Source organism: Triticum urartu, chromosome 7 (genome assembly GCF_003073215.2).
Source record: "Triticum urartu cultivar G1812 chromosome 7, Tu2.1, whole genome shotgun sequence".
In the NCBI taxonomy this organism is placed as follows: Eukaryota; Viridiplantae; Streptophyta; class Magnoliopsida; order Poales; family Poaceae; genus Triticum; species Triticum urartu.
Window position 1 is genome coordinate 9,098,429 of NC_053028.1, and position 72,089 is coordinate 9,170,517.

Below are 72,089 nucleotides of genomic sequence, written 5' to 3' on the forward strand. Positions count from 1 at the left end.
CACTAGAGAATGTACAGAGCCTTAGCAAGCTGAACAATCTCCAAGACCTTCATCTCACCTGGTCCAACACAGAGCCTGACAATCTGAAGACCAATATGCAATGCCTGGGCTCAATTCTCTGCGAACTCAGCAACCTCAAGTCTCTAACTCTAGTACCTGCAGCCGCCACTCATGCAGATGTTATGGGTGACGCTGGTGGTGCAAGCGTGGGTATTTCTGGCGATGTCTTGAGCAGCGTTTCCTCTCCCCCGGCCCTTCTTCAGAGGCTTGAGCTGTCAGGGCGCTGTTGCATCTTTTCCAGCCTACCCAAGTGGACCAAAGAACTTGGCAATCTCTGCATTTTGAAGATTGCAGTTAAGAAGCTGTTGAGGGAAGATATTGATGTCCTCAAAGGATTGCCAGCCCTCATGGCTCTCTCGCTGTACGTCTGGACTGCCCCTGTAGGAAAGGTCGTATTTGATAGTGAGGGGTTCTCAATTCTCAAATACCTCAAGTTTACATGTGCTGCCCCGTGCCTGGCATTTCTGATAAGATCAATGCCTAGCGTCCGGGAGCTTAAGCTAGCATTCAATGCTAATAGAATGGAGCAATACAGCCAGATAGTTGCTGGCTTAGAGTACTTGATAGAACTTAAAGAGATAACTGCAAAAGTTGGGGGCACTGGTGCGGATGAATCTGATAAAAGGTACGCGGAATCGGCATTGAGTGGCGCCATTGTCAATCATCCATGCACTCCTAGAATCACAGTACAATGTGTAGATTGGATTTTGTATGGTGAGGAGGATACCAGTGCCGTCACACAAGAGCAAGATCACTGGACTCTTGAAGAGCAACATGAGATACAAGAGGAATCGCTTGATCCTCTTCCTGAACTTATTTCCATTCCAAGCACACAAACACAAACGGGAGATGGAGGGCAGAAAGAAGGAACAGATAGATCAGTTGAGGTCTTGACACGAGAACAAGAACACTGGACTCTGGTGAAACAACACAAGATTCAAGAGGAATTACATCTTTGCACCCCAAGCACACATACACAAACAAGAGATGGAGTTCAGGATGAACTAATAGAAGGACCGATGGAGGTCCTAACACATGAACAGGAACACTTAACTATGGAAAAACAACACGAGATTCATGAAGAATTGCTTGATCCTCTTCCTGAAGGTCTTTCCACTCCAAGCACACAGACACAAGTGAGAGTTGAAGTGCAGGATGGAGAAATAGAGGGATCCATGAGGCGTGGTGGGCCGGGCGCGCCCGCCGTCCTTGGCTCGGTGCTTGGCCACCCCACACCCAACCTCCGCGATCTCTACATGCTTGGCGGGAAGCTCGGCCAGGGCCAGTTCAGCACCACCTACCTCTGCACCGAGCTCGCCACGGGGGTCGAGTACGCCTGCAAGTCCATCTCCAAGCGCAAGCTCATCACCAAGGAGGACGTCGACGACTTGCGCCGTGAGATCCAGATCATGCACCACCTCTCCGGCCAAAAGAACGTCGTCGCCATCAAGGGCGTCTACGAGGACCAGCTCTACGTGCACATCGTCATGGAGCTCTGCACCGGCGGTGAGCTCTTCGAGCGCATCATACAGCGCGGCCACTACAGCGAGCTCAAGTCCGCTGAGCTCACCAGGATCATCATCGGGGTTGTTGAAGCCTGCCACTCACTCGGGGTCATGCACCGGGACCTCAAGCCAGAAAACTTCCTGCTCGCCAACAAGGACGATGACCTCTCACTTAAGGCCATCAATTTTGGACTCTCCGTCTTCTACAAGCCTGGTGAGCTGCTGCTGCACCTTATATTAATCGTGCTCTAGTCAATGATTGATATGTGTTTAATTAATTTGGCACCGGAGGAACGAAACTAGTGCTGGCATAACTGTGGTTTTGCTTGCGATTTGATAGTTCTCCTAGAAGCTTATAGTTTTTTTTTCGAGAAGGAGGCTGAAACCCCCGGCCTTTGCATAAAAAATGATGCACACAGCCATCTAGATGCTTACAGTTACAGGGCAGAACCTTTTCTGGAATCATGTCGCTAAAATATGAAAGGATTAATGGTAAGAAGTCATGAGCAACTTGTACGAGATGACACTAAGAACATTCCCTTAATGCAATTGAGCAGTTTCACATTAGACTTGACATATATAACTGCTTGCTCTCAGTTTTTGAATAGTTTAGCTGGCAAGTAGTGAAACACGTCTTCCAACTGCCCATTCAAAGAGGGCAGCGGCAACATTGTTTCGAAAGTTTACTGCCTAAATTCTACTAACCTGCTAGGTCTAAAATACAATTTCACTGGGAAAAGTTATCTTAGTTGAATGGCAGTGGGAAGTCCGAAACTGATTGAAGGCTGATTCGCATTTAATAATCATCTGGTAATGGTATATTTGGGGGAAGAATATTCTATAGCAGTCTATTCTACAGTCTACATGGAGCCTTTCTGCTTATATGGTTACTGTAAACTTGTGATGCTCTACACTCATGCCTCCCTTTCCCATTCTTGTTCTTTTTTTCCAGGACAAATTTTCACCGACGTTGTTGGAAGTCCATATTATGTAGCCCCAGAAGTGCTGTGCAAAAAATATGGACCAGAAGCTGATGTATGGACCGCTGGTGTAATTCTCTACATTCTGCTAAGTGGTGTACCCCCATTTTGGGCAGGTGTGATATTTTTAACCCTTAACTTGGGAGCTTCTCTTCTGACGATTGTAGGCTTAATTTTTTATGAATGTTTGTAATGCAGAGACACAGCAAGGAATATTTAAAGCTGTATTGAATGGTGTCATTGATTTTGATTCTGAACCCTGGCCTGTGATATCTGACAGTGCAAAAGATCTGATAAGAAGAATGCTCAATCCTCGCCCAGCTGAACGTTTGACAGCACACGAAGTTCTATGTTAGTTTCTTTCACTGCTTTATACTCCTGGTTTCTCCTTTTCTCTAATTCCTTAATGCATTCATTCACTTGACATACTTGCAACCGTTGGGTAAGTAATAACACTTGATCTTACATACAGGCCATCCATGGGTTCGTGATCATGGAGTTGCTCCTGATCATCCTCTTGACAGTGCTGTCTTATCTCGCATCAAGCAATTCTCTGCGATGAATAAGTCGAAGAAAATGGCTTTGCGGGTGAGTTCAATTCTTTATAAGCTCAAGTTGTTAATTGCCTGCTTTGGATCCATGAGCTTACAAGGGGGCTATTTTTGGTGTTTGGCTCTTCAAGAGACTCTTGTCCTCTCTGCCGTAACTTCTTTGCACACACATTCTTTGCAAATCGTTGATTTTCTGAATGATCTCTATTCATTCTATGTGAAATAGTACTTTGGCTATCCTATGATTTTTTGAGCTGTCAGCCTGGCACCCATTGATCAAAGTGCTTACCTGACTGGATTCATATTGTCTAGCAGTAATAGGAGTGATATACCTGATGATATGTTTTTCATTCTTCCCTCGTATTGAGTTCTGAAATATGTCTCCATGTGATGAAGCATACTTACTGAATTTTGCATTAACCAACTTTTGGTGGTTATTCTATCAGGTAATAGCTGAGAGCCTCCCAGAGGAGGAAGTTGCAGGGTTGAAGGAAATGTTCCAGACTATGGACACCGATAACAGTGGTGCAATCACATATGATGAGCTCAAAGAAGGCTTGAGAAGATATGGCTCCACATTAAAGGATACTGAGATTCGTGATCTTATGGAAGCAGTGAGTTATCCAAAACCTAATGCTAGCTTGGATTTCTTAATCTTAAATGACCTTGTGCCTTAAGTCGCCCTGAGCTTAAATCCCTGTGAAGTACTCCCTCCTTTCTGGTTTATAGGGCTTATCTCAAAATCTTAGTTTTTCCATTTTATAAGGCTCAATTTGGTTGTTCCCCATCACAATTTTATATTCCAAGGTGCATTAAATAATTGCATGCAAGTATTAAGAGAAAATTGACCAATGCATGTACTTTATGCATGCATGTATTGCAATTAATACATTGGTAAACATAAATTTTTGAGGAAACAAGAGCATTAATTGGTTGCTTTTGCAAATTACAAAAAAGTATTCCACCACTCACCATCTACCTTGGTTGGTGAGATTTTTGAATTGAGCCCTATAAACCGGAAAGGAGGGAGTAGAAGCTTTTAAAGCCTTTTAGGAAACTAGGCCAGCTCATATATTACATGATTATGAGGAAAGTTGGGAACTAGGCTGCTTAATATGCGAGCTGTTCTTCTTACAGTTGCATCTTTTTGTTGGTGGTTATCTTTAGGCCATATATAATTAGGAAGCATGGAGTAGACGTCATTTTACCTTACATCATTCCTTCTGCCTATTATGTTGCAAATAGGGGTACAGAAGTGTACTTCTGATATGCAAAAGTTTATTTCTGAGAGCAAATGGTATCATCAAATATTGATTCTTTTTTAAAGCACCGTGCATCTGATGTCTCATGAGAATTTGTTCTCATGCACCAGCAGATGCGTATATGTGGAAGTTATTTCTTAATTGTGACTAGTGTAGCAAGTCTACAGAAATTTACTCTGCTGGCTGATAAGTTCAGCTTGGGCTTGCCGCAGGCTTTGAAAACATTTTGGTTACATGGTAAACGAAGAAACTGACATGTCCCTTTTGTACCGTTTGATTCATTAGGCGGATGTGAACAACAGTGGGACCATTGGCTCTATGGAGTTCATCGCTGCAACATTGCATCTGAATAAACTGCAGCGTGAGGAACATCTAGTGGCAGCCTTTTCATATTTTGACAAAGATGGAAGTGGTTACATCACAGTGGATGAACTGCAGCAAGCTTGCCAAGAGCATAACATGCCAGATGCTTTTCTTGATGATGCCATTAAAGAAGCTGACCAGGACAACGTAAGTGTGGTGTTAATTCTACATATTTATATTTATATAGATATGGTACATGTCTTGGTTACCTATTAGTCTATTACTCACTCTGTAAAGAAATATAAGAGCGTTTTTAATCACTAAAACGCTCTTATATTTCTTTGCGGAGGGAGTTCTCTTTTCCTAGCTGGTATATGTACAATCAGTATTCAGTGCGATGCAATAGAGCTTGTTCAGTAGTTTAGTCTCAACAACAAATAACTTATACTGAGGTTTCAGTCTTTGGAAGAGGAATATAGTCCCTCAAACCACCTAGGTTTTAACACCAGATACTTGCAATTATGATCATATACTTTCTGGGTTTGGAAACATATTATGTTATCCTTGAAGCTATGCACTCTATTTAAGTAAGCAAGGTTTATGGATTTATTTTTGGAAGTTGGATGGTGCTGCTCCAAACAATAGTTTGGCCCCGAGAGGCTGTCTTTATCAACTAACAGACCTCATTTGTTGCTTCATCAATGAATGCTTATGGTCCTGTTAGTAACAAAAATAAGTTAGTTGCATGACTTTCTTGTCCTAATTTTGCTTTCTATTGTCAGGATGGCCGCATTGACTATGGAGAATTTGTTGCCATGATGACCAAGGGCAATGTGGGAGTCGGGCGAAGAACACTGAGAAACAGCTCGAATATCAGCATGAGGGACACACCTCGTGCTAGGCTTGGGCGTTCGGTTATCAAAGATACCGAACCGTACCGAACCAAACCGACAAAGTCGGTTATTCCGGCATTTGGTGATTGGGAAGATACCGAACCGTACCGAACCAAACCGACAAAGTCGGTTATTCCGGCATTTGGTGATTGGTTAGATTAGGGAAATCGCTAACGCCTTTGGTTACATCAGTTAGTAACCGAGATTGGTCGGTTGTACCGAAGTAACCAGACAGCAGCCTACTTGAGGCTTCACGCTTGCATTGGGCTTCGTTCCTCCTCTAAACATGCCTCCATACGCCAGCACTAGGACCTATCTAGCAATACGTCTCCATACACCTCCGATCCTGGGGTGCGGTCGGATGCTTCTCCATGGCAGCCGCTATTTAGTGCCAGGAGAGTTGGGCCCTGTCAGGGCTCTAGTTGTAATCTGGGCGGCCTTCGCCGCTTTGTAAATCCTCTTTCCCTATCTTAATAAAGATCGGCTTTGGCCTTTCGAGATATAAGAGCGCTGATGAACTGCATGCACCACTGAATGCATGAAGACTTCTGGGTTGGTGGCTTGATGTTGCATGGTGTGCTCCTGCTATGTGACGTGTTAGTATGAATATCTCAATGGCCCAAATTGTCATGTGTTTTTCTTCTTTTTGAAAATGGACCCACGTTCACAATATATGTAGGTGATACAGAACAAGAAAGGTTGAATTTTGTAAGATGCCACTCTAAAACCCATGACAACTTTGGTTAATATGACATTTACCGAAATAGTATGCTACTTACAAAAACCAAACCGTATTCTGAATTTCATAACGTATTTACAAGAGGCGAAGCTCGGCGGCCTCAATTTGTACTACAGATATTTAGTTGGAATTTATCCACAGCGAATAGAAACCAAAATGGAGACCAACATGCATGCGACCAAAATAATGAGGAAAAATCTAGATGCATATCAATATAGGGTTGCTGCAGGTATAGAAATTAGCCATATATTTCAAGCATGTTTAATCAACTGCATTATTATTCAATTATCTTCACGTGAAGAGGATGACCACAGCCTACCAGGATACAACTAGGATGAATCACCATCTAGAATCTTTTGCCACCGTAATAGAAATCAGAATGTCTGCATACTGAAGAAAAAACGAGCCTCTTCTCAAGATAAACACAACAGGAGGAACTCAGTTACATCCCCCAACAAGATTGCTCCATAATGGACAGCTGGTCATCGACTCTAGCTAGAAAAGATCGGATCACAAAACGATAGAAGTTTCTGTCTCATTTCGTCTTTAGCCGCGACGCTCGTGATCTCACTCAAGCATCGGACTTAGCTGATCTCACCTTCATCCTTGAGCAAGAAGCCGCTCCACAGCAGCGAGGTCTCCTCTTTCGAGCAGGCAGTGGTGACAATGGTCACGTTGAACCCTCCGATGGTCTCAAAGATCTCAAAGTGGTCCTCTATCTCTGGGGAGAACTCACAGAACTCCGTCGCCATGAAGAACTTGACGCAGTTCCCCTGCTCGATCGCCACCTTGGAATCCAGCATGGACATCACCGTCATGACCCTTACCAGGAAGTTGTACATCCCGTGACCGCGGATGATGCTCTGCCTTAGGGACACGGCGTCTTTCTGGGATCCCAGGTATGCATTGGTCGCCTTCCCTTTCAGATGGGCGGGTAGCTCCGCCTGTATGCATCTCTGGCCGCACAGAATCTCCATGGCCAGTTTCCCAAACTGGATTTTGGCACCGGTGGTAGACTTGGGCACCAGTCGGATCTCAAACAACCCAGGGACCTCCATGGTGTTGGTGTGGTTCAGTTTGAGCAACAGATCCTCACGCAACACATCTTCGTAGTGGAAATGGAGTGGGAACATCATGGCTTTTCCGCTTTTCGCGCCCTTGGCCTTTTTGCCCACCCGCCGTTTCTGTACAAACAGATTGTTTATTAGCAATTTTTACCAGAAGCATCACTACTAATCCACTACCAATTGAAGGTGTCATCATCAAATCACAACATTAGATCAATTGAACATCGCATGATTAACTGCACTTCATCACTGAATAACCCTCTTACATTCTTTTTTCTAATGCTTCCCCATTTAAATACATATATACAAAAAGCTAAGTTGAATCTGCATGCAGGTTACAGAGGAAGAATATATGTTGATATACCTGTGGCTTATCATGACAAGTGTAACCACATATTATTTTTTCTAATCTCTTTTCAATTCTTCAGGCATCCTCATCTGTACATGACATTCTACAGAATATCTGCTGTTTCCTAAACTAGCAGACCTTCCATATGAGATTCAATGGATACAATATGGACAACCAGTAGAAGTATGTTTCTATAAAGTAGCATTTAGTTATTTCAGTTTTCTTAGTTATTTTCTATTTACAATGTTTCAAAAAAATTGGCGAAGAAAATATTAAAAACCCCGCTGTTAACCTATATAGCACATGCGGTTTTAATTATGCTTGACCTGAATTAGTTCAGTACTTAGATGTTAGTTTCGTTCTCTATTAACTTATTGGAAAAGTTAGCTCTGATTGCTAAACATACAGAACCCAACTCAACGATTGTGATCACTGAATCAACTGAACTATTTCTACACTCTTTTCTGTACAATCACTTTTAAACTCTTCTTTTATCCAGGCCAGCCATCTGACACTTATGTAAGATTTCAGAGTTTCAGTTAACACGGCATAGCAGGTTATTCTCTTTTGACACTATTTTGTAAACAAGATCTATCAGATGCAGGATGCCCTGAAATGAACGTTGCATGTTGGTCCAGCAACAATGAATACCTACAAAATTTATCTGGTGTAAGGCATATGCTAATCCAGTTGTTCTGGTGGTACACTGTCTCGAAAGACGGTCCTCTACACACATGAATACCCAGTACTTGTTTCTTGTGCTCTGTTTTTGGTGAAGTACAAGGCAGATAATGTCTTACCAAAATCAGAATGCATGTATTCATGGATTGTACATTATATATACACAGAAAGTAGAGCAGCGCTGTTAACCTATAAAGCTCATATGACGTCCAAAAAGTACACAATTTAACACATTATGGTGTGCGGTTCAATTTAACAAATGCAATGTATTGCCAGGATAGAATGGACCCACTGTCTCCCCGTGGTAATAGCATTCCGGTTTTCTGTGCTATACCAATACATCGGCTTTGATTATCTAATGTACTTGCATTTATCCGGACCAAGAAAAGGAGGTGTTATTTTTTCTCTCTGCTAAACTATCTCCATATGAATATCAGCTAATTATACACAACATTTTGAAGTGGTTCTAAACAAACATCAATCAGGGCCTCACTCGCCGATGCGGCAAAGTGTGCATAGCTGCTACTCATACACAAATGGATCCTACACTCGCACACAATTAGCAGAACAAGATAGATTTAGGGAGGGGGTGTAACACACCTGCACTTCCATGACAGGGACACCTGAATCGACATCGGCTGCTGCAGGGCTTGAGCTGCACACATATAGCACGAAAAGAAAATTCTTTCAGCTCTTTCCACAAGCAAGAGGCAGGCTGGCATGAGAGACTTGAGATAGCAGCAGGAGATGTACCTGAAGGCGCGGGCGAGTGGTGCAAGCCGCGAGAGCAGAGGAGGCACTCCGGCGTGCTGGCGCGCCCTGTAAGCCGCCTGACCAACGAATCAAGGCCACATCCACGCGCGGTGAGACCGCGAAACGCAGGCGCAGATACATCAGATCAGTTCAGAGATGGATGCTGTAGAGCCCCTGTGGAGAAATTGCCCCGAGAGGAACGCGCGGGCGGGAAGGAAGCTGACCTGGGAGATGGCGGCGGAGGCGAGGGCGTGGCGGCTGGACCTGGACGCGGCTGCGATGAGAGACCCGATGGCCATGGCTGCTGCCGCTCTCCCCAGCGAGCCCGCGAGGCGGACGGAAGAACGCGTCTGCGAAGCGAACGAGCGGCGAATGGAGGCGGACCGCCGCCGGATACGAGAGACCGGGTGACGGCGGGGCGGGGTGGGCGGGGGGATGGGGGGGGCGGCGTGGGGGGGGGGGGGGGGGGGAGACGGCGGCGGCGGCGGCGGGTGCTGGAGACGGCAAGTGAAGAAGAGAGATTTAGGTGGGCTGGGCTTTTTCTTTATTTTTATTTTCTACCGTGCGACTGCAACAGGCCCAGAAATAGCCCGGGCTCTCTTTGAGCCCAAGCTAGCGATATGTTATTATCTCAAAAAAAAATATTCCAGTTCTCAAAGAAAAACCTAAAACAAATCTCAAAAAATATATAGTGATGTTGCGTGATCTATGAGCTCGGCTTTATGAAGCCCATTTTATCCAGAGAGTGACGTCAACTACTCCTATATGATATTAGCTATTACTCCCTCCACTCCTAAATATAAGTTTTCTAGAGATTTTAATATAGACTACATACTGAGCAAAATAAATGAACCTACATTTTAAAATACGTCTACATACATCCGTATCTTCACTACTATTAAACAATCAAATAAGAGCTTTCATACGTGCACCTCGCAATTAGCGCCACAACATCGCATGACCCAATCAGCACCACATGATTAGTCCCATATAAACTTGATCTAAGAGCTAGCCTTAATTTGGTCCGTTTTCTGTGTGCACTTAATAATTTAAATTGACTGACCATACTTGACCGCAAAGGAAAATATGGAATTCCACGACCGGCAGCACCTAATCACGCGACACGAAAACAGGAAACTAATCGCCCGAGCATAGATGCACCCCGCTGCCTCTTGACGAATCACGGATGCGAGCGTCCGCCGCACGGGCCGTCGATCCGCCTACTCCTCACCCACCCTAATTCTTCCCCGCGCAGACACCACTCTAATCCACATCAACCTCCCGCGGGAGGCTGTTGTCCTTAGCCATGGGTCGAGCACCCTGTCTCTCGCCGTCGCTAGGAGGGGTCGACTACGACTCCCTGTTGAAGGACGCGAGCGCGGGTCGCCGCCGCCGCATGTTAGACAATATTATGTAGCTTCTGTATATAGTATGTAATCTTGTATTCTACGCTTGACGTACGTCTATATATATGAGATAACCACACCCGTATTGAGTGTCGAGCAGTTTCCCACAAACATAACGTTTTACATGGTATTAGCTTAGGGTTACGATCCTTTCCTTCCGCACCTCTGTTCCGATCTCATCGATGGGTTCGGTCATAACCGTCGCAACCTCGATCTCCGTTGCTCCAGCCGCTAGCCCAACTGCGCGCCGCCGCTCAGACTGCCCCCGACCAGTCTGTTTTTGGCCTCTCGGCCGCTCGTCTCCCTGGCCGGAGCCTCCATGGCTATGGCTCCCGCTGCCCAGCTGTCGGTGGGCTGCTACTTCGCCGCCCCGCATGCGGCGCATGGAATCAATGATGTGAGCGCTCCCTGGTGGGGATCCTAGTGTCGGTGTCAAAACCGGCGGATCTCGGGTAGGGGGTCCCGAACTGTGCATCTAAGGATGATGGTAACAGGAGACGGGGGACACAATGTTTACCCAGGTTCGGGCCCTCTCTATGGAGGCAATACCCTACCTCCTGCTTGATTGATCTTGATGAATATGAGTATTACAAGAGTTGGTCTACCACGAGATCGTAATGGCTAAACCCTAGAAGTCTAGCATGTATGACTATATCTCTTTCCGAACTAAACCCTCCGGTTTATATAGACACCGGAGGGGACTAGGGTTACACAAAGTCGGTTACAGAGAAAAGAATCTTCATATTTGGTCGCCAAGCTTGCCTTCCACGCAAAGGAGAGTCCCATCCGGACACGGGTAGAGTCTTCGATCTTTGTATCTTCATAGCCCATTAGTCCGGCCCATGTCCAACAGGCCGGACGCCCGAGGACCCCTTAGTCCAGGACTCCCTCAGTAGTCCCTGAACCAGGCTTCAATGGCGAGGTGTCCGGCGCGCTGATTGTCTTCGGCATTGCAAGACGGGTTCTCCTTTCCGAATACTCCAAAATAGTCTTCGGACGAACGTGTCCGGATCTGCAGCACAAGCACCACAAGAAGATATAATATTTACGAGTCCAAACCGTCGTGACATCACACTCGCCCGGTCATTATTTTGAACCGTTTCCCGTCCCGCCGTTCCACGTTTCGTGGCGGGGTTTTTATTGGCACGTCTTGTCGAGGCAGAGATCGTGTCCCCTTATCACGAGATTCTTATTAATACGAGTGTGGGTAACCCAATCGTTCCATTGGAAAGATTCCTTAGGAATAGGCGGGTTTCTAGGCTTAGGACGAGGCGTTCGATACCCGTCGCCTTTATAAAGGAGCCAAGGGCCGTCTTTATTTACGCCCAGCCTCTCCTCAGCCTCCGCAACCTCGAGTTCTAACACCCAAGGCTCGATTTCATTGCTTCAAGCTTCCTCGTCATGTCCGGACCCAACTTGCAAGGCCGATGGGTGGCTTCCTCTGTCACAGAGGAGGATATTGTGAAGCTTCGGGCGGCCAGATATCTGACCGCGGAGATCCCCCACAGTCTTCCTGCTCAAGGACAGGTTGTTCCTGTTGGGGAACGTAGCAGAAATTCAAAATTTTCTTACATGTCACCAAGATCTATCTATGGAGAAACTAGCAACGAGGGGAAGGAGAGTGCATCTACATACCCTTGTAGATCGCTATGCGGAAGCGTCCAAGAGAACGGGGTTGATGGAGTCGTACTCGTCATGATCCAAATCACCGATGATCCTAGTGCCCAACGGACGGCACCTCCGTGTTCAACAAACGTACAGCCCAGTGACGTCTCCCATGCCTTGATCCAGCAAGGAGAGAGGGAGAGATTGAGGAAGACTCCATCCAGCAGCAACGCAATGGCGTGGTGGTGGTGGAGGAGCATGGTACTCCAGCAAGGCTTCGCCAAGCACCGCAAGAGACGAGGAGGAGAGAGGTAGGGCTGCGGAAGAAGGAGAGAAACTCTTGTGTTTGGGCAGCCCAAAACCCCCACTATTTATAGGAGGAGGGGAGGAGGGTGCACCCCCTCTAGGGTTCCCACCCCTAGGGGGGCGGCAGCCCTAGATGGGTTTGAGGGGGGCGGCCAAGAGGGGGAGAGGGGGGCACGCCCTAGGGTGGGCCTTAGGCCCATCTGCGCCTAGGGTTTCCCCTTTCTCCTCCTAGCTGTGCCTTGGGCCTTGTGGGAGGCGCACCAGCCCACTCAGGGGCTGGTCCCTTCCACTCTTGGCCCATGCAAGCCTCCGGGGCTGGTGGCCCCACTTGGTGGACCCCCGGGACCACCGTTACCGATAAAACCCGAAACTTTTTCGGTGACCAAAACAGGACTTCCCATATATAAATTTTTACCTCCGGACCATTCCGGAACTCCTCGTGACGTCCGGGATCTCATCCGGGACTCCGAACAACATTCGGTAACCACGTATATCTATTCCTTATAACCCTAGCGTCATCGAACCTTAAGTGTGTAGACCCTACGGGTTCGGGAACCATGCAGACATGACCGAGACGTTCTCCGGTCAATAACCAACAGCGGGATCTGGATACCCATGTTGGTACCCACATGTTCCACGATGATCTCATCGGATGAACCACGATGTCGAGGATTCGATCAATCCCGTATACAATTCCCTTTGTCTATCGGTACGATACTTGCCTGAGATTCGATCGTCGGTATCCCGATACCTTGTTCAATCTCGTTACCGGCAAGTCTCTTTACTCGTTCCGTAACACATCATCACATGATCAACTCCTTGATCACATTGTGCACATTATGATGATGTCCTACCGAGTGGGCCCAGAGATACCTCTCCGTCACACGGAGTGACAAATCCCAGTCTCGATTCGTGCCAACCCAACAGACACTTTCGGAGATACCTGTAGTGTACCTTTATAGCCACCCAGTTACGTTGTGACGTTTGGCACACCCAAAGTATTCCTACGGTATCCGGGAGTTGCACAATCTCATGGTCTAAGGAAATGATACTTGACATTAGAAAAGCTTTAGCATGCGAACTACACGATCTATGTGCTAGGCTTAGGATTGGGTCTTGTCCATCACATCATTCTCCCAATCATGTGATCCCGTTATCAACGACATCCAATGTCCATGGTCAGGAAACCGTAACCATCTATTGATCAACGAGCTAGTCAACTAGAGGCTTACTAGGGACATGGTGTTATCTATGTATCCACACATGTATCTGAGTTTCCTATCAATACAATTCTAGCATGGATAATAAACGATTATCATGAACAAGGAAATATAATAATAATCAATTTATTATTGCCTCTAGGGCATATTTCCAACAGTTTGACTCCCAGATCTAGCGAGAGGGTCGTATTCATCTCTCACTCCCTCCGGGGGCTAGGGTTTGCTCTTCACCCCTTCGTCCAGGGGCTCATGTTTTATTATGGATTAGATTTCCATGATCTAGCCCCAGATTCTTTCCTTCACGTGTTGGCATTTATCATTAGGTGTGAGGCCTTTCTCCGAATTCCCCCACACTTCGGCTTATGGCTCAAGACCTTTAGTGTGAGGCCGAAGGTGGTCGACGGGAAACAGGCGGAGTGTGGCGGCGCTATAGTGAGCAAGCTTACCAATGCTCTTTGGCCAAAAGGTTTTTTCACCGAAATTTCCAACCAATGGCAGCGGGAGTGGTTTTACATCACAGAACCCCGCGGCACCAAGTGGGAAGCTATTCCCGCGTTCCGCTCTGGCCCTCCGTTGCAGCTGGCATCATGGAGTAATAAGGGGCTGGACTGGGGATAAGTTGATGAAGTGCAGACTTTACAGAGCCGCATCTGAACCCTCCTTGAGAAGGACATCGATCTTGCCAACGTGATTCAGGTAATGCTAGTCCGTCGAATCCTACCCTGCCAGCGTAGGCCTCTCCGCATGTGGGAGTTGAATCCGGAAGGACCTCGAACCCTCCAACACTTCTTCGGCGCCACGCACAAAGGGATGTGGAAGCTATTTTTCGGGAAACGAAAACAGTGGTCGGACACCACCGAGGACATCGGCCTCAACTACAACCATCCAGATACCTCGGTAAGCGCTCAGCTCCCTAACACTTTGTAGTTATGTATGCCGTAATGCAATACTGAGTAAAACTTATCACTTTCCAGGGCTGGATAAAGAAAGCGAAGCGAATCAGGTGTTCGCCCCCCCTCCTCGAAGACTCGGCGGATCCCATATTAATAAGGATGATGGCCCCGACACCATATCAGACGCCTATGAAGGAGGACAAGGCAGAGAGGGGGAGGGCCAGAGGTGGCCTCCATTCCGAAGGTATATCAGACATTGCGTCCGGGGGAATCAAAGTTCCATCGTCCGAGGACAAAAGTGAAGGAGAAGTCAGAGCCTCTCCCCCCCAGGGTAAGAAAAGGGTTGCCTCCGAAGATTGGGAGGAAAGGGCCTCCAAGCGAGGCAAGGTGCCTCAGTCGGGCAGCTCGGGCTCAGAGGTGGCGTACTCGCACCGTCCCAGGATGAGAAGAAGCCTCTAGCCAAATTGTAAGTGAAAAAGGATGTTTGTAAACATATCCCGTTCCTTTCCTGTACCAAGTTAACATCTAGAATATATGTTATTGCAGTTTGGCAAACACTCTTCTTCGCCAATCCTCTTCCTCGGGAGACCTTCTTCCGGAGATGATGAAAAGCGAGACACCTCCACCGGTCTCCTCGCCCAATAGGGTGGACGACTTTGAGTTGTCGTCCCAGAGGGTCTCTCCTGATCAACAAGTGGTGCGAGGGGTGAAGAAGACACAACCCGAAGGTGATTCTTCGGTAGCCCAGGGTCCGGGGCCAGCAATAAAGGCCCTGGACTGTCCGGTCTATGGCCGGAGACGACCCTGGGGATAGATAAACAGGTCCCTTCGAAGGGAGGCCGTGCTCCAACAGCACCTTCTGGAGGTCCAGAAGCGCCAAATATATTGACGAACATGCTGCGACAGGTGTTTGTCTCGGAGGAACATCGTGCCTTGATGGGCACAGTGGTTGGAAAGGTTCTGTCCGTGAAAAGCGGTTTGAAAGCCTGCGCTAGCCTGCTAAGAGGCTTCGAGGTTTGTACTGTAGAATTTTTTATTGTGTTTTATTCACAAACTATACCTGTGTATAGGTAGTAGCCCCTGAGACCCGGATTGGCTTTTCTGGGGGAGGCGATCAGAGGATCAAAAAAGATATGTGCAGGAACTAATATGACGAATTTAAACGCAGTCTATCACCGCTCGGGCATCCGCCCGGACTACAGAAGTTGCCGATCTGGAGCGGAAGCTTGATGTGGCGGAAGATGACCTTACGCTTATCAACAGGCGGCTTGACGAGGTGCAAGGTATGTCTTCGAGGGTTGTCATTACATGCATGTGCCTGTACTGGATCATGACGCTAAGAATTGTGATATGTATAACTGCAGATGGTGCTGCCGTGGTCGAGGTCCTCCGGGCTGAGCTGGCCCGGGGCAAGGAGCAAGCTCGGATTAATAATGCGGCTGCCGAGAAGGCATCTGCTGAGCTAAAGGCCGAACAGGCTGCTCGATGCCAATGCGAGGAGAGAATATCCACGATGGCGCGTGAGATAAAGGATGTCGCTAGCCGCTGTGAAATCCTTGAGAAGGATAATAAAGCAAAAACGGCTGATCTTGACAAGGCCTTGTGAGAGGTGAAAGAAGCGTGGTCCGAATCTAGAGCAGCTCGGGAGGAGATCCGACAAGCTGGGGAGATCGCGGCTGGTAAGCCCTTTTTATTGCAAACTAAGTTCGGCGATCCGAATTATGCTCCACTTAATAAAGTGTGGAGTTCTCCAAACGCGTTGTTGGACTTGTCGAAGAGTGCTTCCAATGCGGCGCAGTTTTACCAAGCGCAAGAAGGGTATGCAACGGAGAAGCTTTTCTGGTCGCAGTTCGGTGCGTCAAAACGCCCATAGTTGCTGAACGAACAGATGACCCAATGGGCTGAGCTCCATAGACTATCCGATTCTGCCATGAAGGACGCCGTGGCCAGGCTGTGGCCGAACGAGCCAATTTTGGATAGTTATTTTGGTTTGGTGCGGCGACTTGCTGATGCGGTGCCGCGTATCAACATCGTTAAGTGGTCGTCGTGCATTGAAGGTGCACGTATGGTGTTGAGGATATAACCACTAAGGGTAAACCGCCCAGGAGGGGCCGGTTCACCTTTACCTATACTGAAGCCCAAGGAAGCCGGTTCACCTTTACCTATACTGAAGCCCAAGGAAACCCAGAAGATGGCGCTTTACGGATAAGGCTTAAAGGCCCAGAGCCCGCAGGCGATTTAGGGCCCATGGTAGTAAACCGCCATGATTGTATAAACTTGCATTGTAAGATAGGAAAGAGGATACCGAGGCGGACACTTGTATGAGCCAGCCTCGGGACTCTATAGATCGGCCGGGGTCCTCCTGAGTATATAAAGGGGTTACCCGGCGGCGGTTCAGGGAGAGAGAACAACAACTCGAGAGCCAGACAAAGCGGATTCGCTCCCTGGCCTTCGAACCCCTAGCAATACCAATCACAACTAGACGTAGGCTTTTACCTTCATCGAAGGGGCCGAACTAGTATAAACTCCCGTGTCCCTTTGTCCGGTTTAACCCCTTTAAGCTAACCCGTAGCGATGGCTCCACGACTAAGTCCTTTCACGAGGACATCTGCCATGACAAACCCATGACAGATGGCCTTTGCCCGTGTCAAGACATACTGGGCGAAGATGAAGTCCACCGATGTCGCAGTGAAGGGTCCACCCAAGGGCAAGGACCACCACGCACTGGAGCATTATTTCGAGGACGTCCTGGAGGGTGCCCTCTTGATAGAGGGTCAATGCTCGAAAAACATGATATACGAGTAAAATGTATGGGAATTTGTAAAAGGCAATATTATGATAAGGCTATATATGTTAGTTTCGCCTGAAACTTTTGTTCCTCCTATGCGGCCGTTTTTGTATTAATCTGAAAATTTTCCAGTCGTCGGCTTCAGCCCCCTCGCATAAAGTGCGGGGGTGTTCGGAAAAGCATTTGATCACTCTTTACCCAACGTCTTGGTCCTTTTAACGAGGTGTCAATGCGGTGAACTAGGCAATCGGACTATAGGGCGTTAACACTTTCACTTAGCCATAGGAGTTTTATGGGGGGACTATGATATAGCCCCTGGTATGTATACAGCTTATTCCAATATGGTGCGTTACATGTATGACCTAAAGAAAAAGGTCCTTCGTATAATACGGAGGGAATCGCGAAAAATTTCGGTAAGTCATCGAGTGGTTGACCAGCTCTCGCCGCATCATGACAGTCAATTTTCGGCTTTCTCTAATGAGGTGCTTGACCAGATGAACCGGAAGCACAATCGCAGTAGTTCTCCCTTTACTACCCTAGCCGATAGAGCGGAATGTAGGGTAGCAAGCACAGGAGCCGGGCAACCCAACTATTGACCCAAGACATGATTCGGAGCTGATGCATATAAGGCCAAACTCGCGACGCTGAAGTACGCTATAAAGCTGTTTGGACTTGTCGGCAACTCATTTGTTCCCATACCGAGCCCCTGGCAAGTTATGCCGAGGTATATGTGTGAAACGACCACAAGAGCCGAATGCCGTTTTTTGTGGAAAAAAAGCAAATGCTGGAAGCGCATTGTGTTTACTAGGACCTGAGTGATATGCCAATATTTATATTATAGATAACAAAGCCGCAACCCCAGCTATTTAACATGCCCGGGGTCGAAGGCGGAGGAAAAAGGCACATTACAGGCTCGAAATAAAGAGTGCGGTTTACAAAAAGTTATTTTGGACCTCCTGTCGCACGTCTGCGCCGCCTGTCCTCGGTGAGGGGGTTCCTTGACGGGAATAGCCCTTAGGTGAGTGTATAAATCCGAACTCCTATGGAGTCCATTGAGATGATTAGCCTTTGCGTCACCTATGGTAAAGGATAATGAAGAATAAAGGGTAGAGAGAAAAAAAGGAAAAAAGCTTATGGGAGTGCTTGCAGGCTCGTCCGTATTGTGCTTCCGCCGATGCCCAGGGTATCTTAAGTGCATAGTTATGTATGCACGATACAGGTTTCGCAGGTATATGAGGTGGGCGGCGGAAGCCGAACTGCTACGTCCGCTCCGGAATTGGTCGGTCCCGTTGAATGGAGACCGGTGGCTTAATGGCCAGCAAGGTGTGCGGTTTAATAAGACCGCGTTCTACTTAGGCTGAGGTCGCTGTAGTATGATCTTTAGTCCGGGGGGAGTGCTTCCCCTGCTCTCTTGTAGTGTTGGGTGTCACGTATACCATGTTCACTGGTTTTACTTCGGGGGGAAATTGCTTCTGACCCCCGTCATTTGTTTGGCGAGTCTCTTCCTCGTCGCTATCACCGGGCGGCCTCCTCCCCTTGTGTTCGGCGTTGAGCTTGCCGGCCTGCTTGAAGACCCAACAGCTTCTGTTGGTATCATTAGCTGGCTTATCGGGGTGGCCATGAATCTGGCAGGGCCGGTCCAATATCTTGTCTAAATTGGATGGTCTGTCTCTGTTTGCCTTGAATGGCTTTTTCCGTTGACCCGTTTGGGACCGCTGAATCCGGCGTTGACCGATGTGTCGCGCGTTCTGTTGTTATCATTTCGACGTTCGTGCTTACTGCGCCGTGGCTTGCCGTTGCCATCCCGGACTTCGGAAGTGCCCGGATCGCTGGCGCTTTTGCTTCTATGAGCGAGCCAGCTGTCTTCTCCTGCGCAAAAGCGGGTCATCAGAGCGATAAGGGCTAACATGAATTTTGGTTTTTCTTGACCGAGGTGGCGGGCAAGCCACTCGTCTCGGACGCTGTGTTTGAAAGCCGCTAGGGCTTCCGCGTCCGGACAGTCGACGATTTGGTTCTTTTTAACTAAGAACCTAGTCCAGAGCCTCCTGGCTGACTCTCCGGGCTGCTGGACAATGTGACTTAAGTCGTCCGCATCTGGTGGCCGGACATACGTACCTTGGAAGTTATCGCGGATGGCATCTTCCAAGTCCTCCAGCTGCCAATAGAGTTTTACAGCAGACTATTTAACCAATACCGAGCTGGTCCTTTGAGTTTTAATGGCAGGTATTTGATGGCATGAAGGTCATCTCCGCGTGCCATGTGGATATGGAGGAGGAAATCTTCTATCCATACCACGGGATCAGTTGTTCCGTCATATGATTCAATATTCATGGGTTTAAACCCATTTGAGAATTCGTGCTCCATCACTTCATTTGTGAAGCAAAGAGGATGTGCGGTGCCTCTATATTGGGCCACACTGCGACGTAGCTCCAATGGAGTCTGTCTGCGGTTTTCGGCCCGGGCGTGACTAGGCTTGTTGCGTCCGAGTAGATAGTTGTCGCCGCATGTCGGGACATGTCCTCGTGATCCGTAGATCAATCTAGTATGTTTTGGTCTGCTGTCCAGGCCCTACCGGAGGCCACGTGTTTAACCCTGAGCTATTTTATCTCTACCTTTACGGTGAGGTGGGGCAGGCTGATGTTCGGCTTGAGTTGCCGCTCTGTCGTGGCCGCGTTGTGGTCGATTAGCCGCATTGTGTGATGACGGTATGGGTACCGGCACCTTATCACCGAATTGAGGTAGCAATTTGCGCTTCGGATAATCCTTAACTGGGCCACTAAGGCCGTATTCCTCGGTGGCTAGGACTTCGCTCCATCTATCGTTGAGCAGATCTTGGTCAGCTTGAAGCTGTTGCTGCTACTTTTTCAGGCTCCATGCAGTGGCTATTAGCCGGCATTTAAAGCACTCCTGTTCGAGGGGTTCCTCAGGCACGATGAATTCCTCATTGCCGAGACTCTCCTCATCCTTGGAGAGCGGAAGATAGTTACTGTTCTCCGAATCGTCGTATTATTCCTGTTCGTCAGGGCTAACTTGCCCATTGATACGTCTCCGTCTTATCTATAATTTTTTATTGTTCCATGCAAATATTATACAACTTTCATATACTTTTGGCAACTTTTTATACTATTTTTGGGACTAACATATTGATCAAGTGCCCAGTGCCACTTGCTGTTTGTTGCATATTTTCGTTTCGCAGAAACCCCATATCAAACGGAGTCCAAACGGGATAAAAACGGACAGAGAATATTTTTGGAATATTTGTGAAATATGGGAAGAAGAATCAACGCGAGAAGGTGCCCGAGGGGGCCACAAGGCAGGGGGCGCGCCCCTGACCCTCATGGGCCCCCCGTAAGGCAGTTGTTGCTCTTCTTTGGCCGCAAGAAAGCTAATGTTCGGAGAAAAATCTGGGCGATGGTTTCAATTCAATCGGAGTTACGAATCTCCGGATATATAAGAAACGGTGAAAGGGCAGAATCGCAGAACGCAGAAACAGAGAGAGACAGAGAGACAGATCCAATCTCGGAGGGGCTCTCGCCCCTCCCATGCCATGGAGACCAAGGACCAGAGGGGAAACCCTTCTCCCCTCTAGGGAGAAGGTCAAGGAAGAAGAAGAAGAAGGGGGGGGGGGTTTCTCCCCCTCTCTCTAGTGGCGCCGGAACACCGCTGGGGCCATCATCATCATTGCAATCTACACCAACACCTCCGCCATCTTCACCAACATCTCCATCACCTTCCCCCCTCTATCTACAGCGGTCCACTCTCCCGCAACCCACTGTACCCTCTACTTGAACATGGTGCTTTGTGCTTCATATTATTATCCAATGATGTGTTGCCATCCTATGATGTCTGAGTAGATTTTCGTTGTCCTATTGGTGATTGGTGAATTACTATGATTGATTTAATTTTCTTGTGGTTATATTGCTGTCCTTTGGTGCCCATCATATGAGCGCACGCGTGGATCACACCATAGGGTTAGTTGTATGCTGATAGGACTATGTATTGGAGGGCAAGAGTGACAGAAGATTCAACCTAGTATAGAAATTGATGCATACGGGATTGAAGGGGGACCAATATATCTTAATGCTTTGGTTGGGTTTTACCTTAATGAACGTTAGTAGTTGCGGACGCTTGCTAATAGTTCCAATCATAAGTGCATAGAATTCCAAGTCAGGGATGACATGCTAGCAGTGGCCTCTCCCACATAAAACTTGCTATCGGTCTAGTAAAGTAGTCAATTGCTTATGGACAATTTCGCAACTCCTACCACCACTTTTTCACACTCGCTATACTAACTTTATTGCTTCTTTACCTAAAACATCCCCTAATTTTTATTTATGTGCTCTTTATTATCTTGCAAACCTATCCAACAACACCTACAAAGTACTTCTAGTTTCATACTTGTTCTAGGTAAAGCGAACGTTAAGCGTGCGTAGAGTTGTATCGGTGGTCGATAGAACTTGAGGGAATATTTGATCTACCTTTAGCTCCTCGTTGGGTTCGACACTCTTACTTATCGAAAGAGGCTACAATTGATCCTCTATACTTGTGGGTTATCAAGACCTTTTTCTAGCGCCATTGCTGGGGAGTCATAGCGTGGGGTGAATATTCTCGTGTGTGCTTGTTTGCTTTATCACTAAGTAGTTTTTATTTTGTGCCCTTGTTTTCTATCTTTAGTTATGGGTAGGAAACGCAAAATACCAAAAAACTTAGTTGTACCTACTACCCCAATGGTTGAAGAACCACTCAAAATCTATCACACTCCTGAAGCTTTTTACTTGGATCATCTTCGATCCCTATGTGCTCGTGCTGAAACCCCAACTAGCTTAGTTGAGGGCAAATCTTTAGATGAGCATGCTTGCTATGTGCGACACCACATTTATGAAAAAGGGAAACTTTTACTGGATCAAATACATCGTTTGCAGTGCTATGTTTGGAATTTATGTGAAATATATGATTGTACTTGTTGTTCTAAAAACCCCAAGAAACACCTTCCTTACCAATGTAAGTTTAGTGATAATGGATCGTATCTTCATATACTAAGGGTGTTTATAATTACTATGATGTTCAACAAATTGAAGAATTTGTTGCTTTTAGGGGTACTTGTGAAATTGCTTCTTTTATTGAAGAGTGTGATGCTACTCTTTACAAATCTGAAAATTTGGCCATACTTAAATATTGCTATGATAATTATGCTTCTAATACTTATATTAAACCATATATTGAGGGCTCCTTCGCTGTCTAAGAAGAGACTAATATTTTGCAGGAGTCTATGGAAGAAGGAATTGATGAAACTGTGAGCTCATTGGATGAAAAAGATGATGAGGATAGCGAAGAACAAAAGGAGGAAGAGCGGATTAGCTACCCGTTCCCACCTTCTAATGAGAGTAACTCTTCAACTCATACATTGTTTAATTTCCCTTCGTCCTTACCGAAGGATGAATGCTATGATGATTGTTATGATCCCGTTGATTCTTTTGAAATATCCCTTTTTGATGATGCTTGCTATGCTTGTGGCCAAGATGCCAATATGAATTATGCTTATGGAGATGAACTTGCTATAGTTCCTTATGTTAAACATGAAATTGTTGCTATTGCACCCACACATGATAGTCCTATTATCTTTTTAAATTCTCCAAACTACACTATATCGGAGAAGTTTGCACTTATTAAGGATTATATTGATGGGTTGCCTTTTACCGTTGCACATGATGATTTTGATGAATATAATATGCATGTGCTTGCTGCTCCTACTTGTAATTATTATGAGAGAGGAACTACATCTCCACCTCTCTATGTTTCCAACATGATAAAATTGCAAGAAACTGTTTATATTATGCACTGGCCTTTACTTTGTGTGCATGAATTGTTCTTGTATGACATGCTGATGCATAGAAAGAGAGTTAGACTTCGTCATTACATGATATATGTTACTTTGTGCTCACTACTAAATCACAAATCATTGTTAATTAAAATTGGCTTTGATATATTTTGGGATCCGGTGGATCCATTACTTGAACACTATATGCCTAGTTTAATGGCTTTAAAGAAAGCGCTGCCAGGGAGACAACCCAGAAATTTTAGAGAGTAATTTATTTCTGTTGAGTGCTTTTATAAAGTTTAAAAAAATAAAAAATAAAAAGGGAAACCTAAAACTTTTTCAAAAAGGAAAGTGAAAGTGAGAGAGACAAGCATTCACTACTAGGAAAATGGTTATACGTAGAACTTTACCAGTAGCATGTGTTTAGGACCCCACGCTACTAGTACATACCAGTAGCGCTTGGTAGAAAACGTGCTGCTGGTATAAGTTAGCAGCAGCGTGTATTTTTCTGGGACGCGCTACTGGTAAGTGTGTCACACCACACCCCCAGGACAGACCATAGTAGTAGCGTGGGGTATAAAAACCACGCTACTACTATATTGATAGATAGGATTAAATAGTTTGCTCGCTTAGTAGTAGCGTGTGTTCCCAAAGCCGCGCTACCACTACGAACTTAGTGATAGTGCGGCTCACGGGCATTCGCTACAACTAAGCGCACACCTCCCTCTCTGCCTTATCCCCCCTCTCTATCTCTCGTCATGTTCTCTCTTTCTCCCCTTCCTCGCTCGACTCCGATCCAGATCCAGGGCCCCGGCAGAGGGCTTCCCACTCCGACCTCGGTGCGCCCTCTTCCCCATCGCCGCCGGCCACGATCCCCTCACTTGGCCCGTGGATCCATCTCTTGCATGGCCGCCTCCCACACCGTCTCCTCCTTCCCCCATCTCATCACTAGGGAAGACAAGGCAAGCGGGAGGGAGATCGACCGTGTAGGTCAGATCCATCCACCACGACCTGGACGGAGATGGCCCAGTGGATGGAGCGGACTTGCAAATCATCAAGCCAAGGTAGCCTTCCTTGATTTCCTTGACCATCTTGGATTACCTTCCCTGATTTCCTTGATTCCTCACGCACAGGGCAGCAGGGCTCCATCCTTGTTCTCTTCTCCACAGGGGTCACGCACAGGGCACCACCTACAAGTGAAGAGAAGACCACCGCTCCTCCGGGTCTGCTTCTTCCTACTCTTCAAGGTCCCTCTATCCCTCTCATGCCATGCCTGAATTAATTACGTTAGGTGTCACAACCAAACTGGAACTTTTTTATCTTCAGAGAGGAGAAAACTGAATCTTTAATTAGGTTAGCTTGCACCTGCTGCTGCTATTTTATTTCTCTTGTTGTGTGTGACAAGATCACTCTAGTAAGTATGAGTTCCTGCACATTCTGATTGTTCATCCTTCTCATGTAGGAGTAATAGGTTAACCGAACTGGAGAGTAATGAGGCCGTGAAGCTGTGAAAAAAATGCTCGGTCCTTGTTGGCCAAAACATGCTCTAGAATTGGGGAGTGATGACCAGCCACACGAGGTACATATGAGTGAAACTGCCTTGTTGCCCAGCCCTTGTTTCTCTTGTTACTATTTGTATGTATGCTTATATACGTCCATTTGCTGTGCCGGCTAAGCCGAAGGTGGGTAGGAAAGGGTTTGCGGAGAGGGCGGGGTTGACCAAGAACCGCATGGGGAAAAAGTTGTTCGTGGTGATGGAGGCCAAGCGGAGCAACCTGTGTGCCTCCGCAGATGTTGGGACAGCCAAGGAGCTCCTTCAGCTTGCCGACAAGGTACAATTTGCTGTGTACAAAATTGTTCTAATATTTCAGCTTGTCCGTCTCATAACCATATTACATAGGCGATGTCTTATTTATAGAAATCACTCACTTTTTCGGTTTCGTATATTTATTTTCGTAGCTACTGTACTACACAACATACAAGGAAATATACGTCTGCTGAAAATTAATTTTATTTGTTCTTTGCTTTGTACAGAAATCTGTTGGATGAAGTGGCACTAAACTATGTTGTTTCACTGAAATACCACTCAAACTTTGTTCTGTCATTTTCATCCACTTGAGGCCAATTTCTCTTTTCCGTGCTATTACTCCTTTTTTAAACAAACATTCATTCAACTCCCTCTCCTCCCCGCCACCAAGCATGGAGAGCATGTCCAATGCCCCCAAATACGCTGCAATGGCAAGGTTCCTACTAGTTTAAGAAGAATGGCTTTGTAACTGCCGCCAACTCTTCTAGTATAAGATTTGATGTTTACGTATTCTGACTAGTCAATTACTATATGTGTGGATAGTTTCTTAGATGGAAACCTTGCACTTGAATTTAAGCTAGTAGATACTGAGCTCTGTGATTGAAGTGTCTCTGTTGAATACTTCTAAACTGAACAATTTCCTTCAGAATTATGACACTTCTTGGTGTAGCATTGTAGCTTAGGTCCCTTCTACTACTACTCCACTTAGTAATGTGTCCGTATTCTACTAGTACATACTTTTTAGCTGTGTGTGTTCGTTGTATTATGTTCATCTTCCTCAACTATTACAACACTAGTGGCTGTCTTACTGCCAGCGATAGTCTATCAACATTATTAACCCCAAATGAAGCGAGCATAATTCCCTAGCCGCGGTACAGAGCACTACTACTTGTCTTGTTGTCTCACCAATACAATATTTACTAATTGTAATTAGTACCTGTGTACTGGTACTCTATTATATTCTTCCACCTCAAGTACAAGACCAGTACTAGTAAGCTATCTTACTGCCCCTCTCACAGATTCTCGCTTAGAGATACCAAGCTTGTTCTCCGGGAGTTCGAGAAATGTGGCGTTATATTGGGACATAACTCTGGCCCAAGAGAGGGTAATTGGATAATTAGTAATTGTGAACATCTTTGTAGCTTGCAAAAACCAGATTGCAAGTAATTCTGAACATCTTTGTAGCTTGCAAGAACATATCCAATTTGATTGATTGTAGGCCCGTATCCAGTTTGATTCATTCACAGTTTCTTTGCCTTGAGTTTCAATCAATTGTACTGGTGTAGGTAGTATGTTCATATCATACATTTGCAATGGATCCAAAATAATCTAAAGGTGAAGCTATAGTAGTTTGGTCTTGCTTTCTTTTGTTTACATTGGCTAACTTGATATTGTAACAAACAATAGCAGAAGACACTGATTAATGCTAATGATTTAGTAACTACCAAATTTATGTGTTTTTCTTTGCCTTGTCCCGCTCAGTAATGTATTATATTTGCCTGCGAAGACTGAACTTGGTGCCAAACATTGCGGCGCCAACTTATGGCAATGCCAGTGATGATGTTTTGAGAATTTATTGACTTGTGATTTACAGAAAAAAAATATAAAAAATAGTCATTTTCATATGCAAAGTAATTTAGTTCACATATGCATTTCTGTGTTTCTTTTGGACTTTCTGTTTTTCTATGCACTTGTAAAATCTATATGTGTTCGTATATAACTATTTTCTGTACTTTTCGTAGCTACCGAAACGCCATAACTGCTCTCTTTGATGGCATTAAAGAAGGTGCAATATGAGCACTGGCTTATTCTTCACATGAGAATGAGTGAGCTATGGATGGATTCCAAGATCGGGTCAGCATTCTCAAGAGGGTGAGTGCCACATAATGATTGAATATCCGAATTCTTCATCTTCGCTTTATGTAAAAAGTTGGTGTTTTCACATATTTATTATGCGTGTTTATATTCTCAAAAAAAGATGGTGTGTGTTTATCTTTTAACTGTATCGCTTAGCTAAGATCGTAAGAAGATATTTGTAGTTGTATGCTTTCTAAAAAGGAATATATTTTCCTCACAAAACTAAGAGATGATCAACTTTAGGAATTGCAACTTTATAGATAGTACTAATCTAGACTGGTGTCCATGGTAACCATGTGCATTCCTGGACCATTTAGTTTGAATAGCCAGTGAGGAATTAAGCATATATTTTCGGCATGGGAACCTTAACTTGATGGGTCTTGTGAATTGTAATATACGATATGGTTGAACTAATGATATTTGCATACTAACAAGTTTTCACTTTCCCGATGTGGACGCAGGGGTGATCGACGCTAACTAGCGCGGCCCGGTGGGCGCTATGCTCTTCAACCCGGTGAAGCCCGGCGGCCACGTCACACAGATGATCGTCCAGGTGATCGTGACACCGAAGGTCGCCGAGGTGGAGGACCTCGATGCCACCGTCCGGGGGGAGGGAGGATTCGGGTCCACTGGCGTCTGAACTCCGAGCCTTGGTAGATACATGTAGAGAAGTGGTTTGTTTAGCTTGGTGGTGAACACTAGGGAAGGTACCCACGTTTCGATGATGGTTGTGTGCGTCCGATGTTAAATGGATTCTTGTGATCTCTTCCAGTTGAGATGGTTGTGTGACCTTAGTTTATCTTGCACTGGATGTGTCTCTGATTTCCATCCATGAATACTTCATCTATTTTTTTTAAATTCCTAATTAGCTAGTAGTAGCGTGGGGGAAAAGGTGCACGCTACTAGTCCTAATTAACTAGTAGTAGCGTGGGGGAAAAGTGCACGCTACTAGTACTTAGGATAGTAGTAGTGTGGGTTACAAAAAAGCGCTACTGCTATCTTTAGTTACAGTAGCGCTGGGACAAACAAGCTCTACTGCTAAAAAATAGCTGTAGCACCGTAGCAGTAGCGCGTCTGCCAGCGCTACTGGCAAGCATTTTCCTAGTAGTGATTGTTGAAGTGGGGGAGCTCCTTGAACTTTCTTCATGCTCACAGAAACTTTGTGAATCTTGATTACAGAAACTTTTCAACAAAAATAATTATCCCCTTGTACAATTCCATTGTATAATAAAAATAATGTGCCAAGGTTTGCCTTTAGGATGTTTACAATGCTTGCTAGTTTGTGCGGTGCAGGACAGAAACTTTGGCTGTAGTGCGCGATTTTACATTTTTTTACTGGAATGTCAGACGGTTCTGAAACTTTTTGCGCTGTCTTTCTATACAATTTTTTTATTTTTCCTAGTTTTGGCAGAATTTTTGGAGTAACAGAGGTATGGTGAATGTTCAGATTATTACAGACAGTTCTGTTTAAGACAGATTCTGTTTTTGATGCATAGTTTGCTTGCTTTGATGAAATTGTCGATTTATATCAGTGGATTAAGCCATGGAAAAGTTATATTACAGTAGCTAAAATGCAAAAATAAAATATGAATTGGTTTGCAACAGTACTTAGAGTAGTGATTTGCTTTATTATACTAACGGATCTTACCGAGTTTTCGGTCGAGTTTTGTGTGGATGAAGTGTTCGAAGATTGAGGAGGTCTCGATGTGAGGAGAAGGAGGAGAGGAAAGAGCTCAAGCTTGGGGATGCCCAAGGCACCCCAAGTAAATATTCCAGGAGACTCAAGCATCTAAGCTTGGGATGCCCTGGAAGGCATCCCATCTTTCTTCAACAAGTATCGGTATGTTTTCGGATTCGTCTCGTTCATGCGATATGTGCAAATCTTGGAGCGTCTTTTGCATTTAGTTTTCATTATTCTTTTATGCACCATGCTGGTATGAGATAGTCCTTGGTTGATATGTAGAATGCTCTTTTGCTTCACTTATATTTGTTAGAGCGTGGGCATATCTTTTGTAGAAAGAATTAAACTCTCTTGCTTCACTTATATCTATTTAGAGAGATGACAGGAACTGGTCATTCACATGGTTAGTCATAAAATCCTACATAAAACTTGTAGATCACTGAATATGATATGTTTGATTCCTTGCAATAGTTTTGCGATATAAAGGTGGTGATATTAGAGTCATGCTAGTTGAGTAATTGTGAAATTGAGAAATACTTGTGTTGAGGTTTGCAAGTCCCGTAGCATGCACGTATGGTGAACCGTTATGTAACGAAGTTGGAGCATGAGGTATTTATTGATTGTCTTCCTTATGAGTGGCGGTCGGGGACGAGCGATGGTCTTTTCCTACTAATCTATCCCCCTAGGGGCACGCGTAGTAAGGGCTAATAAACTTTTGCAATAAGTATATGATTTCTTTATGACTAATGTGAGTCCATGGATTATACGCACTCTCACCCTTCCATCATTGCTAGCCTCTTCGGTACCGTTCATTGCCCTTTCTCACCTCGAGAGTTGGTGCAAACTTCGCCGGTGCATCCAAACCCCGTGATACGATACGCTCTATCACACATAAGCCTCCTTATATCTTCGTCAAAACAACCACCATACCTACCTATCATGGCATTTCCATAGCCATTCCGAGATATATTGCCATGCAACTTCCATCATCATCATATACATGACTTGAGCATTTATTGTCATATTGCTTTGCATGATGTTTTCATGGCTTGTCTGTTTTTTGATGTCATTGCTATGCTAGATCATTGCACATCCCGGTACACCGCCGGAGGCATTCATATAGAGTCATAACTTTGTTCTAGACATTGAGATGTAATATTGAATTGTAAGTAAATAAAAGTGTGATGATCATCATTATTAGAACATTGTCCCATGTGAGGTTATCAAAATAAAAGAGGCCAAAGAAGCCCACCAAAAAAAGAAAAAAAAAGGAGAGAAACCAAAAAAAATGAGAGAAAAAGAGAGAAGGGGCAATGTTACTATCCTTTTACCACACTTGTGCTTCAGAGTAGCACCATGTTCTTCATATAGAGAGTTTCTTGAGTTACCACTTTCATATACTAGTGGGAATTTTCATTATAGAACTTGGCTTGTATATTCCAACGATGGGCTTCCTCAAATGCCCTAGGTCTTCATGAGCAAGCAAGTTGGATGCACACCCACTTAGTTTCAGTTTGAGCTCTCATATACTTATAGCTCTAGTGCATCCGTTGCATGGCAATCCCTTCTCCTCACATTGACATCAATTGATGGGCATCTCCATAGCCCGTCCTTTAGCCACGTCGATGTGAGACTTTCTCCTTTTTTGGCTTCCCACACAAACCTCCATCATCATATTCTATTCCACCCACAGTGCTATGTCCATGGCTTGCGCTCATGTATTGCGTGAGGGTTGAAAAGGCTGAAGCGCGTTAAAAAGTATGAACCAATTGCTCGACTTGTCATCGGGGTTGTGCATGATTTGAATGCTTTGTGTGGTGAATATGGAGCATAGCCAGATGATATGCTTTTGTGGAGATGAGATTTCTTTTGCTATGCTATTTTGATAAGACATAATTGCTTGGTTAGTATGCTTGAAGTATTATTGTCTTAATGTCAAATGATAGACTATTGCTTTGAATCACTCGTGTCTTAATATTCATGCCATGATTAGATTATGTGATCAAGATTATGCTAGGTGGCATTCCACATCAATAATTATCTTTTTTATCATTTACCTACTCGAGGACGAGTAAGAATTAAGCTTGGGGATGCTGATATGTCTCCGTCGTATCTATAATTTTTGATTGTTCCATGCCATTATTATACAACTTTCATATACTTTTGGCAACTTTTTATACTATTTTTGGGGCTAACATATTGATCCAGTGCCCAATGCCAATTCCTGTTTGTTGCATATTTTTGTTTTGTAGAAACCCCATATCAAACGGAGTCCAAACGGGATAAAAACGGACGAAGAATATTTCTCGAATATTTGTGAAATATGGGAAGAAGAATCAACGCGAGAAGGTGCCCGAGGGGGCCACGCGCGCCTGCCCCCCTGGGCGCGCCCCTGACCCTCGTGGGCCCCCCGTAAGGCGGTTGCTACTCTTCTTTGGCCGCTAGAAAGATAATTTTCGGAGAAAAATCTGGGCTAAGGTTTCAATCCAATCGGCGTTACGGATCTCCGGATATATAAGAAATGGTGAAAAGGCAGAATCCGATAACGCAGAAACAGAGAGAGACAGAGAGACATATTCAATGTCGGAGGGGCTCTCGCCCCTCCCATGCCATGGAGACCAAGTACCAGAGGGGAAACCCTGCTCCCATCTAGGGAGAAGGTCAAGGAAGAAGAAGAAGAAGAAGGGGGTCCCTCTCCCCCTCTCTTCCGGTGGCGCCGGAACGCCGCAATCTTCACCAACACCTCCGCCATCTTCACCAACATCACCATCACCTTCCCCCCTCTATGTACAGAGGTCCACTCTCCCTCAACCCGCTGTACCCTCTACTTGAACATGGTGCTTTATGCTTCATATTATTATCCAATGATGTGTTGCCATCCTATGATGTCTGAGTAGATTTTCGTTGTCCTATTGGTGATTGGTGAATTACTATGATTTATTTAATTTGCTTGTGGTTATGTTGCTATCCTTTGGTGCCCATCATATGAGCGCGCGCGTGGATCACACCATAGGGTTAGTTGTATGTTGATAGGACTATGTATTGGAGGGCAAGAGTGACAGAACACTACTAGAAAAAGGGCTATAGATGGGATTGACACTAATGGCGCACTAGACAAGCGGTGCGCCATTAGTATATACTAATGGCGCACCACCTTCTGATACGCCATTAGAGTTGAAACTACTAATGGCGCACCTGGCCCAGGGTGCGCCATTAGTATCAAAAAAATTTTGAACTAGTGCGCCTGTCCAAACATACCAATGGCGCATCCAGACACAGTGCGCCATTACTAGTTGTAACTAGTAATGGCGCACCTGTCGGAAAGTGCGCCACTAATGTTGTTTTTTTATTATATTTTTTATTCCTTTTTTTGCAAAACTACTAATGGCGCACTGTTCCACCGTGCGCCATTACTAGTTTAAACTAGTAATGGCGCACTGTGGGACAGTGCGTCATTAGTATGTTTTTTTTGCAAAACTACTAATGGCGCACCACCAGAAGGTGCGCCATTAGTAACCTGGATTACTAATGGCGCATTTAGAGTTGGTGCGCCATTAGTGCCCAGGAATCCCACAATCCCACATCCATCCATCCATCCGACCCAACGCACCAACACACACACTCTCTCTCTCTCTCTCTCTCTCTCTCTCTCTCTCTCTCTCTCTCTCTCTCGCTCGAACCCACCCAAACCCTCGTCGCCTCCTCTCTTCCCCCCGAACCCCTCTCTCCCTCGCCGCCGTCGCCACCCATGCCGCCCGGTTCCGGCGAGCTCCGGCTGCGCGCAGCACGCCGGCGAGATCCCCTTGGTCCGCATCTGGCTTACCTCCATGCAGATCCGCGGCTCCCCCACTGGCTAGGGTTTTGCATCCCCTTTTGTTCGCCGGGATCCGCCATGGCAGGCCACGGCGAGGCCATAGGTGACCGGATCCAGCACTGGTAAGCCCCTCCCCCTCCTTCTTCGCCCACCATCTCCTCCTCACCTCACCTCATCTTCTCTTCCTTCTCTGCAGGTCGCCATGGGCGTGCCGACGACGACAGCAGGAGGGGCGCACCTCCGTGGGGCGAGACGCCGCCATGGAGATGGATTCCCTTGTCCGCCACCACGCAGTGGCACCATGGAGCCTCCCAGCGCCCCAAACCCTAGCGGAGAGAGAGGAGCTGCTCCTAGTACAACATGCCATGGAAGGGATTTTTTTGGTATTTTTGTTGTTGTTTCTCTTCCCGATCTAATCATGTGGAAGGCCCTTTTCCTCACCATGATTTATTCATCTCCCCTTCCTCTGTTTTGTGCAGGTTGCTCTAATGGCGAAGCTTCTTCTGCAGGACACCCTCCACCCCTCCCATGCATCCACCTCCTACCCCCATACATGGTGAGCTACAACCTCTCTTTCTAGCCCTTGCAAATCTGATCTGGAGTGGACATGAATTGCAATTGTCATGGACACTACATAACAACAAGTATTGGTTCAGTTTTTGTGTGAAATTCGATTGTCATTATGCTTTTTGATGCTTGCTTCAGAAAAATAAAATCATGGATAGATAGAAGATGGAAACAGTGAGCTTCCTTTCAAGTTAGTAATACTAAAAATCATTTGGCTCATCAATTTTTCATGTCTTGTGTTAAATCCACTCCATTGCAATCTGGCTATGTATGGATGGTCTGGTACAATTTTCCATGGATGAGTATAGTAGTTACATACACATGTGCTCTGTAGTTTTAGTTCTTCTTGTGTTGCTGCACTTAGTCTAGAGATACAACAACATTAGTTAGGTCATGGATGGATGGATCAATACATACAGCTAGCACTGCTAGCAACAACAACAAAATAACCTTGTGATTGATTCTGTTGACGCTAGCATGCTCTATTAGTTTTGGAGCCCAACCATGGACTGTACGTACTAAGCTAGCTCAAGCACACACACATGCAGCTTGATTTATTTCTGTAGATACTACCAGCAACACGCGTGTCTCCTATACTAGCTTGCTTAATTTCTGTACTAGATCAACGACACTAGCACTTACTTGCTTGTGTCATGGAAAAGATCATTCCTATTTATTTGTGCTCTGTTTTCTTTATTATCACGAGTTGCAAAATTAGTAGTGGGAAGTAAACTTTTGTTAACTTGTTGGTTGAACCAATGGAACTACTGTTATATTTGATTTGTTGCTCAACTAGTGCTGCAATGATGGGATCGAATGATTGCATGACCCTAATATTGGCCTATCATTTCAATTATCTTGGTCTTATAGATGTTATTGTTCCTGTCATATAGCACATGCTAGTTTCTTTATCGGTTGGCTGCTGGTTCTGTTTGTTCATATGCATAAGTGCTACTGTTTCTTTGTTATCTTATAAAGGATATAGTCCTTCATTTGTATATAGCCGTAACTCTCTTATTGATCAACATATACTGATTCATCTCTTTACTGCAATTACTCTGTGTACTTCATGATTTGCTCCTGTAGTGGTATAAAATTATAGTTTCTCTTTCAAGCTGGTATCTGTGTTTGATATATACTTGTCTTTATCTAAATACCATGTATTGGTATTTCTTGTATGGTTTAGTACATCATCTACTGGTGGTTTAGTTGTATATTGTACAGGACATAGTCCTGACGGTTGCATGTAGTGATAATTCTTTCTTTGCATTAGCTATTTCATATGTTTCAGATAATTTAGATGCATGCTTATACTCCTATCTATACCAGGTGCATGTGTTGTGCTTGTGTACCTATATACAGAATAGTACCCATGTGTAAGTGGGTGTATGTGTTCTGCTTATAGCAGATGTTTAGTAAATGTGCTATCAATGGCCTATTTCTTCTTGCAGGTTATGGACTATATCTTTCCTTGCCAATTCCCTCTCTCTTAAATCTGATTTGAACAGATGCTGCACTGGTCTCTTCACTTTCTTTCTTTCTCTCCTACTCTCACTGATAAGAACATGTGCTCCTTAATCTTGCCATGCCAATGATGGTGTCCTGAGGCTCTCATCGTTACTTAAAGATGTTGCACTACTTGATCCAATGATGCAATAGTCCTAGCACTACTAGGCTGCCTGAGGACAATCCCTACTTCAAACCCTACCTCTGGGCTAGTTGATTAGTAGTGGGTTTGTTGGATTTCATCTGAAAACTAACCCAAGCTTAATTGAGGGATCCCCTAATCATGGAGTTAGTTCTAGTTTGAGTTGATCTTTGGGTTTGGCTTTGATCTATACTTTGCTGGCTCTACTTCTGTCTTTTGGGTTATTGGCTCCATTTATGTAGTGTTGGCTCTCTTCTACTGTTTCTTTGATCAACTTAATCTGATTGGGGTTTGACTAATGTTTCCAAACTCGTAAGTGCTAGCTCCTACAGCAAAGGCATTTTGCTAAGGGGAATGCTACATTTAAACCTTGATCAAGTTTTTCATGTTTGTTGTTTCTTGTTTTGCAGGTTGATGAACTGGAAGAAAGAAGCAGAAGATGAAGAACTAGATAGTTTAGTATAGGTTTAGTTTAGGACTTTTTCTAGATACGCCCGCTATCTAGCGGGAGAGGGGAGGGAGCATTGGAGGAACCGGATGAAGACGAGTTTCATCGTGATGATGCTCATCGTGATGACCGCAGCTCTCTTCTATGTGATGGTAGTTTAGATGATCGATATCGACTTGTAATGTGAAGACAAACTCGCTATTCGCGGTCTCGAGACTTGTAATATAATGTTCTATCTTTGTTCGGTCTTTTCAATTCGGAGACTAATATGATGAATTGTATTCGGAGACTAATATGATGAATTGTATTCAGAGACTAATCTTCTATTGTATTCGATGAATCTGTTGTTGATGTGTGCTGTCTATATTTTGTCCAATTATACATTTTGTAACCTGTGCAAAAAATAGAAAATAAAAAAAATAAAAAAACCTAATATTCATACTAATGGCGCATCACATCACAGTGCGCCATTAGTATGCCAAAGGATACTAATGGCGCATCATTAAATAGTGTGCCATTAGTATGCCGAAGTTACTAATGGCGCATCTTGTTGTTGTGCGCTATTAGTATGCCAAAGCACCTGGGTATACATGGCCCCCTGGGAGGCATACTAATGGCGCACTGTTGTATATACTAATGGCGCATCTGAGGTGCGCCATTAGTATACCAGATACTAATGGCGCACCAGTGGTGCGCCATTAGTAAAATATACTAATGGCGTGGCACTAATGGCGCACCGCTAATGCGCCATTAATGACCAAATTAGGTGCACCATTAGTAGGCCTTTTCCTAGTAGTGGAAGCTTCAACCTAGAATAGAAATTGATGCATACGGGATTGAAGGGGGACCAATATATCTTAATGCTATGGTTGGGTTTTACCTTAATGAACGTTAGTAGTTGCGGACGCTTGCTAATAGTTCTAATCATAAGTGCATAGAATTCCAAGTCAGGGATGACATGCTAGCAGTGGCCTCTCCCACATAAAAATTGCTATCGGTCTAGTAAAGTAGTCAATTGCTTAGGGACAATTTCACAACTCCTACCGCCACTTTTCCACACTCGCTATACTAACTTTATTGCTTCTTTACTTAAAACAGCCCCTACTTTTTATTTATGTGCTCTTTATTATCTTGCAAACCTATCCAACAACACCTACAAAGTACTTCTAGTTTCATACTTGTTCTAGGTAAAGCGAACGTTAAGCGTGCATAGAGTTGTATCGGTGGTCGATAGAACTTGAGGGAATATTTGTTCTACCTTTAGCTCCTCGTTGGGTTCGACACTCTAACTTATCGAAAGAGGCTACAATTGATCCCCTATACTTGTGGGTTATCACCCATCTTCATGAGCGTCATGTTTGTCCGTTTGTTCGTCGAGATCTTCTCTGTCTTTGGCACCGTCCGGAGTGTGATCGTCTCATGTGCCTGTATTTCTGTCCTTGCTGTGGCGGGGTTTAGAGCGGCGCTGCTGACGCCGGCGCTTTGGTTGTGTCTTGGGAGGCTCGCCCTCGGCTGGCTTTTCCTTGTCCTCGCCGCTGTTCTCTTTGGGTGTATCCACCATGTATACGTCGTGCGACGAAGTGGCCGTCCAGCGTCCGGTAAATGGCGGGTTTTGGCCGTGCTCCTCATCCGCATCGTCGTCCATACCGTCGATGTCTTTGGAGCCGTAATCGAGCATGTCGGTTAAGTCCTCGATAGTGGCTATGTAGTGGGTGGCGGGTGGGAAGCGAATTTCCCCGTTACCAGCCTCCAGTTCAAAACGGACATAGTTCGGCTATGAGCCCTCCGCTAAGGATAGATTTCTCAATGAGTTTAACACATCACCCAAAGGCGAGTGCCGGAAGACATCTGCGGCGCTGAATTTGAAGATCGATAGATGATCAAGCTCAGCGTCTGCGGACACGCATATGGTTCGGAACTTATGGCCGGAGACGAGTCCGGAGTTTCAGTGACACAGGTATCACATAAGGTTAGATCTGTGTGAGGCTCCAACACCGCGGAATCTGTGGCTTCCGTGGCGGGGTTGAGCTTCCCGTCCTCGGATGGCGCGGTCTGCTCTGGATCTAAGGCCGGAGCGGTTACATGAGCAATTTCCTGAGTATGGTTCGATGATAGATTTAAATCATGTTCATCGTAGGGGTAGGGAGCGGCTGCCGTGGTATCTAATCCATCAAAGATCAAGTCTCTGCGGATGTCCGCGACGTAGTTCAAGCTCCCAAATCTGACCTGATGGCCAGGGGCGTAGCTGTCGATCTGCTCCAGATGGCCAAGCGAGTTAGCCCGTAGTGCATAGCCGCCGAACACAAAGATCTGCCCGGGGAGGAAGGTTTCCCTCTGGACAGCATCGTTGTAGATGATTGAAGGAGCCATCTACCTTTTGGGGACGACACAGTGGAACTCTCAATGAAAGCACCAATGTCCGTGTCAAAACCGACGGATCTCGGGTAGGGGGTCCCGAACTATGCATCTAAGGATGATGGTAACAGGAGACGGGGGACACAATGTTTACCCAGGTTCGGGCCCTCTCTATGGAGGTAATACCCTACTTCCTGCTTGATTGATCTTGATGAATATGAGTATTACAATAGTTGATCTACCACGAGATCGTAATGGCTAAATCCTAGAAGTCTAGCCTGTATGACTATATCTCTTTCCGGATTAAACCCTCCGGTTTATATAGACACCGGAGGGGACTAGGGTTACACAAAGTCGGTTACAGAGAAAGGAATCTTCATATTTGGTCGCCAAGCTTGCCTTCCACGCCAAGAAGAGTCCCATCCGGACATGGGTAGAGTCTTCGATCTTTGTATCTTCATAGCCCATTAGTCTGGCCCATGTCCAACAGGCCAGACGCCCGAGGACCCCTTAGTCCAGGACTCCCTCACCCAGCCGCTCTATGGCGCGCCCCACAGCGGTGTCTAGCATCACCCGAGCCTTGCATCGAGCGGCCTCCTGCATCACCCGGGCAGAGTTCTGAATCTGCATCCGGCCCACGGCCACGTCCCGCAGCTAGGCCATGGCGATGTCCCGCGACAGGGCCATGGCGGCGTCCCGCACCCACAGCAAGGCCACGACGACGTCCCACAGTAGGGCCATGGCGAGGTCCAGCAGCACCTGTTAGCGGGCCCTACTCATGGCAGTGTCCCGCACTCGCAGCAGCCGCTGGCGGCTGGCTCCTACGGCGCTGCCCTGGCCAGTCCGTGGCCGACTTCGTCTGCGCTACAGTCGCCCTATGTCCCCGCTGCCCCTTCTTCCCAGCTGACAACGGATAACTAACTATCATGACGTGCTCAGGTCTTTCCACTTCTGTTGGGAAACGTAGCAATAATTCAAATTTTTTCTACATGTCACCAAGATCAATCTAGGAGATACTAGAAATGAGAGAGAGGGAGTGCATCTTCATACCCTTGAAGATCCCTAAGCGGAAGCGTTCAAGAGAACGGGGTTGATAGAGTCGTACTCGTCGTGATCCAAATCACTGATGATCCTAGCGCCGAACAGACGGCACCTCCGCGTTCAATACATGTACGAAACGGAGAGATGTCTCCTCCTTCTTGATCCAGCAAGGGGAGAGGAGAGGTTGATGGAGATCCAGCAGCACGACGGCGTGGTGGTGGAAGCAGCGGGATCTCGGCAGGGTTTCGCCAAGCACCAACAAGAGGGAGAGGTGTCATGGAGGGAGAGGGAGGCGCCAGGGACTTGGGTGTGGCTGCCCTCCCTCCCCCCACTATATATAGGACCCCTAGGGGGGGCGCCGGCCCTAGGAGATCCAATCTCCAAGGGGGGCGGCGGCCAAGGGGGGGGACTTGCCCCCCAAGTCAGGTGGGGCGCCCCCACCCCGAGGGTTTCCAACCCTAGGCGCAGGGGGAGGCCCATGGGGGGCGCACCAGCCCACCAGGGGCTGGTTCCCCTCCCACTTCAGCCCATGGGGCCCTCCGGGATAGGTGGCCCCACCCGTTGGACCCCGGGACCCTTCCGGTGGTCCCGGTACAATACCGATTACCCCCGAAACTTTCCCGATGGCCGAAACTGGACTTCCTACATATAAATCTTCACCCCCGGACCATTCTGGAACTCCTCGTGACATTCGGGATCTCATCTGGGACTCCGAACAACTTTCGGGTTACCGCATACTAATATATCTACAACCCTAGCGTCACCGAACCTTAAGTGTGTAGACCCTACGGGTTCGGGAGACACACAGACATGACCGAGACGACTCTCTGGTCAATAACCAACAGTGGGATCTGGATACCCATGTTGGCTCCCACATGTTCCACGATGATCTCATCGGATGAACCACGATGTTGAGGATTTAATCAATCCCATACACAATTCCCTTTGTCTATCGGTACGATACTTGCCCGAGATTCGATCGTCGGTATCCCGATACCTCGTTCAATCTCGTTACCGGCAAGTCTCTTTACTCATTCCGTAACACATCATCCCGTGATCAACTCCTTGGTCACATTGTGCACATTATGATGATGTCCTACCGAGTGGGCCCAGAGATACCTCTCCATTACACGGAGTGACAAATCCCAGTCTCGATTCGTGCCAACCCAACAGACACTTTCGGATATGCCCGCAGTGCACCTTGATAGCCACCCAGTTACGTTGTGACGTTTGGTACACCCAAAGCATTCCTACGGTATCCGGAAGTTGCACAATCTCATGGTCTAAGGAAATGACACTTGACATTAGAAAAGCTTTAGCATACGAACTACACGATCTTGTGCTAGGCTTAGGATTGGGTCTTGTCCATCACATCATTCTCCTAATGATGTGATCCCGTCATCAACGACATCCAATGTCCATGGTCAGGAAACCATAACCATCTATTTATCAACGAGCTAGTCAACTAGAGGCTTACTAGGGACATGGTGTTGTCTATGTATCCACACATGTATCTGAGTTTCCTATCAATACAATTCTAGCATGGATAATAAACGATTATTATGAACAAGGAAATATAATAATAACTAATTTATTATTGCCTCTAGGGCATATTTCCAACAGTCTCCCACTTGCACTAGAGTCAATAATCCAGTTCACATTGCTATGTGATTAACACTCAAGGTCACATCCCCATGTGACTAACACCCAAAGAGTTTACTAGAGTCAATAATCTAGTTCACATTACCATGTGATTAACACTCAATGAGTTCTGGGTTTGATCATGTTATGCTTGTGAGAGATGTTATAGTCAACGGGTCTGAACCTTTCAGATCCGTGTGTGCTTTACAAATCTCTATGTCATCTTGTAGATGCAGCTACCACGCTCCTTTTGGAGCTATTCCAAATAACTGTTCTACTATACGAATCTAGTTTACTACTCAGAATCATCCAGATTAGTGTCAAAGATTGCATCGGCGTAACCCTTTACGACGAACTCTTTTACCACCTCCATAATCGAGAAAATTCCTTAATCCACTAGTTACTAAGGATAACCTTGACCGTTGTCCTGTGATCCATTCCTAGATCACACTTGTACCCCTTGACTGACTCAAGGCTTAGCATGCTTCAGGTGCGGTACACAACATTGCATACTTTAGAGCCTACGTCTAAAGCGTAGGGGACAACCTTCGTCCTTTCTCTCTATTCTGCCGTGGTCAGGTCTTGAGTTTTACTCAATACTCATACCTTCTAACACAGCCAAGAACTCCTTCTTTGCCGATCTATTTGGAACTCCTTTAAAATTTTGTCATGGTATGTGTTCGTTTAAAAATACTATTAAGCGATTTTGATCTATCCTTATAGATCTTGATGCTCAATGTTCAAGTAGCTTAATCCAGGTTTTCCATTAAAAACCACTTTTCAAATAACCCTGTATGCTTTCTAGAAATTCTACATCATTTCTGATCAACAATATGTTAACAACATATACTCATCAAAAAATTCTATAGTGCTCCCACTCACTTCTTTGGAAATACAAGTTCCTCATAAACATTGTATAAACCCAAAATCTTTGATCATCTCATCAAAGCGTACATTCCAATTCCGAGATGCTTACTCTAGTCCTTAGAAGGATTGCTGGAGCTTTGCATACTTGTTAGCATCTTTCAGGATTGACAAAACCTTCTAGTTGTATCACATACAACCTTTCCTCAAGAAAATCATCGAGGAAACAATGTTTTGACATCCTATCTGCAAGATTTCATAAATAATGCAGTAACTGCTAACATAGTTCCAACAGACTCTTAGCATCGCTATGAGTGAGAAAGTCTCATCGTAGTCAACTCCTTGAACATGTCGGGAAACATCTTAACGACAAGTCGAGATTTCTTAATGGTGACACTTACCATCATTGTCCGTCTTCCTTTTAAAATCCATCTGCACCCAACAGCCTTAAGACCATCAAGTAGTTCTTTTCAAAGTCTATACTTTGTTTTATACATGGATCCTCTCTCGGATTTTATGGCCTCGAGCCATTCGTCAGAATCCGGGCCCACCATCGCTTCTCCATAGCTCGTAGGTTCATTGTTGTCTAGCAACATGACTTCCAAGACAGGATTACGTACCACTCTGAAGTAGTATGCATCCTTGTCGACCTATGAGGTTTGGTAGTGACTTGATCCGAAGTTTCATGATCACTATCATAAGCTTCCACTTCAATTGGTGTAGGTGCCACATGAACAACTTCCTGTGCCCTGCTACATACTAGTTGAAGTGACGGTTCAATAACCTCATCAAGCCTCCATCATCCTCCCACTTAGTTCTTTCGAGAGAAACTTTTCCTCTAGAAACAATCAATTTTGCTTCCGGATCTGAAATAGGAGGTATACCCAACTATTTTGGGTATTCTATGAAGATGAATTTATCCTCTTTGGATTCGAGTTTATCAGCCTCAAACCTTTTCACATAAGCATCGCATCCCCAAACTTTCAAGAAACGACAGCTTAGGTTTCTCTAAACCATAGTTCGCACTGTGTCGTCTCAACAGAATTGTGTGGTGCCCTATTTAAAGTGAGTGCGTTCTCCCTAATGCCTAACCCATAAACGATAGTGGAAATTCGATAAGAGACATCATGGTATGCACCATGTCCAATAGGGTGCAGTTGTGATGTTCAGACACACCATCACAATATGGTGGTCCAGTGTTGGGGAACGTTGCAGAAAACAAAAATTTTCCTACGGTTTCACCAAGATCCATCTATGAGTTCATCTAGCAACGAGTATTCATATTGCATCTACATACCTTTGTAGATCGCGAGGGGTAGCGTTCAAAGAACGGGGATGAGGGAGTCGTACTCGACGTGATCCAAATCACCGGAGATCCTAGCGCCGAACGGACGGCACCTCCGCGTTCAACACACGTACGGTCAGCGTGACGTCTCCTCCTTCTTGATCAAGCAAGGGGAAGGAGAGGTTGATGAAGATGGCTCCAGCAGCAGCACGACGGCGTGGTGGTGGTGGAGCAGCAGTACTCCGGCAGGGCTTCGCCAAGCTCGTGACGGAGGAGGAGAGGTGTTGGGGAGGGGAGGGGCTGCGCCTTGGATGTCTCTAGCAGCCCTCCCCTCGCCCCTCTATTTATAAGGGAAGGGAGAAGGGGGGCCGGCCCCTCTAGATGAGATCTAGAGGGGGGCGGCGGCCAAGGGGAGGGGGCTTGCCCCCCAAGCAAGGGGGGCGCCCCCCTTCAGGGTTTCCCCCAACCCTAGGCGCATGGGCCCTAGGGGGAGTGGCGCCCCAGCCCACTTTGGGCTGGATCCCTTCCTCATACAGCCCATAAGGCCCTCCGGGAGAGGTGGCCCCTCCCGGTGGACCCCCGGAACCCCTCCGGTGGCCCCGGTACAATACCGATATGCCCCCGAACCTTTCCGGTGACCGTATGACAACTTCCCATATATAAATCTTTACCTCCGGACCATTCCGGAACTCCTCGTGACGTCCGGGATCTCATCCGGGACTCCGAACAACTTTCGGGTTACTGCATATACATATCTCTACAACCCTAGCGTCACCGAACCTTAAGTGTGTAGACCCTGCGGGTTCGGGAGACATGCAGACATGACCGAGACGACTCTCCGGTCAATAACCAACAGCGGGATCTGGATACCCATGTTGGCTCCCACATGCTCCTCGATGATCTCATCAGATGAACCACGATGTCGAGGATTCAATCAACCCCGTATCCAATTCCCTTTGTCAATCGGTACGTTACTTGCCCGAGATTCGATCGTCGGTATCCCAATACCTCGTTCAATCTCGTTACCGGCAAGTCACTTTACTCGTACCGTAATGCATGATCCCGTGACCAAACACTTGGTCACTTTGAGCTCATTATGATGATGCATTACCGAGTGGGCCCAGAGATACCTCTCCGTCATACGGAGTGACAAATCCCAGTCTTGATCCGTGTCAACCCAATAGACACTTTCAGAGATACCCGTAGTATACCTTTATAGTCACCCAGTTACGTTGTGACGTTTGGTACACCCAAAGCACTCCTACGGTATCCGGGAGTTACACGATCTCATGGTCTAAGGAAAAGATACTTGACATTGGAAAAACTCTAGCAAACGAACTATACGATCTTGTGCTATGTTTAGGATTGGGTCTTGTCCATCACATCATTCTCCTAATGATGTGATCTCGTTATCAATGACATCCAATGTCCATAGTCAGGAAACCATGACTATCTGTTGATCAACGAGCTAGTCAACTAGAGGCTTACTAGGGACATGTTGGTGTCTGTGTATTCACACATGTATTACAATTTCCAGATAACACAATTATAGCATGAATAAAAGACAATTATCATGAACAAGGAAATATAATAATAATCCTTTTATTATTGCCTCTAGGGCATATTTCCAACAGTCTCCCACTTGCACTAGAGTCAATAATCTAGTTACATTGTGATGAATTGAACACCCATGGAATTCTGGTGTTGATCATGTTTTGCTCTAGGGAGAGGTTTAGTCAACGGATCTGCTACATTCAGGTCCGTATGTACTTTACAAATATCTATGTCTCCATCTTGAACATTTTCACGAATGGAGTTGAAGCAACGCTTGATGTGCCTGGTCTTCTTGTGAAACCTGGGCTCCTTGGCAAGTGCAATAGCTCCAGTGTTGTCACAGAAGAGTTTGATCGGCCCCGAAACATTGGGTATGACTCCTAGGTCGGTGATGAACTCCTTCACCCAAATTGCCTCATGCGCTGCCTCCGAGGCTGCCATGTACTCCGCTTCACATGTAGATCCCACCACGATGCTCTGCTTGCAACTGCACCAGCTTACTGCCCCACCATTCAAAATATACACGTATCCGGTTTGTGACTTAGAGTCATCCAGATCTGTGTCGAAGCTAGCGTCGACGTAACCCTTTACGACGAGCTCTTCGTCACCTCCATAAACGAGAAATATTTCCTTAGTCCTTTTCAGGTACTTCAGGATATTCTTGACCGCTGTCCAGTGTTCCTTGCCGGGATTACTTTGGTACCTACCTACCAAACTTACGGCAAGGTTTACATCAGGTCTGGTACACAGCATGGCATACATAATAGAACTTATGGCTGAGGCATAGGGGATGACACTCATCTCTTCTATATCTTCTGCCGTGGTCGGACATTGAGCTGAGCTCAATTTCACACCTTGCAACACAGGCAAGAACCCCTTCTTAGACTGATCCATATTGAACTTCTTCAATATCTTATCAAGGTATGTGCTTTGTGAAAGACCTATGAGGCGTCTTGATCTATCTCTATAGATCTTGATGCCTAATATATAAGCACCTTGTCCAAGGTCCTTCATTGAAAAACTCTTATTCAAGTAGGCCTTAATGCTGTCCAAAAGCTCTATATCATTTCCCATCAAAAGTATGTCATCTACATATAATATGAGAAATGCTACAGAGCTCCCACTCACTTTCTTGCAAACGCAGGCTTCTCCATAAGTCTGCATAAACCCAAACGCTTTGATCATCTCATCAAAGCGAATGTTCCAACTCCGAGATGCTTGCACCAGCCCATAAATCGAGCGTTGGAGCTTGCACACCTTGTCAGCATTCTTAGGATCGACAAAACCTTCCAGCTACATCATATACAGTTCTTCCTTAAGATAACCGTTAAGGAATGCCGTTTTGACGTCCATTTGCCATATCTCATAATCATAGTATGCGGCAATTGCTAACATGATTCGGACGGACTTCAGCTTTGCTACGGGAGAGAATGTCTCATCGTAGTCAACCCCTTGAACTTGTCGATAACCCTTAGCGACAAGCCTAGCTTTATAGATGGTCACATTACCATCCGTGTCTGTCTTCTTCTTAAAGATCCATTTATTTTCTATGGCTCGCCGATCATCGGGCAAGTCAGTCAAAGTCCATACTTCATTTTCATACATGGATCCTATCTCGGATTTCATGGCTTCCAGCCATTTGTCGGAATCCGGGCCCGCCATCGCTTCTTCATAGTTCGAAGGTTCACCGTTGTCCAACAACATGATTTCTTAGACAGGGTTGCCGTACCACTCTGGTGCGGAACGTGTCCTTGTGGACCTACGAAGTTCAGTAGCAACTTGATCTGAAGTTTCATGATCATCATCATTAACTTCCTCTCTAGTCGGTTCAAGCACCTCAGGAACATTTTCTTGAGCTGCGCTACTTACCGGTTCAAGAGGTAATACTTCATCAAGTTCTACTTTCCTCCCACTTATTTCTTTCGAGAGAAACTCTTTCCCTAGAAAGGATCCATTCTTGGCAACAAAGATCTTACCTTCGGATCTGAGGTAGAAGGTATACCCAATAGCTTCTTTAGGGTATCCTATGAAGATGCATTTTTCCGACTTGGGTTCGAGCTTTTCAGGTTGAAGTTTCTTGACATAAGCATCGCATCCCCAAACTTTTAGAAACGACAGCTTAGGTTTCTTCCCAAACCATAATTCATACGGTGTCGTCTCAACGGATTTCGACAGAGCCCTATTTAAAGTGAATGCGGCAGTCTCTAAAGCATAGCCCCAAAATGACAGCGGTAAATCGGTAAGAGACATCATAGATCGCACCATATCCAATAGAGTGCGATTATGATGTTCGGACACACCATTACGCTGAGGTGTTCCAGGCAGCGTGAGTTGTGAAACTATTCCACATTTTCTTAAGTGTGTGCCAAATTCGTGACTCAAGTATTCTCCTCCACGATCTGATCGCAAAAACTTGATTTTTCTGTCACGTTGATTCTCAACCTCACTCTGAAATTCCTTGAACTTTTCAAAGGTTTCAGACTTGTGTTTCATTAAGTAGACATACCCATATCTACTCAAGTCATCAGTGAGGGTGAGAACATAACGATAGCCACCACAAGCCTCAACACTCATTGGACCGCACACATCAGTATGTATGATTTCCAATAAGTTGGTTGCTCGCTCCATTGTTCATGAGAACGGAGTCTTGGTCATTTTTCCCATGAGGCATGGTTCGCACGTGTCAAATGATTCGTAATCAAGAGACTCTGAAAGTCCATCTGCATGGAGCTTCTTCATGCGTTTGACACCTATGTGACCAAGGCGGCAGTGCCACAAGTATGTGGGACTATCATTATCAACCTTACATCTTTTGGTATTCACACTATGAATATGTGTAGCATTACGCTCGAGATTCATTAAGAATAAACCATTCACCATAGGAGCATGACCATAAAACATATCTCTCATATAAATAGAACAACCATTATTCTCGGATTTAAATGAGTAGCCATCTCGAATTAAACGAGATCCTGATACAATGTTCATGCTCAAAGCTGGTACTAAATAACAATTATTGAGGTTTAAAACTAACCCCGTAGGTAAATGTAGAGGTAGCGTGCCGACGGCGATCACATCGACCTTGGAACCATTCCCGACGCGCATCGTCACCTCGTCCTTCGCCAGTCTCCGCTTATTCCGCAGCTCCTGCTTTGAGTTACAAATGTGAGCAACCGCACCGGTATCAAATATCCAGGAGCTACTACGAATACTGGTAAGGTACACATCAATTACATGTATATCACATATACCTTTTGTGTTGCCGGCCTTCTTGTCCGCTAAGTATTTGGGGCAGTTCCGCTTCCAGTGACCACTTCCCTTGCAATAAAAGCACTCAGTCTCGGGCTTGGGTCCATTCTTTGGCTTCTTCCCGGCAGCTTGCTTACCGGGCGCGGCAACTCCCTTGCCGTCCTTCTTGAAGTTCTTTTTACCCTTGCCTTTCTTGAACTTAGTGGTTTTATTGACCATCAACACTTGATATTCCTTTTTGACTTCTACCTCTGCTGATTTCAGCATTGAAAATACCTCAGGAATGGTCTTTTCCATCCCCTGCATATTGAAGTTCATCACAAAGCTCTTGTAGCTCGGTGGAAGCGACTGAAGGATTCTGTCAATGACCGCGTCATCCGGGAGATTAACTCCCAGCTGAGTTAAGCGGTTATATAATCCAGACATAGTGAGTATGTGCTCACTGACAGAACTATTTTCCTCCATCTTACAGCTGAAGAACTTGTCGGAGACTTCATATCTCTCGACCCGGGCATGAGCTTGAAAAACCATTTTCAGCTCTTCGAACATCTCATATGCTCCGTGTCTCTCAAAACGCTTTTGGAGCCCCGGTTCTAAGCTGTAAAGCATGCCGCACTGAACGAGGGAGTAGTCATCAGCACGTGTCTGCCAAGCGTTCATAACGTCTTGGTTCTGTGGGACGGGTGCGTCACCTAGCGGTGCTTCTAGGACATAATCTTTCTTGGCAGCTATGAGGATGATCCTCAGGTTCCGGACCCAGTCCGTATAGTTGCTGCCATCGTCTTTCAGCTTGGTTTTCTCTAGGAAAGCGTTGAAGTTGAGGACAACATTGGCCATTTGATCTACAAGACATATTGTAAATATTTTAGACTAAGTTCATGATAATTAAGTTCATCTAATCAAATTATATAATGAACTCCCACTTAGATAGACATCCCTCCAGTCATCTAAGTATAACATGATCCGAGTTAACTAGGCCGTGTCCGATCATCACGTGAGACGGACTAGTCAACATCGGTGAACATCTTCATGTTGATCGTATCTTCTATACGACTCATGCTCGACATTTCGGTCTTCTGTGTTCCGAGGCCATGTCTGTACATGCTAGGCTCGTCAAGTCAACATAAGTGTTTGCATGTGTAAATCTGTCTTACACCCGTTGTATGTGAACGTTGGAATCTATCACATCCGATCATCACGTGGTGCTTCGAAACAACGAACTGTCGCAACGGTGCACAGTTAGGGGGAACACTTTCTTGAAATTATTATGAGGGATCATCTTATTTACTACCGTCGTTCTAAGTAACAAGATGCAAAAACATGATAAACATCACATGCAATCAAATAATAATAGTGACATGATATGGCCAATATCACATAGCTCCTTTGATCTCCATCTTGGGGCTCCATGATCATCTTGTCACCGACATGACACTATGATCACCATCATCATGATCTCCATCATCGTGTCTCCATGAAGTTGCTCGCCAACTATTACTTCTACTACTATGGCTAACACGTTTAGCAATAAAGTAAAGTAATTTACATGGCGTTTCTCAATGACACGCAGGTCATACAAAAATAAAGACAACTCCTATAGCTCCTGCCGGTTGTCATACTCATCGACATGCAAGTCGTGATTCCTATTACAATAGCATGAACATCTCATACATCACATATACGTCATTCATCATTCATCACAGCTTTGGCCATATCACATCACAAAACACTTGCTGCAAAAACAAGTTCGACGTCCTCTAATTGTTGTTGCAAGTTTTTACGTGGCTGCAATAGGGTTCTAGCAAGAACGTTTTCTTACCTACGTGAAAGCCACAACGTGATTTGTCAACTTCTATTTACCCTTCATAAGGACCCTTTTCATCGAATCCGCTCCAACTAAAGTGGGAGAGACAGACACCCGCCAGCCACCTTATGCAACTAGTGCATGTCAGTCGGTGGAACCGGTCTCACGTAAGCGTACGTGTAAGGTTGGTCCGGGCCGCTTCATCCCACAATACTGCTGAAGCAAAATAAGCTAGTATCGGCAAGAAAGTTGACAACATCAATGCCCACAACAAATTGTGTTCTACTCGTGCAAAGAGAACTACGCATAGACCTAGCTCATGATGCCACTGTTGGGGAACGTTGTAGAAAACAAAAATTTTCCTACAGTTTCACTAAGATCCATCTATGAGTTCATCTAGCAATGAGTATTCAGATTGCATCTACATACCTTTGTAGATCGCGAGCGGAAGCATTCAAAGAACGGGGATGAGGGAGTCGTACTCGACGTGATCCAAATCACCGGAGATCCTAGCGCCGAACGGACGGCACCTCCGCGTTCAACACACTTACGGTCAGCGTGACGTCTCCTCCTTCTTGATCCAGCAAGGGGGAAGGAGAGGTTGATGAAGATGGCTCCAACAGCAGCACGATGGCGTGGTGGTGGTGGAGCAGCAGTACTCCGGCAGGGCTTCGCCAAGCTCGTGACGGAGGGGGAGAGGTGTTGGGGAGGGGAGGGGCTGCACCTTGGATGTCGCTAGCAGCCCTCCCCTCGCCCCTCTATTTATAAGGGAAGGGAGAAGGGGGGCCGGCCCCTCTAGATGAGATCTAGAGGGGGGCGGCGGCCAAGGGGAGGGGGCTTGCCCCCCAAGCAAGGGGGGCGCCCCCTTCAGGGTTTCCCCCAACCCTAGGCGCATGGGCCCTAGGGGGAGTGGCGCCCCAGCCCACTTTGGGCTGGATCCCTTCCTCATACAGCCCATAAGGCCCTCCGGGAGAGGTGGCCCCTCCCGGTGGACCCCCGGAACCCCTCCGGTGGCCCCGGTACAATACCGATATGCCCCCGAACCTTTCCGGTGACCGTATGACAACTTCATATATAATTTTACCTCCGGACCATTCCGGAACTCCTCGTGACGTGGGATCTCATCCGGGACTCCGAACAACTTTCGGGTTACTGCATATACTATCTCTACAACCCTAGCGTCACCGAACCTTAAGTGTGTAGACCCTACGGGTTCGGGAGACATGTAGACATGACCGAGACGCTCTCCGGTCAATAACCAACAGCGGGATCTGGATACCCATGTTGGCTCCCACATGCTCCTCGATGATCTCATCGGATGAACCACGATGTCGAGGATTCAATCAACCCCGTATACAATTCCCTTTGTCAATCGGTACGTTACTTGCCCGAGATTCGATCGTCGGTATCCCAATATCGTTCAATCTCGTTACCGGCAAGTCACTTTACTCGTACCGTAATGCATGATCCCGTGACCAACACTTGGTCACTTTGAGCTCATTATGATGATGCATTACCGAGTGGGCCCAGAGATACCTCTCCGTCATACGGAGTGACAAATCCCAGTCTTGATCCGTGTCAACCCAACAGACACTTTCGGAGATACCCGTAGTATACCTTTATAGTCACCCAGTTACGTTGTGACGTTTGGTACACCCAAAGCACTCCTACGGTATCCGGGAGTTACACGATCTCATGGTCTAAGGAAGATACTTGAACATTGGAAAAACTCTAGCAAACGAACTATACGATCTTGTGCTATGTTTAGGATTGGGTCTTGTCCATCACATCATTCTCCTAATGATGTGATCTCGTTATCAATGACATCCAATGTCCATAGTCAGGAAACCATGACTATCTGTTGATCAACGAGCTAGTCAACTAGAGGCTTACTAGGGACATGTTGGTGTCTGTGTATTCACACATGTATTACGATTTCCGGATAACACAATTATAGCATGAATAAAAGACAATTATCATGAACAAGGAAATATAATAATAATCCTTTTATTATTGCCTCTAGGGCATATTTCCAACATCTAGGCGGTATTAGTTGTGAAACAATTTCCACAATGTCTTAATTGTGTGCCAAACTCGTAACTCATATATTCATCTCTATGATCGTATCATAGATATTTTATCATCTTGTCACGACGATCTTCAACTTCACTCTGAAATTACTTAAACCTTTCAATAATTCAGACTTGTGTTTCATCTAGTAAATATACTCAGTATCTACTCAAATCATCTGTGAAGTAAGAACATAACGATATCCACTGCGTGCCTCCGCACTCATTGGACTGCACACACCAAAATGTATTGCTTCCAACAAGTTGCTTTCTTGTTCTATCTTACTGAAAACGAGGCCTTTCAGTCATCTTGCCCATGTGGTATGATTTGCATGTCTTAAGTGATTCAAAATGAAGTGAGTCCAAATGATCCATCTGTATGGAGTTTCTTCATGCATATCTACCAATAGACATGGTTCGCATGTCTCAATCTTTAAAAAATGAGTGAGTCCAAAGATCCATCAACATGGAGCTTCTTCATGCGTTTTATACCAACATGACTTAAATGGCAGTGCCACAAGTATGTGGTACTATCATTACTATCTTATATCTTTTGGCATGAACATGTGTATCACTACGATCGAGATTCAATAAACCATTCATTTTAGGTCCAAGACCATTGAAGGTATTATTCAAATAAACAGAGTAACCATTATTCTCTTTAAATGAATAACCGTATTGTGATAAACATAATCCAATCATGTCTATGCTCAACGCAAACACCAAATAACAATTATTTAGGTTTAACACCAATCTCGATGGTAGAGGGAGCATGCGATGCTTGATCACATCAACCTTGGAAACACTTCCAACACATATCGTCATCTCATCTTCAGCTAGTCTCCGTTTATTCCGTAGCCTTTTATTTCGAGTTACTAACACTTGGCAACTGAACCGGTATTTTAATACCCTGGTGCTACCAGGAGTACTAGTAAAGTACACATTAATATTAACATATTTCCAAAATACTTCTGTCGACCTTGCCAGCCTTCTCATCTACCAAGTATCTAGGGTAGTTCTGCTTCAATGACCGTTCCCTCATTACAGAAGCACTTAGTCTCTGGTTTGGTTCAACCTTGGGTTTCTTCACTAGAGCAGCAACTGATTTGCCGTCTCATGAAGTATCCATTCTTTCCCTTGCCCTTCTTGAAACTAGTGGTTTAACCATCAACAATTGATGCTCCTACTTGATTTCTACTTTTGCGGTGTCAAACATCGCGAGTTGCTCAAGGATCATCATGTCTATCCCTGATATGTTATAGTTCATCACGAAGCTCCAATAGCTTGGTGGCACCGACTATGGAGAATCATCACTATTTCATCTGGAAGATTAACTCCCACTCGATTCAAGCGATTTTAGTACTCAGACAATCTGAGCACATGCTCAACGATTGACCTTTTCTCCCTTAGTTTGCAGGCTTAAGAAACTTTTCAGAGGTCTCATACCTCTTGACGTGGGGACTAGTATGAAATCCCAATTTCAGTCTTTGGAACATCTCATGTTCTGCGATGTTTCGAAAACATCTTTGGTGCCACAATTCTAAACTGTTAGTATTACGCACTGAACTATCACGTAGTCATCAAAATGTGTATGTCAGATGTTTCCCAACATCTACAGACGACGCTCGAGGTTCAACGCACTGAGCGGTGCATTAAGGACATAGCCCTTCTATGTGGCAACGAGGACAATCCTCAGTTCACGGACCCAGTCCGCATAATTGCTACTGTCAACTCTCAACTAAATTTTCTCTAGGAACATATCTAAAATAGTAGAACCAAAGCGTGAGCTACGATATAATTTGCAAAGAGCTTTTGACTATGTTCATGATAATTAAGTTCATCTGATCAAATTATTCAATGAACTCCCACTTAGATAGACATCCCTCTAGTCATCTAAGTGATACATGAGATTCGATCGTCGGTATCCCGATACCTCGTTCAATCTCGTTACCGGCAAGTCTCTTTACTCGTTCCGTAACACATCATCCCATGATCAACTCCTTGGTCACATTGTGCACATTATGACGATGTCCTACCGAGTGGGCCCAGAGATACCTCTCCGTTACACGGAGTGACAAATCCCAGTCTTGATTCGTGCCAACCCAACAGACACTTTCGGAGATACCCGCAGTGCACCTTTATAGCCACCCAGTTACGTTGTGACGTTTGGTACACCCAAAGCATTCCTACGCTATCCGGAAGTTGCACAATCTCATGGTCTAAGGAAATGATACTTGACATTAGAAAAGCTTTAGCATACGAATTACACGATCTTGTGCTAGGCTTAGGATTGGGTCTTGTCCATCACATCATTCTCCTAATGATGTGATCCCGTCATCAACGACATCCAATGTCCATGGTCAGGAAACCGTAACCATCTATTTATCAACGAGCTAGTCAACTAGAGGCTTACTAGGGACATGGTGTTGTCTATGTATCCACACATGTATCTGAGTTTCCTATCAATACAATTCTAGCATGGATAATAAACGATTATTATGAACAAGGAAATATAATAATAACTAATTTATTATTGCCTCTAGGGCATATTTCCAACAACTTCTCCGCAATCGCTACTTGGAGGGTTTTGTTGATGGCACTCTGCCGTGCCGACCGCCGTACTATCCAGGGCATCATGCGTGGGTGGCTCGGGATCAGGCCATTCTCTCGGCCATCCAGTCCTCTCTTACGGAGGGGGTCTCTTCACTGGTCATCTGCACTGCTCCGTCTCGGGACGCATGGATGGCTCTTCATTTAGTTCCAAGATATGTGACCAAGTCATTGATGATGTAGATAATAAGGTTTCAAGCATGTGTTCCCATTGTCGGTATTCCTCCGTATGGAGTTATCTTTGCCAAACATAAACAATTTGGTTTGCCAACTTCCAATGGACATCAAGAAAGATGTATCATTGTGTGAAAATCCAAAAAAAATGCACTAAGTTAACCACTTAGCAATATTTCCACTCTTCCTTTTCCAAATAGTATGTCATAATCAATAGATTCCAAGACGGAGCAATACATGAAATCCCTTCTCACGTAAGTTAAATAACATGTCCTATAACAATAATAGTTTTCCTCCACAAAAGGAGTTTGATGGCATAATTTCCAATCCAAAGTACCTCAAATTTAGCATTAATGACAAAGCACAGAAATATATATAATTTCCTTTGGAACTATTAGCATGTCAATAAAAATTGCTACTGTATTCCAGCAATAAGACATAGCCAAAATCCATTTATACTTGAAAAAAATAGCCCCAAATAAATAAATGTAGTGCAAATATTACCATTAGGCATACCGACGAATGAAAAGAAAAAAATCCTTGTCCTCAGAGTGACTCTCATCTTCCTCCACAAACAAGTGATGCTCAATAATAATACTTGTTCTTCTCTTAAATCGATCCCTTTCTAGGTTATGTGTAATTTTTCGGACATTATTTGCACCATAGCAATTTCGTAAATCATTTGCTTGGTGTAATCCTCCCACGCATTCATGATTTAGAGTCCTCCTAAATTTCTTCCAAGGAGATGTACTTTCCTTGTGGTCCCTTACATGTAATGGATTAGCAACCAAACAAGTTAGAACATTAAATAATGATATAATAAATAAATCAATTAAACTATGCAAGAGTATTCCCTCCTTGACAGCATGTGTGCACAGGTGCGCGGCGTCCATGTAGATTCCTCCGACCAGCCAAAAAAAAAACAGTCAAAGTACAAGCGGCAGCAGTGAAGGCTCAGCTAGGTATGCACTGCCTTGGACATCGAGCAGCAGCAACGGAAGCAGTAGTAGTCAGCCGCCAAGGTAGTACTAGTGTGCGCGGTCCTGCGTGTTGACACGCGCGCCTCACTAACAACTTGCCTGTATCCTGGAAAAAAGAAATTCCAAGAACGACCACGATTCCGATCTCGACGAGATCATGTAGATACCATAGTTTTAAATAGCTGGCCATAGTTTCGTTATAGCCCGCTATAGACTTTTCAACAGGGTGTTGCTAAATGATCGATTTTATAAATAACCCGTTATAGCTCGCTCTATAGCTCTTTGGAAGTCCACCGCTATTTTCCATAACCCGCTATTTAAAACATTGAAAACTAGCACCAGGTTCTTCCATCTTATCAATCATGCGCCCGTCCAGATTCGTGAAAGAACCAGCCAGCAACTTGTAGCGGAGTACTACGACAGATTAGTACTAGTCTTTGTCGATCCATGCACCAAACAACAATTTGTTCATCTTTTCCCGGATTGGGTGAAGCCCTGTGAAACCCTCCAGCGATTAACTTGGTGTTGACTGTTGACTGCCACTGAAACACCCATGGCAATCGGCAGATACTTGATCGATCCCGCTACGGAAGATTGCAGCGAACCATCAAGGCAGACATGAGCGGAAACTATACTTGATCGATCCCGCAGCGGATGCACGTGACACTGGAACAGATTGACGGGAAGGAGGCGACTTCGCCACGGCTAAGCAAGTCATGCCAGCGGCATAGATCAGCAGCCTAGTTCAGATGTCAATGTTAGAAATTTAGGGTTTATGGTCTATCACTTATTTCTTTAAGCTTATCCGTGCCGCTTACAATTTGCATATCCGAGGTCAGGATATAGGGATCTTCTTATACTATCTTTTCAAAGAGTCTACCTTTCATACAGATATAAGATTTTTAGTTTTTCACTAGTTTCCGGGATAGAGTCTAGATGAAATTACCAACCACGATCATATTTGTCTGTTAACAGATTCTATCCGTTATGTCCCCGGAGTACGCGTTTGTGAGCAACGTGCCGTAGTAGAGTGTAAATTCCTCTAATTATGTAGATCAACATTAGGGCTGTAACTAATTATACGATCTAGCTCCTTCCAATCATCAGTGTACCCGAGTAGTCTTTCCAATATAAATAGTATATTGGTATTCCACTGATAATCAAACAGCTTCCTTAAGCATATAAAACTTAAGTACATTCCAACAAGTGATAATTCCATGATAATCAGATAAAGTAATTCCATGCACAAATATATGTATAATTCCATAATGAGGTATTCCGAATATTAGTAATTCCTAGTAATTTGAATATAGTTGCAGGACAGATAATTACAACAGCAGTGTCCGACCCCGTGCACCGCCATTACGTCCTGCTGCCCACCGTCCCCAACGATCTGAAAGTGCTGATCCGTAGACCGCATCTCCTCGGTCTGGAGATGTTCTTTGCTCCCGGCGAGGATGAGAAGGACCCTTTATCATTTAGGGTGGTGTGCTTGGCGCAATGCAGAGTGAATCTGCTGCTTCTGGTCTTCTCCTCTTTGGATGGACAATGGCATGTTCGTACTTATGACCAATGGAGTGCTGGTGCTACGCTTGCTTCATTTGAGGACGCTCAGCCTGGGCTGTCCAAACGTCAATTCGTGCACGGATGCTTCTATTGGCATTTGTATTTCCGGAACGAGTTGCTTGTGTTTGGCGTGCGCGCAATGGAGTTCTCTGCTGTGGACCTCCCACCTGAACAACGAGGGAACGGTTTTTTCATTGTCGAGGCAGCAATAGGAATGCTCGGGATGCTGACTCAATGCTGTGATGAGGGTGGCGAAGACGAAGATGACTCATATTGGCTCAGGTATTCCATTTTGAGAAATAACCAATGGCACTTGGAGAAGATCATTCGGTTGCCCTTGTCAGTAAAGTGTGCGAATCTGGTTGATGTAGCTGGGGGATACCTACCCATAGAAGCGTTGTACACCACATCTTCACAAGAGAAGCTAAGTTCGGATACTTCTCGGTGGACGTGAAGACATTGCAGGTCGAGTTGTTTGCTGCGCTTAGCAAACCCATCTATCCTGCTCAACGACTATATGCTAGTTTTCCACCATCATTGTGTGCACCAACTTTATGAAACGGTCAGTGTGTTATCTACTATTTGCTTACTTTTGTTTAACTTGGACTAAATGTTATACAACAAAGGTATCTGGTTTGTTCACATCATTTCCAATTGATTGTCTTACCCAATATACACTTATTTCTTTTTTTTCCTTTATATGTAATCTGTGTATGAGTAGAGATCGTCAAATTACAACAGCTCCATGTTTCTGCTCCAAAGAGCAGTTTTCAATGCAATGAGGTAGTTCTGGTAGTTCTTTTTTGCCAATCCACTGCAGATTACTCCATAAATCAGTAATATAGAACACAGTTAGTTCATCTATTAGGTCCACATGTGACCGTAGATTGCATTGGTCAATTTAGTGGAATGGTTGATTTTTTGTTGTCTGTCGATTTTCTGCTGTTGACTACTAATCAAAAAGTAGGTCACATATAGTGCCAGTAATCTTAGGTATCTCCATGCAAATATCCAGTGATTCACTGTAATTATCTCCCTCCAAGTATTTTTCTTCCTTTCATGTAATTCACTGTTACTGGGCAATGTGATGTGTATCTCTTTGCAAATGTCCACCCAATATATTTGATGCTTGTTGACTGCCTCGTATTCCTATCGGTGCCTTGTTCATATGGAAAGTTGATGGTGTTTCATCTATGCGCAGATGCTGATGCTATGTTGAAGAAGAGTTGATACCTCCGAGGGTGTTGGTGTCTATGAAGAGAAAGTGATGCGTGGATCTGATGTTTTCGCTTGTTCGATGCATTGGCATTGGTACTGGCGTGTCGAAAGTGATGCGTGGGTTGGAAGTGTTCCAGTTTCTGAATGTTTAGTACTGACTCTTTACTCTGAACATATTTGTTACTGCAACATCATCGTCTAAACAAGTTGGTGTGCTCTGCTTAAAGTCTGGGTTTGCTTGATAATGTCCACCCAATGTCATCTGAGAAATTTGCAGTTGCCGAACTAGTTGTATTTTCTATCTCCGTCGATGCTTAGTTGTACGATCTACTGTAGGGGCCAAATTTATGCAGATCTTAGGTGTACCATTTCTCTGTTGCTAATGTTTCCTTTACTGTTCAGTAGTTCACAGAAAAAATGGGCTACAAAAAATGCTAATTTGAACGTTCAGGCAATGTCAGGCCTGAACATGCAGAAGCTGAAACTGGTTGCAAAATCTTTGGTAGCAGTAACTTGTTGATATGCTAGCTTCAGGGCTGTCTTTTGTGTTCCAAGAGATCAAATGCCGCGTCCATCCGGATAGTTGAACAAGCTCTCGGTATTCTTTGGAGATCGAATGCCCAGACTCCTCCAGAATGATTCAAGTGACATATAAACAGATCCACCAGTTACCATGATCTACAAGGGGATATTGGCAGGTTTCTCTCTAGTTTTTTTTTTGGAAAAGAAGGATAACACCCGGCCTCTTGCATCTTTCTTTTTGGAAAAGAAGGAAAAAACCCCGGCCTCTTGCATCGAGCGATGCACATAACCATATATTATTAAGAGCATCTCCAACAGGCACGTGATTTTAGCGCCACGCTGAAAATGGCCTACCGTTTAGGGCGCCCCAGTGGACACGCAAAAAACGCGCATGCGTTATAGTTGGTTCAGCGCGCGGAGCAAAACCGTCACGCGCCGCTTATTTCATGTGCCCGCTCCCGTGCGATGCACACTCGAGCGCCCGTGACCCACCTCTACCACCCTCTCCGGCCACCCCGCCTTAACCTTGGCCGCGCCGCCACCGGCGAAATTCGACCGATGGAAGGCCGTGCCAACGTCCCCCCAACCCCTCCCTACTCTCGCGACCCCTCCGCCGCCGTCGGCGGCGCAAACCCTAGTGCGGGGTTGAGCTTCGGCCTAGCCGCCGCCGGCCCTCCTTCGAGCCACGGTCTCGCGCGCGGCCTTTTCATGGCGCCACGGACGACCTCGGCGGGTGGCGTCGCGCCGTGAAGCCACGTGGCCCCCTCTCCAAGGGACCAAATGCGGCGGCGGCTAAGGCGGGGAAGGTGTCCGGGAAGAAGAACAAAGCGGCAGACGACTCTTCTAGGCGGCCGAGGAAGAAGCTTGCAGGGCGTGTGGCGGATGCGACGCCGACCGAAGCGCCGGCGAGCTCGCTTGTTGCGCCGGCGGCTGATGCGCACAAGGTGTTTGATGGAATGCCCACAAAGTATGATTTCACTCCCTTTTTCCGTTGTTGTCTTTTTGCATGAATGGATACATATGGATAGCTTAGTTTTCTTGTACATACTTTGTAGTTTTAATGATGAGACCTATATGTCAACTATGGGTGTTGGCTCCAACAACTCTCATTGGTCTCAAACCAATGACGTGCATCTAGATGATCATGAGTTTGAGGTGGACGAGGATGGCGAGGGTATAGTAGATGCACTGAAAAGAAGAGCGGGCAACTACACCACGGAGGAAGACATCTTGATATGCAATACATGGTTGCATGTGTCTATGGATGCCAACGTTGGAGGGGACCAAAGTAGAGATGCATATTGGATCCGGATTAAGGAGCACTTTGATTTACACAACACGAGTGGAATTGACCGCACGGAGAGATCTCTTCGCTCCCGGTGGTCGACAATCAACAAAGATGGTCAAAGGTGGGAGGCGAAACTTAAGGCGGTTGACTCGATAAACCCAAGTGGCACTAATGATAGAGATATGGTAAGTGCCATTTCTTATGCTTGTTTTATGTTCATGCTTTTTGTTGTTGTTTGAAATGCTAACTTGTTTTTTTTTGTTTGTAGCTCACTATTGCACAAAACTTATTTCAAGGAGAAGAGGTGAAGAACAAGAAAGGGGAAGGTTGTCAAAGGGAAACCATTCGTGCTTGTGCATTGCTACAATTTGTTGAAGGATGAAGAGAAATGGAAGCAACCTGATGACGAAGAGAAGAGAAATGGAAGCCAAGTGATGGCGGCAAGAGAAGCCCTATTTCAAACTCGGTTGCCTACTCCAAGCCAAAAAGACAAGTGGAGGCAAGAATGATTCAAAAGAAAAGAAGAAGAAGAAAGGAGATGATGATTTGAAGAATGGTATGGAAGCTATTGTGAAGGCAAGAAAGGAAGCAAACGAGGTGAGGATGATGGTAAAGAGCCAAGATGCGGCGGCCGAGAAGAGGACAATATACTCCTATTTTTTTCTTTATATGTAATTTGTGTATGAGTAGAGATCGTCAAATTACAACAACTCCATGTTTCTGCTCCAAACAGCAGTTTTCAATGCAATGAGGTAGTTACTGGTAGTTTTTTTTACAATCCACTGCAGGTTACTCCATAAATCAGTAATATAGAACACGGTTAGTTCATCTATTAGGTCCACATGTGACCATAGATTGCCTTAGTCGCTCCTCCTCCAAGAAAGAAAGCTAGGATTTCTGCCTCTCGCCGGTGCCGCCGCAGGTCCGCCTCGTCTCCGCTGGCCCTAGGGCCATGGGGGCGCGGTGGATCCTACCAAGGGCCGGCGGGAGGGCTCCGTTTTCAGTTGTTTTTTCCTATCTTGTTAGGGTTTGTGTCCTGCTCATGAAGGCGAGACGGCGGCAGCTCCCTGAAGATGGAATAAAGGTCTCCCCGCCTATCTCTCGTTCCGGCGGTGCATCTAGCATCATTGGTGGGCATGTGAAGGTGTGTCTACGGCGGATCTATCTTTGGTGGATTTGCTCGGATCTCGTCGTTGTTCGTCTATGTTCGTGTGTCTTCGGATTGAATCCTTCCAACCTACGTTATTCTTCATCGGCGGCGGTTGCTGTTCTGGTGCGCTGGTCCTGTGGGGTCTTAGCACGACGACTTTCCGACTGTCTACTACAACAAGTTGTGCCCGACTCCGGCGATGGAGGGGTGATGACGGCGGCGCGCCTTCGGCTCGCTTCAGTGCTTGTAGTCGTCGCTAGGTGGTCTATGGATCTGGATATAATTTTTATTTCTGGTGTTCGTTGTACTGCCATGATTGAAGATGAATAGATTAGAAGTTTTTCCGAAAAAAAAAAGATTGCCTTAGTCAATTTAGTGGGATAGTTGATTTTTTGTTGTTTGTCGATTTTCTGCTGTTGAACTGCTAATCAAAAAGTAGGTCACATATAGTGCCAGTAGTCTTAGGTATCTCCATGCAAATATCCAGTGATTCACTGTAATTATCTCCCTCCAAGTATTTTTTTTGTTCTTTTCATGTAATTCTCTGTTACTGGGCAATGTGATACGTGTCTCCTTGCAAATGTCCACCCAATATATCTGATGCTTGTTGACTGCCTTGTATTCCTATCGGTGCCTTGTTCATATGGAAAGTTGATGGTGTTTCATCTATGCGCAGATGCTGATGCCATGTCGAAGAAGAGTTGACAGCACCGAGTGCATTGTGGTCTACGAAGGAAAGTGATGCGTGGATCTGATGTTTTCGCTTGTTCGATGCATTGGCATTGGTGATGAAGTGTTCCAGTTTCTGAACTTTTAGTACTGACTCTTACTCTGAAGATATATCTGTTACTGCAATGTCGTTGTCTAAACAAGTCGGTGTGCTCTGCTTAAAGTCTGAGTTTGCATCTGTAGCGGTTGCTGCTGAGAAGTTTGCAGTTGCCGAAGTAGGTTGAGAGGACAGCCGCTAAAATAGCGTAAGAGGCTCGATGACAGGCAGCCTCCTTTACTGCTTAATTGTACTACGATCCAGTGTAGGGGCCAAATTTCTGCAGATCTCTGTTTCTAATGTTTCCTTTACTGCTCTGTACTACCTCCGTTCCTAAATATGATTCCTTTTAGGGATTTCAATACGGACTATATACGGATGTATATAGACGTACTTTTAGAGTGTAGCTTCACTTATTTTGCTTCATATGTAGTCCATATCGGAATTTCTAAAAATACATATATTTAGGAACGGAGGTAGTTCACAAAGAAATGTGTCGCAAAAAATGCTAATCTGAACGTTCAGGCAATTTCAGGCCTGACACATGCATCTCTTTGCTTTGGTAGCGGTAACTTGTTGATATGCTTCAGGCCTGTCTTTTGTGCTCCAAGAGATCAAATGCCGCGTCCATTCGGATAGTTTGTTTTTGACCTTGACGTTTCTTTATTAATCAACCCTCCCTGGTGGGGATTTCGTCCGACACTACATGCAAAATGAAATCTGTGGGCATATGCTGCCACACCTTACAAAGATTATTAGCCACCGCATTCCTAGCTAGTAGGTGAGCCGCACGATTAGCACCTCGTATGATCCATGAAATCTTCCAATCCTCCGGCAATGCCAGCCTGTTCTTGACCTCCTCCACGATCGGTCCCAGTGGTGACAGGTCCTTTTCCTCCGAAGCTTGCTAACTATGTCTTGGTAGTCCATATCAACATGTAATCTGGGAATATTGAACTCTTCAGCCAGCATTACTGCTCTCCGGCACGCCTGAAGCTCCACTCTAGCTGGGTCGTTGCATCGTGGAATAAGATGGCAAGCACCACCGAGGTAAGCACCATCGTGGTTTCTGAAAATCACACCTGCAACTCCATTTTCTCCGTCCTTCGCCGTTGCACCGTCAACATTGGCCTTCACCCATCCCTCTGCTGGTGGCGTCCACTTCTCTATCACTGCAGGTTTATCCTGTTGACTTTTTCGCCCATGTATCGACTGCCACTCTTCCATCAGATCGAAGACTCTTTTCGCGATTGCCTCTGCTTGCTCAATTCTCTGTCCATCGCACGCATTATTTCTTGCTAGCCAGAGCGCATAGACTCCCTGGACCATGACAGCGCGCTCGTCATCTGATGCATTCGCAAACCACGACATGAGCCATCTCGACAACGCACTCTGGGAGCAAACTGACTCCGGCGGGATCGCCACCGGCACCCCCAACTCCGAATGCATTATCTTCCAAAACATTACCGAGTGATAGCAGCCCCAAAACCTGTGGTAGTTTGATTCCTCACGCCCACATGCGATACAAAAAACACCCGCCTTGATCTTCCTTCTCTGGAGCTCCTCTCCCACTGCTAGACCATTCCTAATCAACCTCCACATATGTGTTTTGACCTTTCCCAGTGCTACCGTATCCCAAATGCTCATCCAAGATCTGTGATCAGCCACTGGTGAGGAGGACTCCGGCCGACCCGATCGCAACCGCTTCTGGCTCATACGCAGGTGATAGGCCGGCCTAACAGAAAAGATCCCGTTTTTGGTGAAGTTCCATGCTTGGTAATCTTCCATCTCCGGTCCACCAGTTGGGATTTGTAAGATTTCCTGCACCTCGTCGGGGGAGAACATGGTCTGTACCAAGTTCACGTTCCACGATACTCCGTCAGCCTCCAGCAGATCACAAACTCTTGTGATCCCCGGGATGTACCTCTGGCCCAGTAGCTTTAAGCTACCCTTCCTGGGAATCCAATTATCATGGTGCACCTTAATCTTCGTGCCATCTCCAATTCTCCATATAAGCCCATCTAGCAGCAAGTCTCTTCCATGCAATATGCTTCTGTATGTGTACGAACAGCCCGCTGGGCACGTTGCATTTAGGATAGAACTCTCCGAATAATATCGCGCTTTGAGAGCCCTAGCACATAGAGAGGTTGGGTCCTGAAACAGGCGCTACGTCTGTTTAGCAAGCATAGCTTGATTAAAAGCCTCCGGGTCCCGAAAACCTAGTCCTCCTTCATACTTTCTCATACACATCTTGTCTCAAGTAATCCAATGCACCTTCTTCTGACCATTTGCTTCACCCCACTAGAAGTTAGAAGAAATAGATGACAGGTTCCCGCACATTTTCTTTGTGAGTTGGAAGCAGCTCGCGGTAAAAGTTGGTGTTGATTGGAGGCCGGACTTAACTAGCACCTCCCTCGCAGTCTTTGATAAACCCTGTCCTTTCCATCCTGATACTTTCCCTCTTGCACTCTCTTTGACATATTTAAAAGTCCCATCCTTTGATCTCCCCACCACCGTAGGGAGCCCCAAGTATCTCTTGCTTAGAGCCTCTTCTGCAATATCTAGGGCTTGCTTAAGTTCATCTTTGGTGTTATCCGTCACAGACTTCTGTAGATTCACTTTTTGGCCCGAGGCAACCTCATACTCCTGCAGGATAGTACGCAATGATTCACTTTTTGTGCACGCTCATACTCCCTCTGTCTCTGCTGCATCTTGAGTCGTTCTCTCAGAACCCTCTCCTTCTTCGTTTCAATCTCATGTCTAAGATCCCTTTCTTCTGGCCACTCGCCACTGTATCTATCTTTCTTGGGACTGTTAACTTCCTCCCTGTCCATCTTTTGCTTCCCACCAGTGCGGGAGCTCTCTAGTCTGTCAAACTCCGCGGTCAGAATGCACTTTGTTGGTATATCTCTCACCCGGGCAGAAACTTCCTCTCTGACATTCCCTTCAGATTGTGAGCTCATGAAGCTGCCACTATTATTTGTTTTCCCTCCCTTCTTCTCGGTTTTGGAGCCAGTGCTCCTCCCCGGCGAAGCTCTCAGCCAGCCTCCCCATTGTGTCGACTTCTCTCAACAGGAGGGTTACAGCAACCATCCACATGCGCTAGTCTCCCACACTCGAAACAGAAGTGGGGAATCTTTTCATAGTGAAAATCAAACCAAGTACGCGACTTATCTTCTGGGGATGCTTTGAGGCAAAAACCCCAAACCAAAGGCTTGAAGATGGATATTCTAGCCCTAACTCGCAACTGATTACCCTTTGCCATCCCGTCCTTGTCCACATCCACCTTGAAGACCTCTCCTAGCCAATTGCCCAGAGCTCTGCCAAAAATATCGGTTCTCTTCCCTGGTGGTAGATCTGTCACTCTCACCCAAACATCCACCTTGTCAAAGACCATCTATGAGGGCCTTATGTTACTCTCATAATCCTTTAGAACCAGCACATTGAAATCAAATTGCCATGGGCCATTTGACATTGCATGTCTCCAATCTCCTTCACTGCCAAAGTGAACTGCGAAGATGTTGTCTCCCATATCCAGGAATCTTGCCTCGTGATGAAGGCCCCATGCTCTCGGTATTCTTTGGATATCAAAAGCCCAGACTCCTCTAGCTTCTGCGCAAGGCTTCCCTCGCAAGTCACTAGAATGATTCAGGTGACATATACGCAGGTCCCCCAGTTCCTATGATCTGCAAGGGGATATTGGCAGATTTCTTTTTAGTGTTTTTTGAAAAGAAAGATAACCACGGCCTTTTGCATGGAGCGATGCACATAACCATATATTATTAAGAATTCAAAATCCCTTAGAAAAAGAATGCAAAGTCCAGCAGCTGAACAACATCGACCTGAAAATAAAGCGTAATGAAAACCCGAGGTCGCATGCCTCGCGATAGTAACTCCACCAGATAGTCACTAACCCTATGATATAAGGTGAAATCAAAAGGAAAAAAATAAAAAAACTCCTAGGCTACACTTTAAGAAAGAATCTTCGCACGTGCGCCGATGATAATGACTCCAACACAAGGTTGAACTCCGGATTCTCATCCCCTAATCAAGCTTTAATCCCACCACCTTCAGCAAGGACACGATGCAGCTGCGTGTCAACATTGCCTAATCAGAGATCTTGTGTTTCCACCAGAGTGCATAAACTTGTCGCTGAAGCCGCCTGTACCATCATCTCTTATCCGCCTATCGACTCCTCGATAACCGGATACCTCTAGAGAAGACACCGGAAGACAAAGACGTCCCATACCGCCTGCCTCCCACCACTATCACACCACCTTCAATCCAGCAGGACAAGGTTAAAATGCATCGGACAAGGGGAAAAGCAATTCCGAGCAGAAATACAGACAATTGGCATAATTGGCCACACCAACCTTATCTAATTAGTTGGTTTTTGTGCCGAAGGGCGGAAAAAGGTTGTTGGTATGCGTTCATCATGTTAGCGATAGGGTTTGGCGACTCTGAGGCGTTGCCCTTGCCGTCGCCGCCGTTTGGCCCCGGCCTCGCAGCCGCTGGCGATGTTGCCATGTGCGCCGCCCAGGGTAGTACACAGGAGAGGGCGGACGAGGCGGGGGTGCAACAGCAACCTGGGTGAGCGAGAGGAGAAACTCCTGTTTGGAGGGTAGCGCACAGTTGAGGCGTCGCCGGTGGGTAGGCCGGAGAGGCGGTGGCTCGAACCCTAGCTCGTGAGAGCCTCCATGCTCTTTTCTAAGCGCCCTGACTCGGGAGGAAAGCGCAGAGTTATGGCGTATTCATGGCAATGATCGTGTATATAGGCATCATACGTCCATGACAAGTAGACCGACTCTTTCCTGCGTTTACTACTATTACTCCACCAACCGACCGCTATCCAGAATGCATCTATGGTATTAAGTTCATGACAAAGAGAGTAATGCTTTAAGCAAGATGACATGATGTAGACAAAGTAAACTCAATTAGTATGAATAAATCCCATCATTTTATCCTTAATGATAACAATACAAATATGTGTCTTGTCCCCTACTATGTCACTGGGATATATAGCACCGCAAGATTGAACCCATTACAAAACACCTCCCTCGCAGAAGATAAATCAATCTAATTCGCCAAACCAAACGGATAAATCGGAGAGAAATACAAAGCTATAACAATCATGCATAATAAAGTCCAGAAAAGACTCAATTACTTTCAATGAATATTCTGATCATAAACCCACAAGTCATCGGATCCCAACAAACACACCACAAAAAAAGATTACATTAGATAGAACTCCAAAGAGATCGAGGAGAACATCGTATTGAATATCAAAGAGAGAGAGAGAGAGAGAGAGAGAAAAGGCATCTAGGTACTAGCTATGAACCCATAGGTCTGTGGTGAACTACCCACACATCATCGGAAGGGCAACAAGTTTTATATAGAAGCCCTCCGTGATTGATTCCCCCTCCGGTACATTACTGGAAAAGGCCTCCAGATGGGATCACGGAATAACAAAAGCTTGTGGCGGAAAAAAAGTTATATCGTCTGGCTCTGTTGGTTTGGGAATATATGTGAATTTATAGGCTTGAAATTAGTTCAAACCAAGTTGTGTGGGGCCCACAAGCTTAGGGGGTGCGCCCCTCGAGTTTGTGGCTCTCTTGTATCTCGTCTGGTCTCCTCCCGAAGTTTCTAGGGTCCCTTCTGGTCCAGAAAAAATTAATCTAAAGATTTTTTTCGGTTTGGATTTTATTTGATATTGATTTTATGAAAAGCCAAAAACAAGCAAAAAAACAGGAACTGGAACTGGGCACTGAGTTAATAGGTTAGTCCGAAAAAATAATATAAAATAACATATAATTGCATATAAAGCATCCAAATTATAGATATGTTAGAGACGTATCATGTAGCTAGAGCGCATTCTCGAGCTCCAAGCTGGCTATTTCATCAGATATCACAAGCTCGAGGATGCAGCGGCCATGTTCCTCTACTATGCCTCAGTGGAACCTGGACCAAGGAGGCGCTCGAGCCTAGCAACCAACGCGTTGACATCGAGGAGGCCGCAGACAAGATGAAAGGCGCGACCCATGCGAATGACACGGTCAGGGTCCGGTGCAAGTACCGTGCGGCCGGCCTCCGTTGCAAGTACAACGCAGATGGCCACTGCTGGGGAGGAATCGGGCTACTTACAGGCCATGGACCCAGCTACAAAGTCCTGTTGAGTGGGACAACATGCAAGCGGTGGTGGATCTGCTCTTGCTCTATGGCGCGCTGCGCATCTCGCTCCGCGGCGCTCCGTTGGCTTGTTGTGTGGCACACCCCAACCTCTCAGCACAGACGCACCTATCTTGCTCTTCGGTGCTCCACCGATCTTGTTGTGCAGCGTGTTGCAGCCTCTCAACACTAATGTGCCTATCTTGATCCGCGCTTCCGTGCTATGCACCAACGGTTTGGTCAACCCGACGATGACGCACCGCACAGCGTTGTCCCACGTGTTGCCAGGGACGCCCTTGACCTCGGCGGGCCATTGCACCTGCACCGGCTCATTTTCCTCGTCGAGGAGTTTGATGGTAGAGGCGGCGCTTCAGCAGGTTGGTATGCTTGAAAATGATAGAGGGGCTATAGGATGCACTAGTTGTGCCTCCGTGTGTCGCCGCCTAGGCTTATGCCCAATTGCTCGAGGTGGGAAATCGATGGGGAAGTGGCGGGAACCGGTGGCGTGTTTGACTAACTCCATCAATGGATAACTTAGGAAAGAAGGAAGTGCGAGCTAGCATGACACATGAGCGCACATTGCTTACCCACGGGTGTGATCAATATAGTAGTGTGTCTAATAGAGCACAAAATTCACACAAAATAATCATATATGCTGTCACGCGTTATCACACACGAATTGGCTTTACGATCTGTGTGTGTAACTTTGAAATCATCACACACGAGTGTTCCTGTCATGCATTATGTGTGATGTTCCAAGCTATCGCAAACACTTTGTGTTTGTAAATCGTTTGCCAAGAACGCACACGGGTAATGCACACTGAAACATATGCGTTATGAACACATATCGCACACACACACTTATAGTTAGATGTGTGCCAACTATCACAAACGGTCTTCATCAACTAATGGATGGACCAATGCACACATTTCTTTTTGTGAGACACAAGTGTATTTTGTTACCATTTGCGATTTGTGCATCACACACTATCTGATCGAATGGTGTGCTATACATGTGTCGTCTTAGGCCTAACCAGCAATAGTGAGTTGCTCTAAAAGTGGTAATTGATGGAGAGAGGTGCAGGGCCACTCCTGAGATTTGGCAGTGCATTAGGTTAGAGAGTTTTCTCTCCTCGCTGATTCAATTATTCAGATCTGATGAGTTTATGTTGCTGTGTCAAGCTTTTTTTGTTGGTTTGGTTTTTTGTGGAGTTGAAATCTTTCGTCAAAACCATGGTGAATATCTCGTGATTTGATGGCCTGCACTTCTAGGGGATCATCCCCGGCCCAAGTACGTTCATTGATAAGGCCTCTCATCTTCTAGATGGGCGACTCAAGGCGCTTTCAAAAACCATTACTGGTAATGTTCGAGCGGTGAAAGAGTGACAACATCGTTGCTCCAGTTTAATTGCAGCCTCTTTAACAAAGTCTTTGGAGTATTTCTTTGAGCAGAGATTGATACCGCGAAGAAGGTGTTTACAAGTGATTTCATTGTAATTCTTAGTCATAGGAGTTACTTTGTATTTTCTTAGATCTTAGGTCCAAATCGGTGTACCTATAATTGTTATGAGCATCAATAAAGTTACAAGTGTTACAAAAAAAAGCCACATGCAACTTGAAAGTGGCAAAGAAAACTTTGCGCAACCATTGAATTGATGAGGGTTAATTTGGTCAATTCTAAATGTAGCACAAAGATAGCAAATCAGTTATACTACCTCTCTCTCAGTTTACAGGGCGTGCGCGTACCCCTAGGTCGTCAATTTGACCAACCTAATACAAGTCATATATTACAAAAAATATAACAATATAAACTTTACATGTTCTATTTTCCAACGATATAATTTTTGTGTCATATAGTTTATATTAGGGTGATAAAATTGGCAACCTAGGTATACGCGTAGGACTTATAAACCGAAACGGAGGTAGTACAAAAGGATATCTAGAACACACCAATGCAAATAAATAGCATTAATGTGAGGAGATCCAAAATGAACACCCAAATATCTGTGTGCACAAATAAGAAGTATTAATGTGAGGAGATCCAAAATAAGACCCACATATTTGTGTACGTGCATTCCGTAGACTCTTAACTATTTGGATTAATGAACCTATGGGAACTAAGAGTGTATTAGTGAGGGAAGATCTAAAATAAGCATCTACATATTGGTGAACATAGAGGGCATTAATACAAGAAGGTCTTAAACGAGGATCAACATATTTGTATAGCTAGCACTATTAATTCATATATCTATGGCCAAGCAGCACACCGCATTTATGAACTACCATGACATTCTATATAAAAACCTCAATCCATGTACATCACTTCATCAATCCATCTCTTCCCTACAGATCTTTCTATATCCATTTATCTCTACCTTCGTCAACTTCAATACATTTCAAGACTTCCAACTAGCCTTATAGCAATGGCAACAATGTCAGCATCCCCAACCATGTTTTTGCCATCGCCATCATGCTCCTTTCCACTATCCTTGCTGTCGAAGCCAGTGACTCTGGTGGTGGCAATCCCAAGGTCACCAACTTCATGGTGGAAGCATGCAAGAATGCCTCAAAGAAAAACCAATATTATGACCCCGACCCAATGACGCAGGAGTTTTGTGTGTCAACCCTCAAGTTGGACAATCGGAGCGTTGAGGCTAAGGATCTCCATGGCCTGGTACTCGTCGCCATAGAGATACTAAAGGGTCAGGTTGCTGTTGCCAACGGCAATGTCAAACAAATGCTGCACAACACCAAGAATGGCACGGTTGCAATGTTTAACCTCAGTTTCTGTGTGGTGGACTACGACCGCACGGTGAGCATCCTCAATATATGTGACACCATGATAAATGAGTACCACGGTGGCACGGGCGGTGCCAATGATGGATCGCGGTCTTCTGCGCTGCTCGCCTGTTTGAGGAAACTTGATGAACCTCTCATCGACATTTGGCTAAGACTTCCTGATAATTCGGACGCGGAAAAGTTGCCCAATGATTACGATGCCGTGGGCAAGCTGGTCAAACTTAACTTTTGCCTTGCTAGCACCATATAGAGTGAATGATTTATAATTTGTTTTTTCTACATGCAATGGTGTGTGTTGTAACATCTATCTACCTTTACTTGGAATAAAAATAATGTTACCGTGACATCAGTTTTACTTTCACTTTCACTTGTGATATATGTGTATAGGCAAGAAGTTGATAACAAAGCTGCCTAGAGGAGGGGAACATGTGGCTCTCGGGTGCTGGTGGACCTGAATTGCAATAATAATTTTGTGATTTGAAAAAAAGTTAAAAAGTCCTGTAAATTTCTGAAACATACATGACCAAAATTTGTACTCATATAAAAAGTTTCACGAAGGAATGCCTTCTAGCGTAACCTGTGCAGAAAGAAAAACAAAATGAAGATTATACGAGAGTTACTATTCACGAGGTTTCTCCTAGGAATTATTTTTTAGCCTGACTTTCCCAGGATTTTATCTCGCACTAACATTTTTTACGGGTACAAAAGTAGGTCAACTTCGTTTCCACATTTTTGAGGACCTTTTTCATAATTAATAGTGTTTTTGTCATATCGGGTTCACCGTGGTATTTCCCATCTAGAAAACAGCTATGGCGCAGCTCCTCCATGAGCACGCATCGACATGAGTGTGGGACCTGGCCTGCACTCCCTTAACCAAAGGGGAGGCAGTGGGAGTACAAAGTAGCGGTTGCTTTGCCGTGCATTGGCCTGAATTAAAACTTGTTGATTTGCCGTGCGTTGCTCTGAAGATGAGCTGCTCAACTGTTGGTCCGATGGATGTAAGGTGTATTTGGTCAGTGACAGCCAAAATCAGTTCATGAGTGCATACTAGTTGAGATTCTAGAACCCTTCGTTGTCTAAATAGTTTGTACTAGTTTCTTTACTTCCCAAATAATTTGGATGCACTAGTTTTTTGTTCATGGGTGCATACTAGTTGAGATTCTAGATCTTTTTTCACTTTCTAGGTGTGCTTGGTTTAATGGTTTTCAGCATTCCAATTTTTAACTTGTAGATCTTCTGTCTCCTCACTAAGGGGAAACAATCATCGCCGAAACAATAAATTCCCAGGTTGCCTTACCGGACTCTGTTCAAAATGGGTGAACAACTTTTCAGTTATTTTGCTGACACTTCGTCCAAAAGGTTAGAAACTTTATGGTTCGCTCGCTCACACCTTTTTAACATATATTTGAATACTTTCCATATACCGACTGGCTAATTTTAACATGCTCCCTCTTACCTCTTTTTTACATGTGAGATAAAAAGGTAAGAGTTAATCAAACCACTAGTTGATGAGATCAACGGCTTAAATCTATTATATACTCTTACTTCTCATGTAAAAAGAGGGGTAAGAAGGAGCATGTTAAAATTTGCTCCCTGGAACCTTCTGTGTGTCAAAACTCAAAACAAACATATATATTAATGTACGAACTGCCAAATTTGTTCTAATATATTCAGATTTTTTTCATGGCCCATGACCTTTTAGGTTCACAAATAGAACCCTTCGCCATGGGCCCAGGGCTTCGTTCCGGTGGTGGTAGGGCTAGGAATAAGTAAGGGTTTATCTTCTTTCGGTGGTGTTGAGACGATGGTGTCGCCATAGGCATGAAATAAGGTCTCCCCGCTTCATCCTCATTTTCTTAGTGCTTCTTCGTATCATCGGGAGGCATGTGAAACATGGTGTGTCCACATATCTGTTTCTCTGGTTTTTGCGTTTTCTTCTGCAAGTTTATCAAAGAAAGAGGTTTGTCCCAGTCATGCTATTCTGTGGA

The 72,089-nt window shown here is 45.3% G+C and overlaps 2 protein-coding genes and 1 pseudogene across 3 annotated transcripts in view; 2 read left to right on the plus strand and 1 right to left on the minus strand.

Moving 5' to 3' along the window:
* The window catches only part of LOC125520081 (disease resistance protein RGA5-like), a 9,123-nt gene extending 3,067 nt beyond the window's left edge, over positions 1-6,056 (plus strand). For both annotated transcript variants that reach the window (XM_048684887.1, XM_048684886.1), the window contains exons 3-9: positions 1-1,779; positions 2,518-2,661; positions 2,744-2,896; positions 3,018-3,133; positions 3,543-3,710; positions 4,644-4,868; positions 5,444-6,056. The exon at positions 1-1,779 is cut by the window's left edge and continues 1,145 nt beyond it. In XM_048684887.1, the coding sequence (XP_048540844.1) occupies positions 1-1,779; positions 2,518-2,661; positions 2,744-2,896; positions 3,018-3,133; positions 3,543-3,710; positions 4,644-4,868; positions 5,444-5,716 (2,858 nt within the window). In that variant the 3' untranslated portion in view covers positions 5,717-6,056. The remainder of the gene's footprint in view (positions 1,780-2,517; positions 2,662-2,743; positions 2,897-3,017; positions 3,134-3,542; positions 3,711-4,643; positions 4,869-5,443) is intronic.
* Positions 6,057-6,523: 467 nt separating this feature from the next.
* LOC125520082 (60S ribosomal protein L5, mitochondrial) lies at positions 6,524-9,604 on the minus strand. The gene is made up of 4 exons (XM_048684888.1): positions 9,368-9,604; positions 9,144-9,220; positions 8,991-9,045; positions 6,524-7,477 (listed from the first exon to the last, which is right to left on the minus strand). Exons 1-4 carry the CDS (start codon positions 9,440-9,442, stop codon positions 6,878-6,880), a joined length of 807 nt encoding a protein of 268 aa, XP_048540845.1. The 5' UTR covers positions 9,443-9,604; the 3' UTR covers positions 6,524-6,877.
* A 28,413-nt stretch (positions 9,605-38,017) lies between these two features.
* On the plus strand, positions 38,018-56,751 carry LOC125518076 (annotated as a pseudogene).
* The last annotated feature ends 15,338 nt before the right edge of the window (positions 56,752-72,089 follow it).

Bases quoted from the DNA above. Each gene is read 5' to 3' on its own strand.
- LOC125520082 (XM_048684888.1), bottom strand. From the start codon at position 9,442: ATGGCCATCGGGTCTCTCATCGCAGCCGCGTCCAGGTCCAGCCGCCAC. The intron at 9,221-9,367 runs GTCAGCTTCCTT...TTCGTTGGTCAG, and splicing joins CCTCCGCCGCCATCTCCCAG to GCGGCTTACAGGGCGCGCCA. The intron at 9,046-9,143 runs GTACATCTCCTG...ATATGTGTGCAG, and splicing joins CCACTCGCCCGCGCCTTCAG to CTCAAGCCCTGCAGCAGCCG.